At 39.5% G+C, this 66,654-nt stretch overlaps 1 protein-coding gene across 1 annotated transcript; it reads right to left on the bottom strand.

Annotated features, from left to right (window-relative positions):
• Positions 1–6,388: 6,388 nt before the first annotated feature.
• LOC140138311 (uncharacterized) lies at positions 6,389–60,814 on the bottom strand. The gene is made up of 41 exons (XM_072160222.1): positions 60,680–60,814; positions 58,876–59,516; positions 57,183–57,437; positions 56,328–56,576; positions 54,474–54,734; positions 53,417–53,674; positions 52,796–53,056; positions 50,717–50,977; positions 50,086–50,349; positions 47,114–47,362; positions 46,389–46,649; positions 45,626–45,886; positions 44,926–45,177; positions 44,454–44,702; positions 42,532–42,780; positions 41,697–41,945; positions 40,213–40,461; positions 37,729–37,977; positions 36,333–36,584; positions 35,485–35,733; positions 34,032–34,280; positions 28,460–28,708; positions 27,894–28,145; positions 26,776–27,024; positions 26,147–26,395; positions 25,339–25,590; positions 24,642–24,893; positions 22,952–23,200; positions 22,397–22,645; positions 20,681–20,929; positions 19,081–19,329; positions 17,091–17,338; positions 16,050–16,301; positions 14,954–15,202; positions 12,981–13,094; positions 11,145–11,267; positions 10,092–10,214; positions 9,456–9,581; positions 8,347–8,469; positions 7,143–7,268; positions 6,389–6,560 (listed from the first exon to the last, which is right to left on the bottom strand). Exons 2-32 carry the CDS (start codon positions 59,201–59,203, stop codon positions 17,220–17,222), a joined length of 7,773 nt encoding a protein of 2,590 aa, XP_072016323.1. The 5' UTR covers positions 59,204–59,516; positions 60,680–60,814; the 3' UTR covers positions 6,389–6,560; positions 7,143–7,268; positions 8,347–8,469; positions 9,456–9,581; positions 10,092–10,214; positions 11,145–11,267; positions 12,981–13,094; positions 14,954–15,202; positions 16,050–16,301; positions 17,091–17,219.
• Between the last annotated feature and the right edge of the window lie 5,840 nt (positions 60,815–66,654).

Here is a 66,654-nt window from a genome sequence, read left to right as displayed (position 1 = left end):
ATGGCTCTTGTGGCTCCAGATGCTACTTGGAGATTTATGGCAGCAGGGCAATTGCCAATGACTGGTGGGGTGATGTCTTCGACAATAACTGCTTGATACACAGTAACTTCAAATGAACAGACTGCAGCATTTCCAGCAGCATCAGTGAAGGTGTATCTAACCAAAGTTGTGCCAATTGGGAAGGATGCTCCAGAATTGTGGGTGCTGGACCTCGTTGGGGCAGCGCCAGAGTCATCTGTAGCTGTTGGCGAGTTCCATGTAGCAATGGCTCTTGTAGCTGCAGATGCTGCTTGGAGATTTATGGCAGCAGGGCAGTTACTAATTACTGGCGGGGTGGTATCTTGGATAATGCCGGCTTGACGCACAGTAATCTCAAATGAACAGACGGCAGCATTTCCAGCAGCATCACTGAAGGTGTATCTAACCAAAGTTATTCCAATTGGGAAGGATGCTCCAGAATTGTGGGTGCTGGATCTCGTTGGGGCAACACCAGAGTCATCAGTTGCCGTTGGCGAGTTCCATGTAGCAATGGCTCTTGTAGCTCCAGATGCTGCTTGGAGATTTATGGCAGCAGGGCAGTTACTAATGACTGGTGGGGTGATGTCTTGGATAATACCGGCTTGATGCACGATAATCTCAACAGAGCAGACGGCAGCATTTCCAGCAGCATCACTGAAGGTGTATCTAACCAAAGTTGTTCCAATTGGGAAGGATGCTCCAGAATTGTGGGTGCTGGATCTCGTTGGGGCAGCACCAGAGTCATCGGTAGCCGTTGGCGAGTTCCATGTAGCAATGGCTCTTGTAGCTCCAGATGCTACTTGGAGATTTATGGCAGCAGGGCAGTTGCTAATGACTGGTGGGGTAATGTCTTGGATGATACCGGCTTGACGCACAGCAATCTCAAATGAACAGACGGCAGCATTTCCAGCAGCATCACTGAAGGTGTATCTAACCAAAGTTATTCCAATTGGGAAGGATGCTCCAGAATTGTGGGTGCTGGATCTCGTTGGGGCAACACCAGAGTCATCAGTTGCTGTTGGCGAGTTCCATGTAGCAATGACTCTTGTGGCTCCAGATGCTGCTTGGAGATTAATGGCCGCAGGGCAGTTGCTAATGACTGGTGGGGTGATGTCTTGGATAATATCTGCTTGACGGATAATAACATCAAACGAGCAGACCGCAGTATTTCCAGCAGCATCACTGAAGGTGTATCTGACCAAAGTTGTTCCAATTGGGAAGGACGCTCCAGAATTGTGGGTGCTGGATCTCGTTGGGGCAGCGCCAGAGTCATCAGTTGCCGTTGGCGAGTTCCATGTAGCAATGGCTCTTGTGGCTCCGGACGCTGCTTGGAGATTTATGGCAGCAGGGCAGTTGCTAATGACCGGCGGGGTGGTGTCTTGGATAATATCTGCTGGACTGATGATAACTTCAAACGAGCAGACCGCAGCATTTCCAGCTGCATCCCGGAAGGTGTATTCAACCGAAGTTGTTCCAACTGGTAAGGATGATCCAGAATTGTGGGTGCTGGATCTCGTTGGGGCATCACCAGAGTCATCGGTAGCCGTTGGCGAGTTCCATGTTGCAGTGGCTCTTGAGGCTCCAGATGCTGCTTGGAGATTAATGGCAGCAGGACAGTTGCTTATGACTGGTGGGGTGATGTCTGGGATAATATCTGATCGACTGATAATAACGTCAAATGAGCAGACTGCAGCATTTCCAGATGCATCCCGGAAGGTGTATCGGACTAAAGTGCTACCAATAGGGAAGGATTGCCCGGGGTTGTAGTTGCTGGATCTTGTAGTAGCACCAGAGTTGTCAGTGGCTGTTGGAATGTCCCAAGCAGCGTTGCCACTGTTGGCACCATTAGAAGCCTGTGCATTGACAGCATCTGGGCAGTTGGTGATGACTGGTGGTTCACTGTCCACTTCCGGTCGGTCTGCAAAGACATTGAAAACAAAATTACAAAATTATCAATTATTAGCTTTAACTTATGATAGATCAGCAACCAAAGAATGGTCACTATGTGATCAAATCAATAGCACTCGACGCTGTGTAGTGATATTTGAGTTGGCATTTTGTTTTGCTTCATTAGTATACCATTTTGGCATGGAGTCAACTCGTGCACAGAGGTAAATTTTTTTTTTAAATGCAGAGATTCAAACGCAACTCGTCTCAAATTACTCTTCTCGGCAAATAGTGATGTGTCCGTGTATGGGTCTGTTCCACTAATATAGCAATAAATACCGGGGTACCCTAAACACGGCGCCATGTACAACAATAACTCATTCCTTGAGTCGGCAAAATGAATGAATACTTCCTATGTACAAGAATCCCAGTCATTATCTATGCTAACAATAAGTGCATCAACATTTGTCCATTTTTTTCGTTGCATTTACAGAGCGAGTGATCAATTAAAAACCCAAAATATTTCGAATGTATGCTAGCTGTTGATGGTTTATTAGCCCCGATTAGTGGTGCTCCACAAATGATTAAAAGCATACATTATAGTTAACAAAAGTAACATATACCCCATGAGAACTACCTGCCTATTGGTCAAAAAGATGTTTTCATTATCAATTGGACCAATCAGCAACATTGTTCGAATAATTTCACCATACAAAAAAATGGCGCAAATTATTTGCAAGCTCCATTCTGATTGGTGATTAAAATGAAGATATCACGTAATTAACCAATCGGAGGCAATGTCAGATCGGCAGGTAGTGCTCAGGGAGTTAAGACCAAAAATACATCGGGCAGCTTTCAGATGCCAGTTTTGCATCAGAAATCTATACTTACTGGAAACAACGGTAACAAAGAATGTTGCACTGGCGGCATTGTTTGAAGGATCGGCAAAAACGTAGGTGACCGGCGTGGTTCCAAGCGGGAAATACGAGTTTGGCTGCCTGGTGCGGCGGATCAAATTGGCAGTGCCTGAGTTATCTGTGGCTGTTGGTGGATCCCAATTTACAAGAGCACCACCATTGGGGGTGTACACAAAGACCGAGTTGGGTACATTGGACACTATTGGTGGGATTCGGTCAGCATCTGGTGAAACAAATGTTGAAATATTATCAGATTTTTGCATCAAATTCAAGTTAAAATCAAATCTACTTCAGCTCCAGCGATTCGCTTGGACCTTTGTATTCTAATGGAGGTATTGGCATTTTACTTTTGAAAAACGGATAACACTGCTGTAGTGCTAGGTATAATCAACATGTCTTTCTCGTGAATAAATCCTACTCAGGAGTCCTGGGAGGACAATGTGAAAAAGGTGCAACTGGATCAGCAACAGATGATAATTTGATATAACTGCCATCACAATATGACATAAGCCTACAGTTGAAAATGTTGAGTGCTTAAACAAAGATTTGAATGGTGAATTGGCTCATAAAACCAAAACTTGACAACTTGAACTGAAACCATCGCAATATACATTTGAAAGATAACCCACCCATTTATATGGTGCAGGTCGGTGTGCAACCCACATTGAGTCAACTAGGCATGCTACAAGTACATTATACTTCATTTTGGCTTCATCGAGTCTCATGTAGTGGTTCCCAAACTATGTGTCACAGGCCATTGGACTTATCTTCTACATGGAGTGTAGATTTCAAATGGTTACACAAAATAATATGAGTGCCTCCATTTGAAATCTACACCCGTGTGGGAGATTCTTAAAGCTGCATCGTGTACCTGAATTTACAATTTTCACACGCTACGTGCAGGTGGCACCTTCTCCGGCAATTTCAGGTCTAGCTGCATCTTAAGTTTAGCAAGTTGAACGAATCCCAACTTTGGTCCTCCACCCCTGGTATTTACCACTATAGTTTGTTGGGCGCGACAAATAAGTTGAGCAAAATTGTTTGAACCGCTGGGCTTAAACGTTTCAAATCCACTTTTACTACACTTACTAGGGTTGGTTTCACAGTTGGTTCCAACGAAGCCATTCTGGCACAGACATGCGTAGTAGGTGGTGAAGGCAGTACATTGAGCACTATTCTGACATGGACCACTTGCACATGGGTCAAAATCTGCAAAGAAATAAAATGACTAAACTGCAAAGCTCAATGTGTATTTGATTTGGTTAAAATTCACCATGCAGACGACCAATACTGATTATAACGGTTATCTACTTATAGGTTGATCAGGGTATTGCAACTATAATTAAATGTTCAAATTGTTCACACGGGACCTACTGGGATCAGTGATTTCCACATTAATTGTAGATTTGGTAAAGATACACTAAATGTATTAATGTTGAGTGAACAATTGGAAACCTTTGTTTCAATGCGATTGCAAAGAAAAAGTGTCATGACTTCATTATGTTGTCTGCTAGCATACATTGTTATGTCGTCTGCTAGCGTACATTGTCATTTCGTCATCTGCTAGCATACATTGTCATTTCGTTGTCTGCTAGCGTACATTGTCATTATGTCGTCTGCTAGTGTACATTGCCATTATGTCGTCTGCTAGCATACAATGTCATCTGCTAGCGTACATTGTCATTATGTCGTCTGCTAGCGTACATTGTCATTATGTCGTCTGCTAGCATACATTGTCATTATGTCGTCTGCTAGTGTACATTGTCATTTCGTCTGCTAGCGTACATTGGGCTATTCCAGTCCATGCATTCCAGTCCATAGGACATTATGAAGCACTTTTTGAAATCCTATTGGAAGCAATGGGCTATTCCAATGGAAGTCCATACACCCCATTTGGGTAACCATTTGAAGATAAGCTAATGTCTTCCATAGGGGTGTATGGATTTCCACTGGAATAGCCCATTGCTTCCAATAGGATTTCAAAAAGTGCTTCATAATGTCCTATTAAGAAATTGTATAATTCTTCTCCACGTGTTGAGCATAAAGGTTCTATACATAATCATAATGCAACTTGTTTTTGCAGTGTTGTACATGGCCACACTTCCGAGAACTTGTACAGGGACTGCCTTTAAATTTCCCAAATTCAAAATAAGCATTCGGACAAGAGCATCCATTTTATCTCCTTCAACAATTATTAAACAACTCTTCCTATACCTTTGTACAGAATTCATGGGTGATGAATCCACAGTCCAGTAGCGTATCCGGCACGTCTGCATGGCTTACTTCCCTCACAAAGTAAACCACACAGACTACGCAGATGCATTGTCAATCGGTGATGAACAACATTGAAACATGATTGAATCTTAATCAACTTACATGATGTATCGCAGTTGTGTCCAATATATCCAACCGGACAGTCACAGTAATAATCTAGATCTCCATCATATTGGTGATAAGCATTGTGGCACACTCCTCCATTATCGCATTCAGGATGTCCAAGTTTGTTGCATATGTCCAGTTCAGGGTTCTCAGCTGTATAAAAGCAAAGTACAAAATTTACATAATATGGTCATGCTTTCGCTTCATACAATAGCTAGTAGCTACAATGATCATTCCCTAGTTCATAATAATTATCTCCTATGTCGGACATTTGCTGGGATATACTTTGATCAGCTCGTAATTGGTGGGAATAGGGCTTTTACCACTACGCCGAAAAGTAGACCCACCTTAAGAGTGATATAGTTGATCTGCCTGGACTATGTTTTGCGTGTTAAAGTCGATGAAGTATAGGACTTCAATTAATAATTTGTAATACTTGTTATACTAAAATATATTGATATCAATGCGCGATGTTATAAGGCCCGCAGATTGCGAGCTGATCAGACTATAGATATGCAGTCCCTGCGCCACATTCTTAGACATGACCTGCCAATTCCCCCTTATTCCTCATGTCATAACTTCAGGACTTGGGCTACATAAACTTGTAGGATATGACTCCGCCATTTTGCAGATATAAATAACTTGGCACCAATGGAAAATTGTGTTGCTTATTATCCACCATTAACTTAAAATGCTGTAAAAATATTTACAGCTATACAATTTCTTCACAGTACTTTGATTTCTATGCAACTTGGGGACGAAATCAAAACTCGACGGCGGTTGACCGCTGGTTCCGTCGTCCGGTGGCTATTGTTCTAAACAATGGCAATCGGGCGGAACTGGACGGAACCACCTGTCAACCGCCGGTCGAGTTTTGATTTCATCCCTGAATCCCCAAGTACATAACTGGCCAAATGGGGATTGCGCTTAAAATTACCAAGAAACCAAGATTTACTTTAATTGGTAATTTGGATAATGATGTGCTTAACCAATCAAAAGGTCTGTAAGAAAGGTAGTGATGGGGTTTAAGCTTACCAGTAGACAGTTGGCAATTGGCACCAGTGTAACCATCTCCACACACACAAGTATACTGTGGACTGGCAAAGTTGCTGTTGACTAGACTGTTGCTATTGTAGCTGTTAACACATTTGACTCCATTGCTGGTGCCACATTTTGGTTGACCATTTGGCGCTTGGGAGCAAACATCGTAGAATGGTGAATTCAAGGTGCTGGTCTGACAGTCGATGCCGGCAAAATTTTCAGGGCACATACAGATATAGTTGGTTGCATCCATAGTTAGGCACTCGCCTCCGTTTAAGCATGGGTAGGAAGCGCATGGGTTCACGTTGTGAGTCAATGCTGAAAGATGAGAAACGGATTAAAATAAGACGTGTTGCTTCGACAAGCCCTTACAATTATCCGAAATTGAATCTCCATATCCAAAAGTGTGCAGTTCTTGTCCCATCGCTTGTCTGATGCGCTCTCAGGTCCACAAAAAATACTATGGAAAGGTGGGTGACCGAACCCTTAATATAACCGTCTCATGTCGGTTACTTTGACCCAAGTTTTGAAAATCCAAAATATCTGCAGGTTTTTATCCTAGCACAGTTAAAAATACACTATATATATAGTGTAAAGAAATGCCATTGCGTTGTGTTACCTGGAGAGATTTGATCAGGTCTCGCCTCAGTTTTAAACCAAATCGACGGTAATAACTCGGGTAGTGAGGGATCAACATTTACCCACAAATTCATACCCTGGGCACCAAATACCACTAATTTTTATGCAACTCATTGACCCATGTGTGCATAATTATACTGCCTCTATCTATAATGACAGCCTGGTGATGTGGTCAACTCATTGACAGATACCAACCTCATCGGGAGGGAATTCAATATTTGATCAATTCTCTTCAGGTAGTGAAACGTAATGCAAACTTACTTGATTGGCAGTCTACGCCTCCATATCCTTCTGGGCATGTGCAGGAGTAGGCAAAGCATTGTCCGCTGATCACATTACACTGTCCCCCATTCTCACATGGGTTGTCCTCGCATGGATTAGCAACGACTACAAAATAAACATTTGGAAGGTTAGTACATTGTACTTTGGGAATGGTAAAATTAGAAAATGTAGAAAAGCTCAAACTGGATACACAGGGTTTAGCCGAATTCTACAAAAAATTGTTTATGATCAAGTATTTCAAGTCGATTGTGGACTTTCATAATAATGTTGTGTGCTGGGGTGGGCTGACTACAGATGGCACAAAATAAGTGATCAATGAGGGTTGTCGGAGGGCTAAAAAGTACTTGGGACTACTGATCACATGTTGGCCAAACCATATCATTATCCATTCATTTTGTAAAGGGATCTGGAATGAGCATTTTGAATACGAAGAATGTTTTTCTGATATCAAATAATGTTCATTTTTTGAAATTCACGATATAATACAAATTTTATGACAAATTATTAAAATTTGATATTTTTCACATTTTTGATATATAACAGTCCGAAGTAAATTTTATAAATCTAATGATATATTCTTAAGATGTAACTGGGAGGAAAAGCCGATGATCAATTGAAAATTTTGACCTTTCATATTGAAGATATGGATTTTTTCCCAAAAAGACTCATTTTTTTGGTGTTTTTGGGAAAAAATACATATCTTCAATACGAAAGGTCAAAATTTTCAATTGATCGTCTTTTCATCCCACCTACATACACTTTAAGTACACATCAGATTTATAAAGTTTACTTCCAGGACTGTTATATATCAAAAATATCAATTTTTAATCATTTGCCATAAAATGTGTATTACAGTGCGAATTTCAAAAAATCAAAATTATTTTGATATCGGGACATTCTTCGTATTCAGAATGCAATTCGATATGTCCCACAATCAGTACTGTCCAAACGCTTATACCCCATCCCTTAAGAAATTAGTTTTTCATGTTTTTCAGTTCTCTCACCATCTGAGCAGCACCATAAATAACTGCCCCTCATTTTAAATTTGAGGGAGATTTAAATTGGGTGTCAAGCAAGGGTGTCAAAATTTAGTTTGGCATTGGCAATTTTTGGGATCAATATTTTCCAGTGTTTTTCCTGCCCTTTGTGTATCTGATCAACAACTCGGAGAAAACCAACTTACAGAGTTCACAGTTGTGTCCAGTGAAGCATCCTTGACATTCACAGGTGTACGATGAACAGGAGAGAGCTACCTCTGAACATTGACCTCCGTTGGCACAAGGGTTACGATCACAGGGACTGCGTTCTATGATTAAATCGGATACACAAGTGGGTATAATTAATGCAATGTTATATATTGAAATATCTATAGGTTACATCAACGTTTTACAAGCAAATACAATTTAGGGACTGGTTTATCGATGCTTGAGAATACATATGACCACTTCACTTTTCAACTATAGAACTTTTGCCCTGTATTGGGACAGTTTTAAGTACCGTATTCGTCCGAGTATAGTCCCACGTTCGAGTATAATCCCACCCCCCATTTTTGAAAATTTCAGAAATTGTTTTAAAAAATTTCAAGATATTTTGTATTTTAATATGAAAATTGATAATTTGTATTCATGTCATACTCTATTAATGATTTCAAAATGCATTGAATTTGAATGCATTTTGAAATCATTAATAAATATGACATTAAAACAAAGTATCAATTTTCATATTAAAATTGAAAAATATCTTGAAATTTTTTTTTTTTTTATTTTTTTTTAGGTCAACCATGAATGATCCTAGCATCTAGGTCTAGGTCCAGGGACACTCCAAAACCAAAAAAAAAAAACTTGTCATAGGCTTTGTGTTGTGATCATTCCGATCAGTGGTTCGTAACAAAGAAAGCGTGATCCAGTTGACCTAGCAACGGTCATATTCTAACATGCACTACGACAGCGAATTGTAATAGGAGTTGCTATTTGCCATACATTGACCAAATCCTACCCAAGACAATATGTACAAGGTGTCGCTGGAATTGGTACAATGACTCCACTATACACTATCTCTTTGGACATGGGACCAAGCATAAGTGACAAATCTATTTCTGCATGGAATGTTGGGTCCGAAAACTGGTAAATGTGTATACAAGTACACAAGACCCATCTTTCCCATGCTTAATATGCTTCCAAACATGAACGGTCACAAAGATCTGGCTCGGCAACGGATCTATACAAAGCACAGACATATTAAAGATTTCTTTTGCATGCACACCATAAAGGCCAACTCTTCCACGGTCCTTACCAAGTTCACAATGTTGTCCAGTAAAGCATCCAGAACAAGAGCAAATGGACTCCGTGCAGGCTCCATTCAGAGTTGCTACGCATTGACCTCCATTTTGGCAACGGTTGTTTGCGCAGGCATCAACAGCTGCAAATGAAAGTACAAAATAATGACCAGTAACTATTGGTTAAGGGGGTAAAGCAGTGGAGTGTGCAGGATTTGTTGATCGGGGTAGGGGCACACAATCCCATTCCCCAAATGACTGCACCCAAAAAGGTTGACCCAATTTTTTTTAGATGGTTTGCAAAAGTGAAGAGCAAAAAAAAATTGTAAGCACTAGCGACCAAAATCAAATTTTTTTAATGTATAGTTAAACCTCCCAGGGTGTTAGAGCCCCTGAAGCTCAGTGACCACTTCAGCTCTCCGAATGACCCCCGGCTGATGGGTTAAACTGGGGTAGCCTGTGCCCATGGCACCCCTTTTGGGCACGCCACTGGATACATGGACTGGTACGATGTCTATAAATTCCAGTTATAAAAGTTGTCAAAATCCACACACTACCCGTTAACAGTTTACGACAACTGCGCACAGAAAATGACTAAAACAAAAATATAGGGCCACTTGAAGCCCTGTATTTGGATAATGAAAAGCACTTACCAAGTTCACAGAATTGTCCCTCGTAACATGCCGGGCACACACAGAAGTAGCTAATACAATCATCTGGGTCTTGCAGACACTGGGCACCATTAGCACACTGGTTGTTGTCACATGGGTTGGAAGCTATGGTAACAAAGAAAAAAATAATTTTAGAACAAAACTTATGGGCAATAACAGAATTGACGGGTCCCTTTTAGGTTGGGTGTTTTCAACTGGCTTGGCAGACCAAATTTATGGTTAAATTCCTAGGTCAAGTTCCTAGCTTATTGTTTATACCTATTTTCTAGTGGTCAGCCTTGCAGGTACATTGTCCCCTTTACTCAGGTGTGCGCATAGCAACCAGGTCAGCAAGCAAAGGAGACGCACAGGCAAGACCACACATGCTTTTTTATTTGTGACCTTTAGCGATGTTAGCCCGACAAATGAAATTTAAACAATCCGGGTGAAGACCATCGTATCTCAAATACCACGTCAACCCCAAATTTGCACTACAGTAATAATTTCATTTGAAAGAACACCGCTGGCAGCAGCCGAACGCGATCCGTATGTCGCATATTTCAAAATACAACTGAAACCCACCATCTTTGATACAATAATGAATATTGACCAATCACAAGTGAGTTGGCATGGTTGGATTCACTTCCGCATTACGCACACCGACAATTGCGCTGTTGGCAGCATCTTCATTCAAATGAAATTACTATAAATTAATTTAAGATCAGCAAATGTCCATTGGACCATCCCATTTAAAATCCCCACTACCCCTGTGGAATATTTTGGAAATATCTTCCACGGGGGAGTATGAATTTCAAATGGAATGAGCACACATAGTAGTTCCATTTGAAACTCGCCCTCCCCCAGTAGAAGATTCCGGTTGAATCTTTCTCAGAGGGTGCATGAAATTCAAAATAGAGCTGCCTAATGTGCTCATTCCGTTTGAAATTCATACTCCCCTGTGGAAGATATTTCCAAAATCTTCCACAGGGGTAGTGTGGATATTAAATGGAATGGCCCATTGTATGCATAATATAGTATGAAATAACATGTGCTTACTTTGCAGGCAGTATTCACCATAATAACAGTCTGTGCATTCACAGTGATAGGCTTCACATGATCCAGGTACAGTAGTACAGGCAGCACCGTTGCCACAAAGATTGTTGTCGCAGGCATTTTGGGCTATGGAATGCAAAGCAGAGGTGCAGTTAGCAGATTTGAACACAAGGCAATCAACTGATCATTCTTAATTCAGTAGGAATGATTGGTAGACACAATCTGATTGGAAAATCGCATCGGACAACCGTCATTTTTATGACAAAAATATTTGCTCGATATATATAGTTAAAATATCATTTTAATATAACTAAACTTGTATAGAATGAGAATTAATGTTGAATTTTTTTTACCATCTACTACCATGTGACGTACAACATGCAGGTCTATTATTTTAACGTCGTAGATACTGGCTGTGCCGGCATCCACTACTCTGCCCATTGTCCATATAGTAACAACAATTTGTGATATTTTCTAAATTGACCTTTTTATTACAAAAAACTCTTGATTATATGCAATAGGCATTGTCTTGTCTTCTAATCTTGAGTGGGGTCCCCATGTTGATACTATCACAAGTAAGGCCCAACGTTTGCTTGGCTTCATCCAAAGAACGGTTGGATCCAATGACCCGATACCATGAAGCTTTTCTTTGCTCTGGTGAGACCTATCCTGGAGTACTGTGCTCCAGTTTGGGCTCCTAACATGGAGGGTCACAAAAATAAGCTGGAAGGGGTCCAGAGAAGGTTCACCAGATACAGTTTTCCTGGTCCCTGGCAGTCTAGGCCTTCCTACAGTACAAGGCTCCAGACCCTTGAGATTCCCACCATTCTTTCTCGCTTTGATTACCTTCGCATTATGTTTGCTGTTGGATGTTTGTGGAATAAATACAATATTAGCTGGGCTGACTATATCAAGCTGAACACTCTTTCCTCCAGACAAGCAGTCAACATAGATTTCCGGCATTTCCATCGCAGCCGAACTGACTCTTCATAATTCCCTCTTTGTCACATTTCCCAGGTTATGGTCCACCTTCCCAAATGATGTCTCCAGTGAAATAGTTTTTAGTTTGTTTTCTTTTTCGCGCAAATCGCGTAGTTGTATGTACCTTTATCAGTAATGTGTTGTGTGTGCGGTTTTTTATATGTAATATCTTTCGTCAACGGGGTTATCGGAGACCCACTTCAAAGTGATTTAGTTCGCTATTAGGGAATCCGTTGACTATTGTATTTGTGTTGAAGGCTTTTTTTCTGCTATTGTATGTATATTTGCCTGGATTATCAATAAATCAAAATGTTCACCCAATTTATAGAAATTTGATTACATATCCGACCATGCAGTAGACGCACAACATTCAAAACAATGCATCAAGAGCAACATATTGCACAACTGGTGCACGCCAGTGTGCGATTGGTTGCATTTTTATTTAGCGCATGCACTTTCTGAGCTGAAAAGGTCTACAGTTTTGTTGAAAGGCAAACTACTGGCCAAATGTTTTTACCCCAATGTTAACATTAATTGCTTCAAAATCCTAAAATGCTATTAAGAACAGGGTTGGGCATCAAATTGTATATAATTTTGTACAGCTTTTTTCTACATAATTGAATTCAATGGGCACTCTTAGGTTAGGTTAAAATTTAAACAAATCGGAATTTCACTGTTGTTTTAAATCCAAAGCAGAAAACTATTGCCCAATTGTTTATTATGAGAAGCCTCTAGGCCAATCTGGTTAAAGCATCTATGGCTCTGGGAGCTTTTCACTATGGCTGCACAAAGACCTTGCCACCAGTTCCCAGAGCATTGTATAAAATATACACATACACCATGTACTTTAATACATACCATTTTCGCAGTCATGTCCACTGTAGCACTCCGGGCAAATACAAGTGTATTCAGTTAGGCTTTCTACAACACATACACCTCCATTGAGACAAGGCTGAGTGGCGCATGGGTCAGCTGCATGCAAACAGAAATGGATCACATTAGAATTACATCACACGTGCTACCCAGCGTTTACAAGCTGATCATGTCATGTGACCCCGGGTTACCCTGTGGGTCACATGACTAGGTGTTTACCGCTCCACCTCCCTTCCTGATGAAATCCCATGGATGTGGGATGAAATATCAAGTAAGTCAAAATTTTTGTAAAGCCAAATTTTAAAATTAATAAGTTGTAGTGTAAATGATCATCAATGCATGCAGGGTGCATATTTTCACCAAAACAATGCACAACTCCAAAGGGGGAATTGTGATGGCGTAAAATGCGCAAGTGCATTGATTTTGCATTGTCGTTTTGCAAGTCTTAGTAATCCGTTCCAAAAATAAAAAATATTAAAATCCATTGGCAGCCCAGAATTGCTAGCTCATAATTAAATCGACGCTTCGTAGATGTGCATGTCACAGTAATATAAATTTGTGTCCATACATTGAAACGCACATATCATAGATCTGCTACTTGCATCTATGCTATTGGTTCATTGAATATCAATACAGTTTATGAATAGCTAATATAATAGCTGAACGGGCAACTATTGGCTGCTTTCAAGATTGCCTGCGATAGGACAAGTTCTTTCATGCAGTATATGACTGATTGACTGTACATGCCCTGTAAAGTAGTGATGAGTCCATGTATTCTATATGAGAATAGATACCTGTGCACATTGCAGACATTGCAGTAGGTAATGAAGAGAAGTCTTTGTGCCTAGTTGACTTGCAGCAGTTCTACCTGGTTAAGGGGTACTACACCCCTGCCCAATTTTGTGCCTATTTTTGCATTTTTCTCAAAAATTATAAAGCATTGGTGACAAGTAAGATGTGTATAATATAGGGGCAAGGACTACAACTACTGCACTGGAAATTTTATTTCAGCACAGACAACAGTTGTGGAGTTAGTCAAAAATGAGGGGAAACCAATATTTGATCAATAAATCAATAACTACTTGCCTTGAGTTGCTGAATTTTCAGTGCAGTAGTTGTAGTCCTTGCCCCTTTAATAAACATATCTTACTTGTCACCAGTGCGCTATAATTTTTGAGGAAAATGCAAAAATAGGCACAAAATTGGCCAGGGGTGTCGTACCCCCTTAACTCCATGACTCGACTTGATACAACAAGGCTTAAAGGCCCTTTCAGTGATTTCACAGGAACATTAAAAAAATGGAAATTTGTCAGAGTTGCTTAGAAATAAAGAATAAGTCTACAGAATTTCATTAAACCACTTTTCCCTGAATACATCGACAAATTAGTCAAAAACAGAAGTTTTAGAAAGGTTTTCTACTTCAACTCGGATCGACTCAAGAAAATCGAGATTTTCGTACAGTGCGCCACCAATCGACTGGAAAAACTTCCTAGTCCAGTGTTTCTAACACGGGGAAGTAGAGTCTAAATTGATTTAAAACAGGCGCTTAATTTTTGTAGTAGAAAACAAAATAAGCAATTAAAGGTCACCGAGGCAAACTAACGGTCAATTCAAATATGAAAAACAGTTAAAATTGTGTATTTTGTTTAAAATAGTAGCTACTGATGTAATAAGTAGTAGAAACAATACATAGCGTGTTAGTGCGTGGAGAGTGAGCTTTTTCGATCTCGAGTCTGACTTTTGTACTGTCAGTATCAAAAGTCCAGAATCATGCAAATGCTTTATTTTGTCTAAAATACACGGCTTTCGACCGAACCACTAGCAGGCTATGTTAGCACATCTATGCCAATTACAAAGGTACCAAAATCTGAATTTTGATGATTTTTACGATCGTCCGGATGAGCAAATCACTGAATGGGCCTTTAACATGGTTTGATCCTAAAGCTTTCTATACTTACCATCAGAAATGATGATGTCAAAACTACAACTGCCAACATTGCCCGATTCGTCCGAAAATCTGTACGTCACCGTGGTGGTTCCAATTGGGAAAAAAGTACCAGGTTGGCGGGTTCTGGCAATCCTGTTGGCAACACCAGAGTCATCAGTGGCAGTTGGTTCAGTAAAGTCGATTGTAGTTCCACCTTCACCTGACCTGATAGTAAGCTCGAGGTCGGCAGGGCAAGTAACCACTGGACTGGTGTCATCAACTAAAAGAAAACAGTTTTGTAAACAAATTGTTATTTTTTTTGGTATGTTTTGTTCACTAATTTACAAGTCTTAAAAGCCTGGTGGGCCACTGGTCATTGACACGGAGGTAACATGTATGTATATGCGAGGTCTGAAAGTGCACCCTTAACAACTGACAAACTACCCCAAGTATTGACATTATAGAAGCAAGTATCGGTCATTTTCCTGACCCTATAACCGTTCATAATTGGGAAAACACAAACTTAATAAATTTTTTATATATTCCATCCTACATTCATCAAAAAGGATCCAAAACACAATGTATACCATTGAATTTCCTTCTTTTAGATGCCCTATTCACGATACGCACATACATATGCACATTGCTTTATCATGAAAAAAATACCTTTTTTATGTGAATCTGGTCATGTGATACCACCTGGTCAATGAATGACAAGTAGCCCCCTGGCTTTGGTGTAGAACCAAGGTCCCAAAGAAATGTCAAAGGTGCAGTCAAGGGCTCACCTTTGCACAGTATTTTTTGTGGGATTTGAGAGCACATCAGACAACAAATTGCATTGAGGAATGTCCTTCTGATATCGAACACATTTTATGGCAAATTATTAAAAAATGACATTTGACAGTCCTGAAAGTAAACTTTATGCAATGTGGCTGGGAGGAGAATATTGACCTTTTGTATTGAAGATATAACATGACGATTCATAAAAGGTAGCAATTTTCTTGACCTTTCGCTTCAGAAAATGTAATTTATGAATTCTCCAGAACAAGCTTAATACATGTATCTATTAAGTTGTTAGATTGGGAAACAAAATGGAATTGCTCCGGATCAATTTAACAGTAACTTACTTTCAGTGATGGTAACAACAAAGGTGCACTCCGCTGGGTTGCCGGATTCATCCGAGAATACGTAGGTGACCGTCGTTGAATCGACGAGGAAGAACGATCCTGGTGCATGTGATCTACTTAAGATGGTGGATTTTCCAGAGTTATCATTGCTGGCAGGCTCTGCCCAAGTCACTACTTTTCCAGGGATACCAAGGCTTACAAAGTCATTGATGTCACGAGGGCAGCCAATGACGAATGGCGGAACCTCATCAACTGTAAAATAAAATCATAATATGCATGTTTTACAGGTTCTTGTGAAACTAACTGCCAAAATCACATGAATCCCATGGCCTATCATTTAAAATTACACAACTTTGATGACAAAATTTTGGACCCAAAAAAATGATCCCTTGCTTCCAACAATGTGTTCGATTACACCGTTCTAAAATTGTCTTTGTAAAAGAAACCGCTTTTGTTTTTATTTTTTAATTATAATGCAAAATGAGAGCTCCCATACTAGTATTATGATCATTCTGCTAAACGTTTCTATGTTATTTACTTCCACCTCGTCCTCTTTTTCTAAATTGTTATTTTATTGTTCCCCAGTAACTGTAGTTGTACAGATTCAATACCTTCAACAACCTGCTCTTTTCAGAGCCACCAAAACTTACAAATTCAGCAGATAGGCGAGATCTGCTTGTTTCTGTAGACAAGGGGCAGTCTTCAGCAAACGGCTCTTTTCAGAGCCACCAAAACGTTTATATTAGCAGATGGGCGAGATCTGCTAGTTCTCTGTAGACAAGGGGCAGTCTTCATTGAACGGCTCTTTTCAGAGCCACCAAAACTTACAAAATCAGCAGATAGGCGAGATCTGCTAGTTTCTGTTGACAAGGGGCAGTCTTCAGCAAGCGGCTCTTTTCAGAGTCATCAGTAGACAAGGGGTGGTCTACATGTCTCATTCTTAGGTACTTTGTCCTGAATAAGTCAGAGCTACTCCTGACGAAAGCTTGACAGTTCTAAACTTGTCCGACGGCGAACCCGCTAAAAAAAAAACCTACTAACCTTCAACAACGTTGACGATCCAAGAGCATTCGGCAGTGTTATCCGATGGATCCGCTACGTGGTACGAAACTACCGTAGTACCGGGGCTGAAGAAGAAACCAGAGGTGTGAGAGCTGCTTACAACATTGACTACTCCCGAGTTGTCGGTGGCTTGTGGCCGATTCCATGTGATTGAAGCACCACCGGTTCCAATAGGAATGGTTCTGGTAATGTCATCTGAGCAGCGAGTACCGGAGACTGGGTATCAACTAAAAAAAGTACAAAAATACCTCTGTAATGAACAATTCTATAAAAATGTTCAGAAATTGGTTCAAACTTGTCGGCCCATCTTGCATAAATCATCAGGTAAATGCAATGGACAAAGCACATATTGATAGGATGTTTAGAGAATAAAAGATAGGAATTTGTGTTTTTACTATACTCTACCGTGTGACAAACGACGGGCAGTTCCATTATTTTGAGTAGTGGATCCACTACGATAAAAAATATTGGACCTGCCTGTCGTCTATCATAGGTAGAGGATAGCAAAAACCAAAATTCCTTTCATTTATTCTCATTCTTAGTTAAATATTATTTTAATAAGTGTAATAAACTATTTTTTAAGCAAAAACAAAGTTACCATCATAAAAACTCCCCTTATTATAAAATGAACAAAACTTGTTTATAACTTCACATATTCTGTTGAGTGTACTGCTAGCGCGTTCACGTATCCCGCACTAGTTTACGCATACAACGCGACACATACGCGCATCTCTACAAGCGTATTACGCGTTATCAACTTCACATATTCTGTTGCGAGTACTGCTAGCGCGTTCACGTATCCCGCACTAGTTTACGCATACAACGCAACACATACGCGCATGTCTACAAGCGTGTTACACGTTATCAACGCTCATGACGATTGTTCGATCAGATTATGCGTCTACGAACTACACCACTCCCACTAACTAAGAATATGAGGAATAAAATTAAGTGTCCAGGACCCCAAATCTGCTGCAGAAGATTTCAATGCATCCATGTGTTCAATGCATCCTAGATGTACAATCTTCCACACAACACGCTTCCAAATCTTTCTTATATTTGAAATCTTAAGGGGGTACTACACCCCTGCCCATTTTTGTGCTTATTTTTGCATTTTTCTCAAAAATTATAGCTCATTGGTGACAAGTACGATATGTATATTATAGGGGCAAGGACTACAACTACTGCACTGGAAATTTTATTTCAGCACAGACAACAGTTGTGGAGTTACAGTCAAAAATGACGGAAAACCAATATTTGATCAATAAATCAATAACTACTTGCCTTGAGTTGCTGAATTTTCAGTGCAGTATTTGTAGTCCTTGCCCCTATAATATACATATCTTACTTGTCACCAATGCGCTATAATTTTTGAGAAAAATGCAAAAATAGACACAAAATTGGCCAGGGTGTAGTACCCCCTTAAACGTTTAAAAATTGATGTCAATTCATTTATTGGATGCACCACACACCCGCTGAGACATTGCATTTTCCATTTTTAGAAAAAAACCGTCACTAAAAATGGACCAAATTGCCAATGTCATAAAGTTGGGCACTTTAGACCTAAGTTAATTAGCTATGCAGATCCATGTTTCTACTGTGAACAAATATACCAAAATACAAGGTGATCTTAAAATTAAGCTGAGCAAAATGTAGCTGATGAGATTAATAAAAAGTCTTGATCACCCTTAATCGAAACAGGTCCTACGATAACTTTCTATAGTTTCTCAAAAATAGAGAAACTCAAGTGTCTTTTTTCCTATACGGAATTAATGGCCTTTTGGTTGGAATTTCTTCACAACCACCCATATTACAACCTCTATACTCATTTTTTGCAAAGCAAAACATCGCTTCTTTTTACCTAAAAATATATAGCTATACCAATCTTCTCTAAAAAAAGCCTACCGATATCTGAACATTAGATTGCGCAACTCGATCAATCCCTCACCATGTATAATTATGAACCTACCAGCAACGACAGACACAGGCCAGCTACAGGTAGCAGTGTTGCCAGATGGATCCTGGAATGTGTATATTACAGTAGTGGTTCCCACGTTGAAGAAATCGCCAGAGTTATAATTGTTGGTTAGGATGGTGGCTTGACCAGAGTTGTCGGTGGCAGAAGGGACCACCCATGTAACGATAGTACCCGCTGTACCCAATTCAACGGATGCGTCTATGCCATCGGAACAAACTGGAACTGGAGCGAGGGTGTCCACTTGAAAGGAAAAAAGTTGCACAATTTATCAGTAGAATATTAGCTGCAGAGTTTAGTAATCTCATTCTTGAGCTTTCAATGGTTTTACTTATATTTGATCTTTGGTTGGTCCATCAAAAGTTTTGCATTACTTGATATACAAAAACTTTTTTACTCAGTTGGTGCAATCAATGTTGTTTGAAAACAAATGCGAAATGATATTTTTTGTTTGTTTTTAGTTGCCGACTTGGTATTTTTATGGTATTTTGAGGGAAAAAATCTGATTTTCGCCGAATTTTTCTGGAACTAAAAAAAATTTCTGCATTTCTTTTTTTCCAAATCGCGCACGCAAGCTTTGAGACAAACTTTTTTTTTGGCCTTATCAGCTTTTTAAAATGTATCTTGATATTTGATGTTCTATTCATTTTTGTAGTTTTGAGATTAAGTACAAAATATGGTTCAAACATGCATATAAATATTAATTCACTATCTTATTCAAGAACAAAATGATGAGACGCATTAAAAACAATTATCAATTCGGGTGAATACATAACGGATACATGCGACTTTCTAAGCAAACCGCTATTTGCTACCCGTCACTATTGCCTACCCTAAATCTTACTAATAGAGATGCGATTTAGGCAAACACGGCTCAATTAAGCTGCAAAGTGAGTTGGGCAATTATCGTAGCAGGGTGACGATATGATTAATAGTACCCATCAAAACTGAGTACCCAAAGATTTTCCTGGTCATGAGGAAGCAGTTTCAATAACCGGTTTTCATTACTTCCCTATCCTTCAGAGGGGACATTAAGCCATCGGTCATGTGTAAACCGGGCAATACCTGTATATATGTGACCAGCTCCAGCAAACCAGAACAAGTCGGCAGGCATGGTTTTGAGATATAGGCCTTTAAAATGTCAAATTTTGGAATTCTCAATTTCATGGTATTTGACCTTGGGACCGAGTGGACTTTCAAATCCTTGAAAGCACTTATCAAAAAGAGGTTTATTTAATCAATTGAAAGTTAATTGAACTATGATAATCCCTATTCAATTCTGTGTATGGCAGGAAACTAATTACCACATTACCCAGACTAGCAGTTTTGCAAAAATATCAAGCTAACATTTACAAAATTATCCATATCTTGAAAAGTATTGATGTTATGTAATTTTGGTATCATTTTAAAGCTTATTGTCTAGTGCTTACATTTTTATTCAAATCATGAAATGTCAAAAATGCGACTTGTTCCTGTTTTGTCAGTGGGTCACATAATGTACAGTCCGTTTTGAAAAGAATAGGCCGTTTACCCCACCTGTTCCTATCCATCTAGTAGTTTTTGCATTTATCTATTATAATTATTTGCTTCCTACCTGCTTCCACAGTAACATCAAAAGTGCAGGTAGCACTATTTCCAGATGGATCCAAAAATCTGTAGGTGACCGGAGCGGTACCAATGACGAAGAAAGATCCTGGAGCACGGCTTTGGGTCACCTGGTTTGCAGTACCAGAGTTATCGGTGGCAGTTGGCTCAATCCAGGTCACTGTTGCACCAGGTTCTCCAAGTTCTACAGTTTGAACAATGTTCTCGGGACAAGCAATCACTGGATTGGTAGTGTCAACTGTAATATTATTAACAAGCACAATTGGTGATACGTTAATTGCATTGAAGCTAAAATTGTTGGGAAATGTTATTGGATCATATCGTTATGAATTGACAGACGGTCGAATCCGGATTCGCTTTTGGTAAATTTATTTTGGCATGCATTACTTTTGAATTAGAGAACAAGGGATCAATGCCTTACCTATAGAGGGCAGCATATCGATTTTTTAACGGTTATCGTCTTTGACCGTACTGCGAGTCGCTGTTAGCCAACCCTGTATGCCGCCCTCTTTTGAATACTTACTATCCGGTTATCATCTGATCTCCGTTAAAAAATTGATATGCTGCCCTCTATTATGTATAGCATTGATCCCTTATTCTCAAATTCAAAAGTAATGAATGCGTAAAATGAATTTACCAAAAGCCGAATACGGATTTGGCCGTCTGCCGAATTCATAACGATATCATAAAGCTGGATAAAGAGAAGCATCATTCCAATACCCATGTGAGAAAGGAACCGGTCAGTTCCAAAACTATCTGGGAAAATTACCCTACGAGTTTTAATCTACTTTTTGAGTAAGCCCAATATAAGAGACAATAGGGACTGATACCAATTGTATGTTATGTTCAATTTGTTCGAATTCCCAATTGTTGCTAGTGAGCGCTTGGCCTAATGGTTAGGGTACTTGCTTTTAGTGCACAAGGTCCCGGGTTCAATTCCTGGTGGTGGTAGAGATTTGCAAGTTTATTTATAACATTCAGCTATCAAATATGACAGTTACCAAGTCAAATGGCATACACTTTGTTACGAACCACTGATTGAAATGATCACAACGCAAAGCCTATGGCATATCATAATTCGGATTGGGTGTATGTGCCTAGGCTTGAACCAATGGTTACTAACATGAGGCAAATAGGCAACCCCTATAATTTCAGACATCCCCATGGCTCATTTAGAATTTGGTAAATGAATCGTGAAAGTACTCCATCCTTCAGAGACGTTAAGCTGTCGGTCCCGTGTACAGAGAGTCAGTTTCATTAAGAGTAGGGCATTAATCCCCGACTGTTCCCAAACCGTCCTGGTGCTCAAATGGACCCCAATGGAAATAAGCTTCAATAGAAGCTTTCGTGGGTTATCCAGGGTTGTAAAAACCTGGAAACAAAGACATGTTACATCAATGGCAGTGGCAAGAGGGTCTACATAATTAACGGGAGATCCCACGTTCAGTCTCCGGACATAGAATGATTTTTTTCCATCACATCCTACTACCTTGAGTACCAAATAGCTGATGAAGTGGTTTATAATTGGAGTCCGATCTGACAAAATATACTGCAAACGTTGGTATCCGATTCCTTAAGTAAATATAACACTGGTTTTCCATCAGGTACGTTTCTAAATATACTTTAAAAATTAAAATTTTAAACAAGCATGGACCAGCAGTATTTTGGCAAATTTTGCCCTTCAAAAATTGAAAATTGCATTTACCTTCATTTAAAATTACTGTAAAAGTACATTCTGCAGAGTTTCCAGATCCATCAGTAAAGCTGTATGTTACGTCGGTGCTGCCGACCGGAAAGAATGATCCAGGGGAGCGAGATCTTGAGGCCAAGTTGACCACTTCAGAGTTATCAGTGGCTGTTGGCTCGTCCCAGCTAACAGTCGTTCCAGGGAGTCCAATTTCAACGGTTTCAAAGATATTGTTGATGCAATTTATCACCGGTGGAACTTCGTCAACTGAGCAAAAAAATGAAGTCAAATACACCAAATTATTGCATGAATATTGTTTGAAACTAATTGATGGCCTTGACTGCTACATGCATTATCATAATCCTTTTATGAAAACAAGCTGTACAATTACAAGATTTTCATGCCATCAATTTGCATGCAAGTTCCAAGAATCTGCCAATTTGAAGATGCAAAGTTCATTTCACGATGCATCTTGCACCCATAATTAATCTTGGGACAAATTCAACAGTTATGTTTATTAATGTCAAAACGGGCTAGATGCAAATAACATTTACAAAATCATGCAAACCATACCTTCAATCACGTTGACTGCAAAAGTACAGATGGCTTCGTTGCCAGACCCATCAACAAATCTGTAGGTGACATCTGAGCTACCGACCAGAAAAAACGATCCAGGTGAACGGGATCTCGATGCCAGAGAGACCACGCCAGAGTTATCGGTGGCAGTTGGCGATATCCAGGTAACTGTTGTACCTTGTGATCCTAGAGGGGTGGTCTCGCTGATGTCATTGATGCAGGCTACCACAGGTGGTGTGCTATCAACTGCAAGAGAAAGTGTTTATTCAGTGGCTTACCAAAATGTAACTAGTTCCACAGAGCATACTCTTAAGGGCTGGGGTATGAACGTTTGGACACTATTTATTTTGGGACATTAGAGCACATCAGACATATCGAATTGCATTCTGAATACGAAGAATGTCATTCTGATATCAAATAATTTTGATTTTTGAAATTGCAATTTAATTCACATTTTATGGCAAATCATTAAAAATTGATATTTTTGATATTTAACAGTACTTTAAGTAAACTTTATAAATCTGATGATTTATACTTAAAGTGTATGTAGGTGGGATGAAAAGCCGACGATCAATTGAAAATTTTGACCTTTCGTATTGAAGATATGGATTTTTTTTTCCCAAAACACCAAAAAAAATTAGGTCTTTTTGGGAAGACATGCTTCGTATTCAGAATGCAATTCGATAGGTCTGAGGTGCTCTCATGTCCTACAAAAAATGCTGTCGAAACTCAATAAACGCTCATTTTAGATCCCTTAAAGCCTATCTGAGATTAGTCCCTGCTGAACCATGCATTTCCCCACACTTGACCAGAGTTCAATACCAAGACCAGAACTGGTACCTTGCCCTCTTGTACAAGATGCTCCAATGTAAGGAAGGAAACCAAATTTGGAAATTTACAACATACATGAGCAGTACATGCAAGAAAAATTTGTATAAACATTCCTGAATATGGCTTTAATATATTTCTCAAGGAACAGACTTGGAATTCTGGCATTTTTTACACAACCCACTGCCTGCAACTCCCGATGTATTGTACATGAAGACCGATGAAACTATCTTTAGCACACTGAAAACATCTTGAGATTTGTCATCATTTGGTTGGATTGGTCATATTACGTTATACAATTTGAAGTAACCTTTCTTTTTGTACAGGTATCATAAATTGACAGGTTTACTGGCCCCACACTCTGCAGTTAGGAAGAGAGCAAAATTAATTTTGTTGCCCATTTCGGCCAATGGTCAAGGTCCAATTTCTTATATTAACCGCTTTAACAATTACCAGTTGACAATGTGGTAAACATCTTCCAAACGCATATTGCACTATTCGCTGACGTAGTGCACATTAAAATATGGCCGCTGCTTGGTCAACTGGCTCACTTTCTTACGAACCACTGATCGAAATGATCACAACACAAAGCCTATGGCATATCAAAATTCGGAACAGATGTACAAGCCCAGGCTTTAAAGCTCTTTAACCAGTAACCAATGATTATTAACGTATACTACGGCAGCGAATATCAACAGCCGAAATAAGATCAGTTAAACAATGTCCAATTTAACAAAGGCATACCATAGTCTCAATTCACCATCTTCATGAACTGTCAAGATAAGCCTGACGGGGACTATTTGACTGAACAGACAGGCCAAGGTAGCACTATTTTTGCTGTAAGGTACAATGTACATACCTTCATTGACAACGACATTGAAAATGCAATTGGCACTGTTGCCAGATGGATCAACAAATCTGTAGATGACCTGTGTGAAGCCGGTGTTGAAGAATGATCCTGGGGCATGCGACCTTGACTCGACGCTTATTGAGCCAGAGTTATCAGTAGCAGTTGGCTCGAGCCAAGTAACTGTGATACCACCTGTGTTAAGTGGAATGGTCTCGGTGATGTCGTCGACACATTGTGTGATCACTGGTGACTCTCCGTCAACTATTTAGAGACAAAAATGTAAAATGAGCGTCTCGGATGCACTTGGGTACATGAAATTAATGCACGATTAAATTATCTAGGAATTCTGCTCATTGTTAGAAAATTCAAAACCACAGCATATTGAGTGTTCTCCGAATTCACAAAACGATTTGCTCAAGTTTGAAACCAAAATTTAAAAAAAATGGCCCATCCCAGAAGCAACCGCCAGTTGCTCGCTAGACATGCATGGGTTCGAGTCCCCATCCCACCACGCTTTGCCTCATCCACCCAGGTGCAATGGGAAGCTGTTAGGGGTAGTCAGTCGTTGTACTGATGAACCCTGCGCCATTTTAGGCAACAAACGTGGTTCCGACATATTCTAATGATGGCAGAATAAATGTAAAGCGCTTTGAGTTTTTTTATTGCATTACTCCTTGTCAATTTGAAGATATTTGTTAAAACTTGCCTTCCTCAACAACAACGGCAAAGACACAGTTGGCAGTGTTTCCAGCTGGATCACTGAACACGTAAGTGACGCTAGTTGTTCCAGTCACAAAGAAGTCTCCAGATGAATGCGATTGCGAGGCAATCTCAACAGATCCCGAGTTATCAGTGGCAGATGGTTGAGAGAGCCATGTTATGGTGGTGCCACCGGTTCCAAGAGCAATCGTGCTGGTGATGTCGTCAAGACAGAAGACTCTGGGTGGCTCATCATCAACTTAAGTATGGAAAAGAAAGGAAACAAAGTAGTTTACGAGCAACAAGCCACTGAGAATTCTCTTAATTTAACAATATTGGAAGTTTCAATATTATTTTCTTAAAAGCTTCGTAAATTTTGATATTTAAGATGGTACTACAGCCCTTGCAAAATTTTGGCATTTCTCTCAAAAAATAACACTGCTAACAAATGTTATGTATATTATAGGGGCAAGGAATCTAGTTACCAACTGAAATTTCAGTGACAAGCGGTACGTTATTTATAAGAAAAGAGGTACCGCTAGAATGTACCTCATTTCTTAACATATATAATGAACCGCTTGTCGTGAATCACTGAAATTTCAGGTTGGCAATTCGATTCCTTGGCCCTATATTATACATAACTTTTGTTACCAGTGTGTAGTTATTTTTTGAGAAAAGTGCAAAATTAGTTGCAAAATTGATCAGGGTGTGTAGTATCACCTTAAGTGAGAAATCCCATACGATATGTTGATAAACATAGGATTCAACATATGCAATTTCACACCAATTTCCACCAAGGTTTTTTATGTCCTTACCTTCAACAACATGCACGGTGAAAGAGCAAGAGGCAGTGTTGCCAGATAGATCAACAAAAACGTAGGTGACTTCAGTGTTGCCAACCACAAAGAAGGTCCTTGGTCTTCGGGTTCTTGATTGAAGATTTGCGGTGCCCGAGTTATCTGTAGCTGTGGGCTCATTCCAGTTGACTTCAGCAGCACCAATGTTTAAGGCCACGGTTTGGGTAACATCGTCGATACACTGAACATTTGGTGGGTCTCGGTCAACTGTTGAATACAATTCCAGAAAAAAATATTGCGATCATTTCAAGAGGGTGCGGGAATCCATTAGGGTTTCCAATAACTACTGTTTTGTCAACTTTCTTCCAATCTGGATCTTTGCTGTGAACCAATGAATTAGTGCTCATTTCGGACTCTTCTAAGATTTGCCACATCAAAAAGTAAGATGCATCACTATAGCATGTTTAAGGACTGGCTAAAATGCCATTAAATCATTTTTCAAACGATATAATTTTGTTCCAATTGTCTGGATACTACCTCAAGACTTTCCACCAAATGTCATTTTCCCAAAAACTTGCTAGCATCCCATCACTTGTAGCATTATTTGGTACATTTCATTTTAAAATATCAAAAAAGTAATGACATACCTTCTATTACAGTTACTACAAAAGTACATTGGGCTTCGTTGCCAGATGCATCAACAAATCGGTATGTAACGTCCGTTTCGCCAACTATAAAAAACGATCCTGGCGAGTGCGATTGTGAAGACAAGGATACCACACCAGAGTTGTCGATAGCAGTTGGTTCGATCCAGGTAACTGTTGTACCGGGAGAGCCCAAGTTGGTTTCCTCGGTGAGGTCTTCAAGGCAGAAAATTTCAGGCATGGTGCTATCAACTGTTGAGGAAAAATGACTGAACAAGTTGATACTAATTTTAAAAGACCTTGCCCAATACCCAAGATTGAGCCGGCTACTGTCGTTCAGAACTGGGCAGTCTGCATCCCCAATGTTGATGCCGCCATTTGCTCAAAATCCAACCAAGTGACATGGTTGTAGTACATCTAACAAGCATATAGGGTCAGTGAAAACTGTTGGCAAATGGGATGCATTGTTGGTTGCATGTCAATTCATGCTATAGCATCCACCTTTTCGTTAGATTTCACCAAGAGTGAAATCTGCAGCTTGTTGACCAAGCTAACAACCATGTCAGTGCCTGTTCAAAATGCTCAAGAGTCAAAAATTCTACTTTGAGCAATGTTGGCAAAACGTACGCCGCCAAATCAGTTCTGAAGATACAAATTGTCTAAATACAGAAAAACAATACTGAAAAAAGGATCCAAGTTCTTGTATGGGTAAACAAGATGAGTAGTTCCTTGCCTCAAAATCGGCTCAATTATTTGACACGAACAAACTGACTATGCCGAGGCCAAACACCCAAGTCAAATGCCTTGCTGTTTGAGCCGACTTGACTGCAAAGTGACGTGAACTCTAGCAGGGACCGTCTTTAATTTTGGAATTTGCAGGAGAGCATAAAATAGCTCTTCTGGAGCCTTCAAGGAGAGACGTTGAGCATTTACAATAGAATGCAAGGAAAGAATGGTCAACTAAGGAGAGCTAAAAATTACTCTTCTATATCGGATTTAAAAAAATTTAAGGAGAGCAGTAGAGAGCAATTGCTCTCGCTCTCCTCAAAAGGCAGTCTCTGCTCTAGTAATACCCAGATAATTGTTCGACCACAGGGATGCCAGTTATTTGGCCATCTTACCTTCACGAACAAAGACCCTGAAAGAACAAGTTGCGGCATTGCCAGATGGGTCAACAAATCGGTAGGTGACTTGAGTAGTGCCGGTGTTGAAGAACGATCCTGGAGCACGGGATCTAGATGCAACGGTTACGCTGCCAGAGTTGTCGGTGGCAAGTGGTTCAATCCAAGTAACCGGGATGCCACCACTGTTGAGTGGAATATCCTGGGTGATGTCATCAACACATTGAGTGACCACAGGTGGTTGTCCATCAACTACAGGTTTTTTGCAAGGGAAAAAAGGAAATGCAAGTTGAGAATGCAAACTATATTGATTCTACTGTAATTTTTCACTCTATTTAGTCTAAGAGGTCCCAGGTTTGATTCCCAGTCCATTTGTAAATTGTTTGATCGATTCTTTTTGAAGTAGAGAAAGTGCAAGGCATGATATAGAATGAAAGGGCATGTGTTCCTAATACTGAGAGGCAAAGAGGCGCCTTCTAACACCATAAAGCGCTGTCCAATTCACACCAAACGAAAGCTTGGTAGCGTAAAGATAGGCTGGCTAAATATAGGTATGGTCATCTTACCTTCTGTAATATCGATGGCAAAGATACAATTTGCACTGTTGCCAGATGGGTCGGCAAAAACGTAGACGACCTGTGTAGAGCCGGTGCTGAAGAATGCTCCTGGTGCATGAGATCTGGAGCTGATGGTTGCTGTACCAGAGTTGTCGGAAGCAATTGGTTCGTTCCAGGTTATTTCGATGCCACCAGATCCAAGAGGAATCGTTCGCGAGATGTCATCAATACAGAAAACTTGTGGGGCTTCATCATCAACTATTGAGAAACAAGATTTATGATAAATTAAAATCGTGCTATACGTTGGTAAAGGCTTGCTTATTTAGGGGATATAAATTTCTTGTCAAACCGCCAACGGGAAGATGAAGACAAGCTCCAATGTAACGGTCAGGTTGGCGCACCCTTCGAATTCGAACACATAGCTAGCCTCAGTCTAATAATGGTAACAAATATATTGTGGTCATATTTTATCAAATGGGTAGAGGCAATACCGTTTCCAGATCAACAGGCCGAGACCGTTGCGCAAGCGCTTACAATTTATGTCGCTATGGAGTACCATTGACGGTGCATAGTGATAAAGGAGCAAATTTTGAGACCACACTTTTTCAAGTAGTATGTCGCTTGTTGTCAATAGATAAGATGCGAACTACTGCTTATCACCCACAGTCTGATGGCTTGGTTGAGCGCATGAATGCGACTTTAGAAACCATCCATGGTATCAATGTATGTGTAACAGTGCAGAATGTTGATGGGGGATCCATGCTTTTTGTAGGATATTCTTGTTTGCTTTTTGCTATTTGAGAAATAAGAAATAGAAACATCGTAATATTTCAGATAAATTGCCAAGTCATTCCAATCGATTCTGATCGACAAAGGATATTTGTTTATGAATAGGGGAACAGTAATAAAAGCTGTAACGTGCTGGGAGTTCTCACTCTCTCATTCAAACTCATCGGGCCAACACCACAATGGGTCATTCTGTATTCAGTTTATTTATATGTATCTACACCAGTATGAAGAAATAAATATTACTTCACCAAATAGACTTTGTTTCCAAACCAGTTTATACCAGTCGGCCTACCGTACTCAACCACGTCATAAATGGTGGTAATCGGCCACGTTAGCTATGTATCAAACTGATTGGGTCTTATGGCTTAAAGAGCAAGCAAGCAAGCAAGCAAGAATCAACTGATGCGTCCCCCAATTTTGGGAGGGAAATTTCTTTACCATTGGATGTTCCAATAGCTCCACCCCCTGGTGAAACTATTGAGTCCATCTTATGCCCTAAATATTAGATATACGCTGGAAGTTGCCTTTGAGGTTGCCAGAAATAACATGCAAGCAGCCCAAGTGAGACAAAAAAGGGTATACGACACAAAGTCCACAGAAAGCCCTTTGAGACGGATCAAGTCTCCGTTTTCAGTTGTAGCGTCGGGTGAAGAAATTTTGTCATCAGAAACATCAGTTGCAAATTAATTAATGAACATTGAGATAGATCAGTCTCCGTCTTCAGTTGCAGCGTCGTGTATAGAAACATCCCCAGTTGCAAATCCATTAATGAACATTGAGACGGATCAGTCTCCATTTTCAGTTTTAGCGTCGGGTGAAGAAATTTTATCACCAGAAACATCAGTTGCAAACCAATTAATGAACATTGAGACAGGTCAGTCTCCGTCTTCAGTTGTAGCATTGTGTGAAGAAACGTCACCAGTTGCAAATCAATCAATGAACATCGAGACGGATCAGTCGACCACTAGCGTCGGGTGAAGAAATTTGATCAGAAACCTCAGTTGCAAACCAATTAATGAACATTGAGACGGTCAGTCTCGGTCTTCAGTTGTAGCATTGTGTGAAGAAACATCACCAGTTACAAATCAATTAATGAACATTGAGACAGATCCGTTTCAGTCTTCATTGTAGCGTCGGAAGAAGAAATTTGATCAAACATCACCAGTTGCAAACCAATTAATGAACATCGAGACGGATCAGTCATCTCAGTCTTCAGTTGTAGCATTGTGAAGAGTCGAAACATCAGTTGCAAATCAATTGATGAACATTGAGACAGATCAGTCTCCATTTTCAGTTGTAGCATTGAGTGAAGAAATTTGATCACCAGAAACATCTGTTGCAAACCAATTAATGAACATTGAGACGGATCAGTCTCCGTCTTCAGTTGTAGCGTCGGGTGAAGAAATTTTATCACTAGAAATATCGCCAGTTGCAAACCAATTAATGAACATTGAGACGGATTCGTCTACATCTTCAATTTTGGCTTCAGGTGAAAAAACATTATCACCAGAAACATTCTGTACTTGCAGATCGGCAAATGAATATCGCGTCGGTTCAGCTGTGAAGGTTTTACTATACTTTCAGATTCGTCAGCTTGGATGATGAGTGGAGATTATGTCATCGATATATGAACTCCATTGCCATGTAATGGAAAGGAACACTTGGATAAGGTTAGACGTGTTCTCATTTGCGTTTTATTGTCAAATTTCTAAAGTATTATCATGGTAATCTGTTACAAATTTGTTTTATGTTGTGATTTGCAATAAATAGCAAGTTTTTTTCTTAAAGGTATATACATGCATTTAGTACTTTGTGATATTTATCCGTGTTGGCGACACGTTTTGGTGCAGAGGGGACATTTGTCAAGTCGTTTTCCCAATTTTTGTGGCGGGAACCTTTGTTTAGAGCAAATTCCGATTGGTTGCCAAAACTTGGTGCCGATCAGTTGGGGCCATTTCATTTCATTTTGTGTCCAAACTCCCTGGCCATGTTGTTCAAGTTCATTTTTTATATACATGTATATGTGAGCAAGTGCATTGACTAATGTCCCTTTCATGTAAAAAAAAAATAGTCTGTGGAACTTCCCTTTCACAAACAGGGAGGGAGAAACGTGGATGCAAGAGCGGCAAACTCTGACCCAAGCGGTCAAATCCAGAGCTGGTTAATTCTGAAGTGTTTTCTCTGAAGTGGGGATGCACATGTTGTTAAGCTTAAAAATTTGTTTGGATTTTAAAATTTGGTGCAGGAGTGAATTCCCTGCACAAGAAAATGTGTTTTAATAAAAAGCAACGTGAAATAGCATCTAATGCATTCGCAATATCGTGATTATTATGTCGCGGAGGTATAAGTGCGTTAGTGTTATAGACCCGACGGGGGAAGTCCTCTTTTGGTCTATATGCTAGCGCGCTCACCTCTTAATCCCAGGGTCGGGGGTTCGAGTCCCGGCAGGACCAGAAGTGGCTGGAGGAGGTGCAGGATATTTCTGCGAGGGGTTAGTGACGTAAATGGTGGCATCGGTGGGATTGATTAAATCATGCTTTCACCTTTTCTACAGTGAAATAAAATTGCTTCACTGTTTTCAAAAATGTTTGTCAAAATCAAAAATTGCGCATTAGTCAATTTGCACTTGGATAAAAAGTTTATCGCTGCGAGCATAATTGCACTCAAAATTTATTTGCGACTTGAAATGTAAGTGCATTTTTTTTTTTCAATGCAGTAGGATAAATATGGATGGAAACCGGTTCATAACATGAATTGGGTCTTTGTGTTTATTTTGCCAACTCAATTATAAAATGATGCAACTTCTCTTTCAGGGCATGCATGGCTGGTTCTCCTTTGACTCCTGTACCACCTGTGTTCCTTTCATTGTCCCTGGTAATGCTTGTCATTGGGTTTTTTTCCTGGCACACCTTTGTGAATTGATCAGGCTGAAAATAGTGCCATTGATGACTAATAATCAGATGACAGTCACTACTTTTTCTGGGGGGGGGGGACTTTAAATGGATATGAAATGGAACAGGAGGTACTGATTTTTTTTTAAAGATTTATTTTTATAAAAATGTTTGATGTTTAAAAACGGAAATGAAATTAATGATGGTTATTTTTTTTATTAAAATCATTGGTGCCAACTATTTTCAAATAAAATTGATTGTAAAATGTATTAAAATAAACTGTAGCTTATTGAACTTGGAACATCAAGATTTACCAATGGGAAGTGGAGCTGACAGACAGAGTGCTGATGAGAAAGGAGGTACACACAAGATAATGACGAACTCGTCGAGTGTTAACATCTTTGGGTTCAACTGATGTACATGGCACGTAACAGTTTGCTACCACTATCCGAGACGACCAGTTTAAACAGAGGAAGTGAGGCGCTAGGACGCGCCTTACGAGGAGGGGGGAGCAGGTCACCGAGGTATAAGTGCGTTAGCGTTATAGACCCGACAGGAGAGTCCTCTTTTGGTTTATACGCTAGCGCGCTCACCTCGTAATCCCAGGGTCGTGGGTTCGAGTCCCGCAGGACCGGAAGTGGCTCGAGGAGGCGAGGACATTTCCGTGAGGGGTTAGTGACAATTGGGCAAGTGTCTTATACCTAAAAATTATTCCACTGACTAACTGGCCCTCCATTTATTATCCATGTTTAAAAATTTATCAGGGATGTGTGAGGAATTATATTGTGATACGATCATGCAAAATCGGTCTGAACTCGGAAATATATCGGATATATTTGCGATATAGCCAAACAAAGTTAGTATTTCCTTTTGTTTCATTTTGGGTTTTCTGCAAAATGCTTTTTAAATGCTTTTTACTCTCCTATAAGAAACTGAAAATTTAATATTTTCGATTTTGCTCGATTCTATTGTGGTAAAATTGTTGCCGTTTTGCGAGAAATTCAGATGCCTTTGCCTCAAATTTAAAAAAGTCTGCTGCATTTTAAATGCTGTGGCTTCTTTATTCAGGATTCAGAAAATTAATGTATATTTGGATATTCTGAATTTATTGATGCCATATTTTTGGTAAGATTTGCACTTTTTGTATTTGCACAATCCGCAGATGCACATACAAATATTTTTGTGGTAATTTTGGTGTGTAGTTGGAAAATTTAGTTGCGCAATTCAATTTGAATAATCAATAATCATTGTCATGAATAAAGCTTGGGTGCAAATTTGGGTTGACAAGGAAAATGGTTTTGTAAGCTTTTATTTTAAAAAGAAAATCCGATTGATCACTAAATGTTCACTATTTTTGGAAAGGTTTTCCGATCGCTGGCTTTGATTGATTATTGAAAATTGATGATCAAGATTTGAAAAGTGTTGGTCAGTACAATTTATCGATCAGCCCTGGATTATTTTTGGTTTTATTGAGTGGTCAGAGTTTTGTTATTGACAAGTTTTAAAGCAAGGGGTAAACCGATTAATTGGAGATTTATTTTTGTGTTGATTAAAGATGTTGGATCGTTATTTTATGTGCAGTACAAACATCAAATATTGTGTCTGTGGTTCAATTTATGTACCAAGGAAATTGAATTTTTTATATTTATATTTTTCAATTCACAAATAATATTATTAAATTACTGAACTTTACAACCTAGTTTAGGGAGAATTTATTTAGTCTCCAGGTTAAGAGTAGAAATTAAGCACTTTGTCTTCCCTTGTTAATACTTTCATTTTGGGCCACGCTACCCACGGCCAGGGAATCTTGTTGGACTTCGTCACAAGTCAGACTTTTAGCAATTTTTCCCCAAACCCCTGGTCCGTAACAATACATCCCTACTCAACATTATGTTACTTACACTCGGTAACAAGGACATCAAAGGTGCAAGTAGCGACATTGCCAGATGCATCCTGGAATCGGTAGGTGACAGAGGTACTTCCAACAACAAAGAATTGTCCTGGTTGACGAGATCTTGAAACCAAATTCACTGTGCCGGAGTTATCGATGGCAGTTGGCTCTGTGTATGCGACCACAACACCACCAATATTCAGACCAACAGTAGCAGTAACATCCTCACAGTTCTGGATAGTAGGAGGTGTGCTATCAACTGCAAATGCAAGAAAAAAATGGATTGCATCACAAATTGGGGCATACCGTCACAAAGGTATAAGTGCATTAGTGTTATATAGACCTGACGGGGAAGTCCTCTTTTGGTCTATACACAAGCGTGCTCGCCTTTTAAATCAGCAACTTCAAAAATGTATTGCATATAGCTTAAACGTAACTACTTCATACAGATGAAATTTCAGTAGTGTAGGGTGAAATGCCATTCTACAGGTCCTACTATTCGCCTATTGCACGGTTCCGCCATATGCGAGGAGAACCTCGAACTGGCAATAGACATGAAAAGAAGTATTACATAACTTTACGCAATGTTATGACTGGTTCAATTCCCATTCATGCATGCTGCCAGATCGAGGCTCTCCTTGCATATGGCAGAACCGTGCAATGGGCAAATAGGACTACTTAATTCTTTTCTTTTTAATGATAAATGGCCGAGATGGAAGGGATATGTCTGCAGTGAGAATAGACCACATCGCCAGTAGTTCATCACATGTGAAAAGTCGCATTTAATAATGCCACGCTTGCCCGAATTTCTTCGGCGGTCGGGTCGAGCAATAGGTTTGCTGGATGAAAATGTACCGTGAAAGAAATTGCTCGTCAGATGGGAGTTTGCATAATGCCATTCGAAAATTGAGCACAAAATTAAGTTTTTTTCCATTACAAACACATGGACAGGCCTAACATACTGTATTGTTTGACTCCTATGGACTCGGGTGCAACTTTTAAAACTTTTTACATAATGAATCCTTCTGACCAAACGCAATGATGTTACATAATTTTCGATTTATTTCAAAAAGCATTTGGGGGAAGTTGTGCACCCTATATAACCTACATGGGGTGTGCTGTATGACAACACTTGGAATATAATACAGTACCGCATTCTATTTTCAATTCCCATGCATGGGACATTACAAATTTTAAGCAAACATAGCAAGGAACAACAAACATACAGGGGCGACGGGGAAAGATATACAAAATGTATAACAGATTAACACCAAATTGCAAGATTGAATTTCAGTTGTAATTGGATAGAGACGATGAAATCATGTTAAAAATTGTAAACTTTCAATTGAAAGGCACGTTTTGGTCAAATATTTATTGAGCTGTTTCAACAGCAGAAGATCATTTTAACTGCATCTGAATGTTTCCAAACATCTTGCTTATTTTCCATGGTATGACAAGCCTACCTTCAATAACATGAACCGTAAAGGTGCAGGTTGCAGAGTTGCCAGATTCATCAACATATTGGTAGGTTACATCACTGTCGCCAACGTTGAAGAATGATCCTGATTGACGTGATCTTGAAGCCAAGGAAACTACGCCAGAGTTGTCTGTGGCAGTTGGTTCGTCCCAGGTGACCGTTGCACCAGATGAACCCAATCCCGTTGTTTCAGTTATGTCATTGACGCAGACTATGACCGGCGGAATGGCATCAACTGAGGGGAAAGTTCAGTACAAATGTGACATTTTCAAACAAGGTTTTTAAAAACAAAATTGTGAATGCGCCATTTTATTTAGACCACAGCGCAATATGAAATAAACTGCACTGTGCTAAGTGGGAAGAATGCATGAGAACATATGTGATGCGATCAAGCAAAATCAGTCGGAACTCGGAAATATTACATTTTCAGTTTCTTATAGAATAGTATAAAGCATTTACAAAGCTGCTATTTGCTGAAAACCCCATTGAACAACCAGAATCAAAGATATGAGCGATTAAAGAGTTTCCAAAACAAGAGGAAACAAAAGGAAATGTTTCCTTTGTTTGGCTGTATCTCAAAATCAATATTTCCGAGTTCAGACTGATTTTGCTTGATCGCATCACATATTAATGAGGATAAAATGTGATTTGACAGCCCTTCTTGATGAAAGTGAGTTGGCATTGTGAATGGCAATGTGCAGGTTATTCAATAATGACCAAGCTGTGTAAAGAAATGTTTGCCAGCTGCAGATTTCGGTGTTCTATTTAACTGGGCATGGTGAGCTTATTCCAGGTGGCTTGCAACTTGCAAGTATATAAACTGGTAATATATACCTTCAATAACGGCAACATCAAAATTGCAGACTGCTTCATTGCCAGATCCATCAACAAATCTATAGGTCACGGTGGTAGTGCCAACTATAAAGTATGACCCTGGGGCATTTGACCTCCTAGCCAATGTGACTGCGCCAGAGTTATCAGTTGCAGTTGGTGCAACCCAGTTGATGGTTCGTCCACCAGATCCGAGAGGCGTGGTCTCGCTGAGGTCAAGAGGGCAGTTTTGGATAACGGGTGGTAAATCATCAACTGAAACGTAATGAGATCATTGTCAATGTTTACAGTGCTGAATATATAATTACATGGTGTACATTCAACTCAATTTTGATGAACATCCAGCAAGCATCTCTTCAATTGCACAGTACAGAGTGCACACCAGTAAATACAAGTCTCCTACACCCTGGGAGAAAAAAATCAGTGTTTCAAACGAGGAAACGTGCAATACGACTGAATTAAATCCATTCGAAAAGGCTTAAAACCCAACTATTAGGCCCTGATTCATATTTAATCCTTATTTAGGCCTGGGAAATAGATTGTCTGTGAAAAATGAGCAGGATCTGACTTTTTATTACAATTTGGCTAAACTTTCAAAATGTGTTACATTTCAGAAACCCCGAGCTCTCTGTTAGGTGGCGCACGCTGTATGGGCTATAGGGTGATCTAGACGGCATTTTTCTGGAAAAAAATGCTGGACTCCGTATATAATTTCTACAATAGATGACTTCATCTGACCTTTGACTTTCAGAAAGGGTAAGTTTTGAATAACTGAGTCGCTCTGGAGTCAAGAAAATGATGTTTTCCTGGACCCTGTTTGTACAGAAAGTTAATGGGAGCTATTTACTGGTGTGCACACTACAATGCCACAGGAAGGCAAGTGTAGTGTGATTTGGTGCACTAAATGCCATGGCAATTGGTAAAAATATGCAATGCATTTAATGCTCACAATTTTTTTCTTCTGCTTTCAAAAGCACACAACCTTATTTAGAAATGGTTATATAAACTTCAGGAAATGTGCTATGTGCCACATATCGTCAGCCTGCTACGCCAATTGCCCAAGTCAATTTTTGTAATTTTGAGAACAAAGTACTAAATATGGTTCAAGCATGCATTTAAACATTTATTCACCAATCTCTGCAAGAAATGATACCGACACAAATGAAATAAATTAGGGTAATCACGTAACTGATGCATGCTTGGAACCACATTTTGTTCTTTGTTCTGAATATTACAAAAAAGACTTGGGCAATTAGTGTAGCAGGCTGACGATATGACAAATCTCTAGGAAAATGCCATTGGTTGGAAATCTGCAAAACTTGTCCATTTTTAACCTTAACATTTTTAAAATTTCAAAAATGCTATATTATGCCCCTACCGTGTTCAAATTCTGGCTTACCTTCTTGAATAGTGATACGGAAGATACAATCTGCACTGTTGCCAGACGGATCAGCAAAAACGTAAGTAACTTGTGTAGAGCCGGTGTTGAAGAATGCTCCTGGTGCATGAGATCTGGAGCTGATGGTTGCTGTGCCAGAATTGTCAGTAGCAGAAGGCTCATTCCATGTGATGGTGGTGCCACCGGATCCAAGAGAAATTGTTCGCGAGATATCATCAATGCAGACCACTGTTGGGGATTCATCATCCACTGTAGGGAAAACATAATTCAATTATCCAAAGGTTTACCCATTACATTTCACTACCATGAGAAAATTGATCAAAAATTGAATTCCCTCACGAGGTTCGTATCCGTCAATGAGTTGACCAGATCACAAGAATGTCATCATAGCTAGAGGCAGCATACAACACAAATGGGTCAATGAGTTACATAAAAATGACCTTGTGTGATATTTGGTTCCAAGGAAGTGAGTTTTGCATTAGGCAATTTGTGGTTAAATGTTGATCCCCCACAAGAGTTATTACCGTCGATTTGGTTGAAAAAGAAGGTGAGACATGATCAAATCTCTCCAGGTAACAAAGCGTAATGCGTCACTTTCTTTTCATATTCTAGGAAGCAAAAAAACCTTGGAAGGATGTCTCAAGACCATCTCTATTTAACCCTTCACTAAGCACTAACCCAATCTTATTTGCTATAAATTGGCAGTATTATTTTATACCCAGAGATCACAGGCCAAAGATCCCAAGTTAAATTGCTTTATAGCAAACTGAAGATTGTGGCAATTAATTTGGTGTAAAATGCCTAGCCAAAAATTCTTTGTTATACAATTCCTATTTGTGCCAAAGACCCATTCTCCCACCCAAATGACCTGGACGTTGTATTGTACTAAACTGAGCTCAAAAAGAAACTTATAATTTTTCACAAGGTCATATCTTGAAATCCTGTCCACCAAATTGAACTAAAATTACACAGATTTACTTCAATATTTCACTCTTAACACATGTCAGTAATCAAGCAGTTATCAACTGTCACAACAAAATGCACTGACATGGGACAGCTTCCTGGACCACATTCACAGCCAAGCCCGGTTTCATGAAAAAAGTATGAAAAGCAGAAAGCAGCACCGTTTTATCATCTGTGCAAGGATCTTGTGTGCATTCTCACAGATTTTTTGTCCTGGGTGCCAAATGTTGGGCTGTGAAAGTGAAGGAAGTTCAGGAAGCTGTCCCATGACAGTGCATTTTGCTGTTGTGTCAGTTGGACAACTGCTTGGTTACTGACATGTGTTTTGAGTAGAGTATTAAGGTAATCCTGTGTGTAATTTTGGTTCATTTTGATTGACAGTATTTTATGATATGACCTTGTGATTCACAAGTGGTAAAAAATTATAAGTTTCTTTTTGAGCTCAGTTTATATTTGAGAGATGTATACCTTGTTGCACACAACCCTACTTAAGGTTGGTCTGAACCTGGAATTATGTAAACTTTCAGGCCTCATAACCAGGCGCGTAGCAAGCGGCGGGACAGGGTGGGCCCGAGGGTTTAGGGGCCCGAGCACAAAAGCGAAAATTAAATAAGGGCTGATAATGGAGAGCAGAGCCGGATTTTTATACCATTGGGCCAGATGTGCTCGGATCCAGGGCAATTTTGGGCCCTCAAATTTTTGGGGCCCCAAAATTGCCATATGCATCTTTCTTTTCACCCCAATAACAGCATGTTTTTTGGTCAAAATAGGGCAAAATTGTAAACTTTTCCGCGCTTTGCGCGCATTAAAATAGCAAAAAATATGTTAGTCCCCCTATATTTAAACACAAACTTGGCCACTGACTTGAGTGCACATGCCTTCCTCGGCACGTGAGTTTGGGGCCTCCAAATTTTGGCCTGGCCCAGGGCCCCATAAGGTAGGCTAAATCCGACTGGTTAAAAGGGCCCGCAAGACTGCTCCTTGTCCATGGGCCCCTGATGCTCTTGCTACGCCCCTGCTCATAACTGCTAAATTGTTGGTCTAAAGTATATAAAAGTATACATATTTAGAATGGCATCTGTGAGGTCAAATTAGGGCCAAAATGCCATTTTTGGCCCAAAATCCCAAAATTAATTGTTTTTGGCCCACTTCTTTTTCGTAAAACGTAAAAAAAAAATTTGGGCCTAAATTTTTATTAATTTTTAAAAACTAGATAAAAATATCTAGGAGCAGTTTTCTTGAATTTTGACCAACTTCCCCAAAAATATTTGAAATTTGGGCGAAAATATGGCTTTTTTGAAAATTCGGCATTTTTTGACCATTTTTGGTGCAAATTTCTCGAAGTTGGGCCAAAATGAGCATTTTGACCCAAATTTGACCTCACAGATTAACTTATCAAGTCTCTGCCATTCTAAATATGTATACTTTTATATATTTTAGAGCAACAATTTTGCAGTTATGAGGCCAGAAAATTTTTCATAATTCCAGGGTTCAGACCAACCTTAACATGATGGTACTTACACTCTGTAACAATGACATTGAAGTTGCAAGTAGCGACATTCCCAGATGAATCGACAAACCGATAGGTAACGGGCGTGGAGCCAACAACAAAGAATTGTCCTGGTTGACGAGTTCTCGATTGCAAATTCACTGTGCCAGAGGTATCAGTTGCAATCGGCTCCACCCATGTGACCACGACACCGCCAATATTAAGACCAACAGTAGCTGCAACATCCTCGCAGTTTTGAATGACTGGAGGCTGATCATCAACTGTAATGGAATAAGACAATTAGTGTCACACAATGAAAGGTTCAAACAAGCGATTCTGGAAATGATTGGCTTAGTGTTGACAATGTTTGGACCGTTCGGCCACCCAGGTTCAAATTGTATACCCAAGACCTGGAAGGGCCCAACAAAAATGAGTTTATTGCCACAGACTGTTCTTCCTTGTGTGTGAAAGATGAGCCAAAATTCACTCCCTAAATCGTCTTCCACAGAGTTGAGCCCTTCTTCCACAAATATTGTATTAAGACCTGTACCGTTGCCATGGAAACGTCATTTACAACTTGGAATACATGTAATACTCTATGTTCATGTATTAAAGGTCCCCTGATGATCATTATGGTGGAACTCAATGTGAAAAGGGAAGAAAACGGATGGACCAAACCACTTGCAGAATGGCAACCAAGAACAGGGAAAAGATCAAGAGGAAGACAGAAGAGGTGGTGTGATGACATTACTGCCTACATGGGACCTACATGGACAGAACAGTGGAGTTATGAAGATGAAGAGGGCTACGTCCAACAAAGCCTGGCGAGGCAAGGTGAGGTGAGGAAGATAAAAACATTCCGTCTTTAAAACTATTGATGAGTTGGGCCCTTCTTCCACTCAGGTATTCAGTTGACCTGTAGCCACATTTCCTCAATGTTGGAGCATCTCAAAATGTTTGGTGTATAAAGATTTTTACAAAAATTGTAATTTTACAAAATTAACATTTCAAAAATGTCTGCATTTTAAAGCAATATCTAATTTAAAAATCAATGTTGATACCATAAAGTAAAACTTATTTTGATAACATAAAAATTTCTGAATTGTTTCAGTGCTGAGTGTAACAATGCTCTTCAATCATAAATTTGGAAAGCAAAATTCTACTCGGTTCAAGAAACATGACCCCAATTCAGTGCTTATTTATAGCTACAATCCCGGACATAAGTCGTTCGAACACTTGTGTCAAAGTAGGACTGTTTGAGACCGTATTTCTGATATACTTGACATATTAAAATTTCGCTTTCTTTGACGTGAAGTCTGAACCATTTCCTACTACTACAACCTTCCACCTGCCCCACCAATCAATGTTCGATTTAGGGGCGCATGACCAAAAAAAACAACCAACAACATTGATCAGGGAGAATGGGGGGCATATTTGAGGTACCCATGTTAAAGTGTTCGAACAATTATGACCGGGATTGTAGAATCTGCATATTGAACTAATAATTCATCCTTACCTTCAGTCACAATCACATCAAAGGTGCAAGTAGCAACATTGCCAGATCCATCCTGGAATCGGTAGGTAACAGAGGTACTTCCAACAACAAAGAATTGTCCTGGTTGTCGAGTCCTTGAAATCAAATTCACTGTGCCAGAAGCATCTGTGGCAGTTGGCTCTACCCATGTTACAACACCACCACCAACATTTAGACCAACAGTAGCTTCAACATCCTCACAGTTTTGAATTGCTGGAAGTTCATTATCAACTGTAATATGAATGGAATGGTCATTAGCAAGTAGAAATTCGGGAAAAAAAAGTGAGGGCGTTGGTGTGGAACAAATGGCTTTAAAGCATGATCCAAGTATTTATTCCTGTTCCTTGATAATGTGCAATGCAAGAGAAACAGCGCAACTTGTAGTTGGTGCTGCGCTGGCACTATAAATTGGGTTCACCTTAAGTTTGGTACCGACATCAATGCTTTTTCACGGATGCGCCGTAAGTGTGCCGACAAACCGTCCCTGTACGCATGCACCCCCACTCAGGTTTGCGTGCTATTTGAGACTGCGGCGAGCGAAATATGCATGCATGTGACTACTTTGAGGTGAACCAAATTATATACCGAGTCTCGAGTTGGGTTCTCTATTATCAAGGCAATGCTTTTTTATCCAGTATATCTTGTGGTTGTAAAATTTAGCTGTAGTAGTAATATCACATCTAGGTTTTACTTCGAGCGCCTCAAGGTATTTGCAAGGTGCTATGTTAATGCAGTTGTTATTGAGCACTTAGTCCAACAAAAATGACCTTAATCCAATGCTTATAGCTAGATACTGTACAAGTAAAAATTCACTCACCATCAGTCACAGTCACAGCAAAGGTGCAAGTAGCGACATTGCCAGATCCATCCTGGAATCGGTAGGTGACAGAGGTAGTTCCAACAACAAAGAATTGTCCTGGTTGACGAGATCTTGAAATCAAATTCACTGTGCCGGAGTTATCGGTGGCAGTTGGCTCTACCCAGGTGACCACAATACCACCAATATTAAGACCAACAGTAGCTGCAACATCCTCGCAATTTTGAATGACTGGGGGCTGGTCATCAACTAATGGAATAAGAAAACGGTATCACACATGAAATATGGCGACTGATTGTATCAACATGTGATTATGGACACTGAATGATCAGCTTCAAGTACACAGTCCTGCCGAGCACCAGTGATGCCAACGCCGCGTCTTAGGCGCACAATTGGGCTACTTGGCGATCACTTGCCGCTACTCAAAAAAGCATGCCGCTACTTGTCTAAAATTGGGCTACTTTTGCCAGTCTCAGGTCAGCGGCACTAATTTGATGTATTTTCCTTTCAATTTAGCCGATTTATAAAGGTTTTGAGTCTTTGAAGCTCCAAATTGAAATTACAATGGGTTTTGTGACCATTTATTGATCGGTCAGTAACTTCCCAGTAAGTACCGGAAGTTTCTAAGTCAAGTGGTTTTCCGCCCAATTGGGTGTTTTGCGTTCTAAATAAGAGTAAATACGGCCAAATATCTGGTATTGGGCGCTTTTTTGGAAGCTTAAAAATTGGGCTACTTGAGAAACCTTATCATGACCTGGCGAAGTCAATGCGCCGCGCTTTGACGCTGAAAAGTTTTGGCAACACTGCCGAGCACCCTGACTCACCTTTTTACAAAGCTGGAGCCATGTCATAAAATATGGTGCATAAAGATGGGCAATTTTACCAAATTTACATTTCCAAATTGTCTGCATTAAAGCAACATTGATATGATCAAGTAAAACCACATCCATTTGGAGAAATTAATTTTGCTACAAGAGTGATGGAAATGAGGGATCGTGTTCAGGTACAGGCGACTGGCAGTATTGGAGCCAGACTCGACACTTGATTTGTAGTGGGCGCTGCACTGGCACCATGGAGTCTCGAGTTAAAACCACATTATCAGGGCATATTGCTTTTTACCTACATGTAGTATCTTAATATATCTTGTTGTAAAATAAAATTGTCATGCATGATTATGGCTTTTGAAAATTGCCTGAAAAAGTGTGAAATTAGCCTTAAAAAAAAAGGCACAAAACGGGCTGAAAAATGCAATGTGTAAATTTGGACAACAAAATTGCCTGAATTCTCCTGCCCGAATTGTAATTTGAGCTATAGTATTATTATATATGTTCCAGCTACGGTGACATCTTATTCAAATTATATCCACTGTCAGGTTTGTGTGTATGAATGCAATGGAACAAATGAATCTGCAATTAATACAGCCTTGTTTGCTGAGAAATGAACAGGGCACCAGTCTCATTGAAGTTGGAATATGCTGTAGAAGTGACATGGCAATATATAGATATACAATTTTGACTATACCGCCCTGCACTACAATGTTCATGTGGTATACCGATGCATTGAACCATAGATGTCAAAGAAATGCTGATCACTCACACCTGTAAGGTAATTATCTTTGAAAAGAGCGGTATTGTATTCAATCTATGTTTGCTGACATACACAGGTGATTAGTGCAATCTGCTTGTAGTGCAGAGCAGTCTATTCAAAACTTGAATTCATCTATTGCTATGGTAGTTAATCCGATTATGACGTCACTTCTAAGGCGTATAGATAATAATCTGTCAATTTTTTTTTTTGGTAACAGGTGCTCGCAAGGTGCTATATAAATGTAGTTTTGTTGTTAAGCCCTCGAGTCATTCAGATTGGCCTAGATTCAATGCATATAGCTAGAATTGCATATTGGAAGTAAAAAAATAACTCACCTTCAGTTACAATCACATCAAAGGTGCAAGTAGCAACATTGCCAGATCCATCCTGGAATCGGTAGGTAACAGGGGTTGTTCCAACAACAAAGAATTGTCCTGGTTGACGAGATCTTGAAACCAAATTCACTGTGCCGGAGTTATCGGTGGCAGTTGGCTCTATCCATGTGACGACAACACCGCCAATATTAAGACCAACAGTAGCTGCAACATTCTCACAGTTTTGAATGACTGGAGGCTGATCATCAACTGTAATATATATGGAATGAGGAAAGTAATATCAAGCATGAAATATGGCGACTGATGGTTTCAACAAGCGATTCTGGAAATGGATTGAATGATCGGCTTCCAATACCATAGTCCTGCCGACATTGTTTTGACTGTTCGACCATCCAGATTCAAAGTGACCTCGGCAGCCACATTTCCCAAAATGTATAAAGACCCAGTAAAAAAAGTAAAAATTCCCCCTTACCTTCTTCAGTCACAACCACATCAAAGGTGCAAGTAGCGACATTGCCAGGTCCATCCTGGAATTGGTAGGTAACAGAGGTAGTTCCAACAACAAAGAATTGTCCTGGTTGACGAGATCTTGAAACCAAATTTACTGTGCCAGAGTTATCTGTGGCAGTTGGCTCTATCCATGTGACTACGACCCCACCAAGATTTGGACCAACAGTGGCAGCAACATCCTCGCAGTTCTGAATGACTGGAAGCTGGTCATCAACTGTAATATAATGGAGTAGGAAAAGTTGTTTCACATGAAATGGTGACCGCTGGTTTCGAGTGATTCCGGAAATGGATTGGAATGGTCACCATACAGTACCTCATACCTGCTAACAAAATCGCTCTTAACACCTCTTTTGAAAGTGACGGAGGCATCATCGAAGTTGGAATACCGTAAAACCTCGTCTACAAGCATATAGAGCGCTTCTGATGAAAGTTCCATTAATCCAGGCCCCATTATGGATTTTGAGCAAATAAATTACAGATCCAAGCATATACAATTAAGTGTTATTGTAAGACCAATCTATTGTATTGGCATAATCACGCTTGTTTCATATTAATTGAGCTTTCATCAAAAACGCTATATATGCTTGTAGACGAGGTTTTACGGTAGATCACAAGGTGCTATATAACTAGAAATTGCATATTGGAAGTAAAAATTAACTTGCCTTCAGTTACAATCACATTAAAGGTGCAAGTAGCAACATTGCCAGAGCCATCTTGGAATCGGTAGGTAACAGAGGTAGTTCCAACAACATAGAATTGTCCTGGTTGCCGAGATCTTGAAATCAAATTCACTATGCCGGAGTTATCTGTGGCAGTTGGCTCTATCCATGTGACGACGACACCACCAATATTAAGACCAACAGTAGCTGCAACATCCTCACAGTTTTGAATGACTGGAGGCTCGTCATCAATTGGAGTACCAACTGTAATATACATTGTAATGGAGTAAGAGAATTAGCATCACATGAAAATTTATCTCCAAACCATTTCGGTGTTTTTGCAATGCTCTTCAATCTAGCTGCAAGAGTGAGAAATGAGTGATCATGGAGGCGCTGGTGACTGGCTGTATTGGAGCCAGATTTGACCCTTGATTTGTAGTGGGCACTGCACTGGCACTATGGAGTCTCGAGTCTGCACCACATGGTTTTCTATTATCAGGGCAATGCTCATTGCTTTTTATCTAGTATTATAATTTAAGCCATAGTACTAATCTCATGTATAATTTAGTGTTGCTTATAATTTCTAATTTTCTGCAAAGCTCCATATTTGCAAAGTGCTACTTGTTGTCAAGCTTTTTTGGGGTAACTGGCGTTCACAAGGTGCTGTATAAATTCACTTTTGTTGTCAAGCCTTCATTCAATAAGATTGGCCTTGATTCAACGCTTATAGCTAGAAATTGCATATTAGAAATAAAAATTAACTTGCCTTCAGTTACAGTCACATCAAAGGTGCAAGTAGCAACATTGCCAGAGCCATCCTGGAATCGGTAGGTAACAGGGGTAGTTCCAACAACAAAGAATTGTCCTGGTTGACGAGATCTTGAAACCAAATTCACTATGCCGGAGTTATCGGTGGCAGTTGGCTCTACCCATGTGACCACAACACCACCAATATTAAGACCAACAGTAGCTGCAACATCCTCACAGTTTTGAATGATTGGAGGCTCGTCATCAACTGGAGTACCAACTGTAATGTTATAATGGAGTAAGAGAATTGGCATAACATTAAAATTTATCTCCCAAAACATTTTTTGCAATGCTCTTCAATCTAGCTGCAAGAGTGAGAAATGAATGAAAATGGAGTCGCTGGTGACTGGCCATATTGGAGCCAGATTTAACCCCCAATTTGTAGTTGGCGCTGCATTAGCACTATGGAGTCTCGAGTCGGCACCACATGGTTGTAACTTGACATGGTTTTCTATTATCACGGCAATACACATTGCTTTTATCTAGTATCTTAAAATATATCTTAGTTGTAAAATAAAATTAGAATTGAAGCCATAGTACTATATAATTTCTAATTTTCTGCGAAGCTCCATATTTGCAACGTGCTATATAAATGAAGTTGTTGTCAAACTTTCTGTCAATAAGATTGGCCTTGATTCAACGTTTATAACTAGAAATGGCATATTAGAAGTAAAATTTACTCGCCTTCGGTTACAGTCACATCAAAGGTGCAAGTAGCAACATTGCCAGATCCATCCTGGAATCGGTAGGTAACGGAGGTAGTTCCAACAACAAAGAATTGTCCTGGTTGACGAGATCTTGAAATCAAATTCACTGTGCCGGAGTTATCTGTGGCAGTTGGCTCTATCCATGTGACGACGACACCGCCAATATTAAGACCAACAGTAGCTGCAACATCCTCGCAGTTTTGAATGACTGGAGGCTGATCATCAACTGTAATATATATGGAATGAGTAAAGTAATATCAAGCATGAAATATGGCGACTGATGGTTTCAACAAGCGATTCTGGAAATGGATTGAATGATCGGGTTCCAATACCATAGTTCTGCCGACATTGTTTTCACTGTTCGACCATCCAGATTCAAAGTGACCTCGGCAGCCACATTTCCAAAAATGTATAAAGAACCAGTAAAAAAGTAAAAATTTGCCCTTACCTTCTTCAGTAACAATCACATCAAAGGTGCAAGTAGCAACATTGCCAGATCCATCCTGGAATCGGTAGGTAACAGAGGTAGTTCCAACAACAAAGAATTGTCCTGGTTGACGAGATCTTGAAACCAAATTCACTGTGCCGGAGTTATCGGTGGCAGTTGGCTCTATCCATGTGACGACGACACCGCCAACATTTGAACCAACAGTAGCTGCAACATCCTCGCAGTTCTGAATGACTGGAAGCTGATCATCAACTGTAATATAATGGAGTAGGTAAAGTTGTATCGCATGAAATGGTGACCGATGGTTTAGAGTGATTCTAGAAATAGATTGCAATGGTCACCATACAGCAACACACCTGCTGACATTGTTTGGCTGTTCACCCAGATTCAAAGTGACCTCAGCAGCCACATTTCCTCAATGATGGAGCCATGTCATCAAATGTATGATGTATTACCAGTGCTTTTTATCTAGTATCTTCAAATATATCTTGTAGTTGTAAAAATATAATAACTTTGTATTTTAAACAGTACAAAAACCTTGGCTTTCAGCTAGTGCTAAGTCTTCAACAAAGGTGCCAGGTGATAAAAACTGGAAACGCTGGTTTTTGCAGGCGGCGGATGACATGATTGAGCCGGCAACTCGTGAAACCGCCCGGCCGTATGGCCTTTTCCATATACTTGGTTAGTTTTGTGGGGTTCATTATCGAACCCCAACGGTTTTAGCTTGTATTTATATTATTTATCAACATAGGCCTATTTGTTTGTGATATTTCAAGCGTTTTAAAATTTCAAAATAATCCCATTCAATTACACGGTTGACGATGAAAATTTACTGAATTTAGGGAATGCACGTCATACACCACCTGGTTTTTGTTTGCTTTTACAATTGATATCACTGGTGACCTAACATGTGGTCCTGCACTTTTTTGCTGGTTTCACCAACCTATTAGATGTTACAAAGGTAGCACTTGATTAGGTAAATGACATTGCTGGTCTAACAAGTGATAGTCTTGGTATTATACGTTCCAGCTACGGCGACACCTTGCGATGTTATGCTGGACAAATTCCATTCACTGTCAGGAGGTTTGTGTGTACGAATGCAATGGAGCAAATAAATCTGCAATCAATACAGCCTTGTTTTCCTAATTGAACAGGGTACCTATCTCGTCAAAATCGCTCTTAACACCTCTTTTAAAAGTGCCAGAGGCGTCATCGAAGTTGGAATACGTCACAAGGTGCTATATAACTAGAACTTGCACATAGGAAGTAAAAATTTACTTGCCTTCAGTAACAATCACATCAAAGGTGCAAGTAGCAACATTGCCAGATCCATCCTGGAATCGGTAGGTAACAGAGGTAGTTCCAACAACAAAGAATTGTCCTGGTTGACGAGATCTTGAAACCAAATTCACTATGCCGGAGTTATCGGTGGCAGTTGGCTCTATCCAAGTGACCACAACACCACCAATATTAAGACCAACAGTAGCTGCAACATCCTCACAGTTTTGAATGACTGGAGGCTCGTCATCAACTGGAGCACCAACTGTAATATAAGATTAGTAGAATCACATGAAAATTTATCTCCAAACCATTTTGGTGTTGCTGCAATGCTTTTCAATCTAGCTGCAAGAGTGAGAAATGAGTGATCATGGAGGGGCTGGTGACTGGCAGTATTGGAGCCAGATTTGACCCTCAATTTGTAGTGGGCGCTGCATTAGCACTATGGAGTCTCAAGTTGGAACCACATGGTTGTAACTCGACATGGTTTTCTATTATCAAGGCAATACATATTGCTTTTATCTAGTATCTTAAAATATATCTTGTAGTTGTAAAATATAATTATAATTTAAGCCATAGTACTAATCTCATGTATAATTTAGTGTTGCTTATAATTTCTAATTTTATGCAAAGCTCCATATTTGCAAGGTACTATTTAAATGAAGTTGTTGTCAAGCTTTCTGTCAATAAGATTGACCTTGATTCAACGCTCATAGCTATACAAATTGCATACTGGAAGTAAAAATAAACTTGCCTTCAGTTACAGTCACATCAAAGGTGCAAGTAGCGACATTGCCAGATCCATCCTGGAATCGGTAGGTAACAGGGGTTGTTCCAACAACAAAGAATTGTCCTGGTTGACGAGATCTTGAAACCAAATTCACTGTGCCGGAGTTATCTGTGGCAGTTGGCTCTATCCATGTGACGACGACACCGCCAATATTAAGACCAACAGTAGCTGCAACATCCTCACAGTTTTGAATGACTGGAGGCTGATCATCAACTGTAATATAAATGGAATGAGTAAAGTAGTATCAAGCATGAAATATGGCGACTGATGGTATCAACAAGCGATTCTGGAAATGGATTGAATGATCGGCTTCCAATACCATAGTCCTGCCAACATTGTTTTGACTGTTCGACCATCCAGATTCAAAGTGACCTCGGCAGCCACATTTCCACAAATGTATAAAGACCCAGTAAAAGTAAAAATTCGCCCTTACCTTCTTCAATCACAATCACATCAAAGGTGCAAGTAGCAACGTTGCCAGATCCATCCTGGAATCTGTAGGTGACAGAGGTAGTTCCAACAACAAAGAATTGTCCTGGTTGACGAGATCTTGAAACCAAATTCACTATGCCGGAGTTATCGGTGGCAGTTGGCTCTATCCATGTGACCACGACACCACCAACATTTGAACCAACAGTAGCTGCAACATCCTCGCAGTTCTGAATGACTGGAAGCTGATCATCAACTGCAATATAATGGAGTAGGTAAAGTTGTATCGCATGAAATGGGGACGGATGGTTTCAAGTGATTCTAGAAATAGATTGCAATGGTCACCATACAGTAACACACCTGCTGACATTGTTTGGCTGTTCACCCAGATTCAAAGTGACCTCATCAGCAGCCACATTTCCTCAATGATGGAGCCATTTAATCAAATGTATGATGTATTAGGAGGTTTGTGTGTACAAATGCAATGGAGCAAATAAATCTGCAATCAATAAAGCCTTGATTTGCTACTTGAACAGGGTACCTATCTCGTCAAAATCGCTCGTAACACAAGTTGGAATACGTCACAAGGTGCTATATAACTAGAACTTGCACATAGGAAGTAAAAATTTACTCGCCTTCAGTAACAATCACATCAAAGGTGCAAGTAGCAACGTTGCCAGATCCATCCTGGAATCGGTAGGTAACAGAAGTAGTTCCAACAACAAAGAACTGTCCTGGTTGACGAGATCTTGAAACCAAATTTACTATGCCCGAGTTATCGGTGGCAGTTGGCTCTATCCATGTGAGCACAACACCACCAATATTAAGACCAACAGTAGCTGCAACATCCTCGCAGTTTTGAATGACTGGAGGCTCGTCATCAACTGGAGCACCAACTGTAATGTAATTGAGTAAGAGAAGTATCATCACATGACATTTTATCTCCAAATCATTTCAGTATTGTTACAGTCTAGTTATAAGAGTGGGAGAAATTAGTAATGTGTTCAGGTCAAGTTGAAGTCCTGGGCGATAGTCTTTTTAACTCGTTTGGGTCCAGCGATTGTGGTTTGATGATGGGAGCAACAGCATGCTTCAATAAGGATGGGAACACTCCAGAGCTGAGAGATGTATTGACAACCTCGGTGATCATTGGAACAAACATCGAAGGGGTTTTGTTTTATGAACCATGTAGGTAACGGGTCCAGAAGACCAAGTTTTTGATGGTGCTTTGTTGATATGGGCCAAGATTTCTTCCTCACTGGGTCAAATTCATGGAGACTACACTCAACAGGCAAGGACGGAGCTTTATCACTAGAATCATTGGGATTCTCAAGTTCTTTTTTAATGCCTTGGTCGATTATGTCGACTTTATCAGTAAAGGTGAAGTCATTACTGAGATCTTGTGCAGATTCATGGGCAGGCAGTATTTTTATGCCGTTACCGAGGATGGCATTTACTTTCTTGAACATCGTCTTAGAGTCGGATTGTTCAAATCCAGATCTGTAATGCTCCTGTTTGGCTTTATCCATCATTTCATTACCCAGCTTTCTTCGGTCTGACTGAATTTCAAGGCCAGTTGTACTCCTATTTGCGGCGGAGGCGACGGGCAACATGGATGTTAGTATTGTACCAAGGCTGATTGGGTCTATTGGTACAAGATCGGACAGTGGTAGGAGCATGCTTATCAAGAGTTCTTTGTGGATCATTGACAGTTTTATATCAAATTGATTTCTAGACTTTCGGCACAAAAATTCAACCAACCTTTAATTTTGATGACCATTGGCGACTTTTGGTCAAATGAGGGCATTGTATTTAAGGTTGGCAATTCCAGTCCTTGATCGCAATTTAGTTCTGGAAATTTCCTCTTGATCTGGATGGCCTCCTGCACTAAACGGGTTACTCTATCATCCTTGGCTAACACCTCTGAAGAGCACAAGTCAACTTCCCCCAGCCGCAAACCCACCGCTGTCACGGAGCATAAAACTGATTCTCGCCACAACATTAACTGGGAATCCACGAAGGTGTTGGCCAAGGATGATATTGTTTATCACCAGCACGTATGAAATTGCATTCGAAATTGTCGAGCCTTGATTCAACGCTCGTAGCTAGAAATTGCATATTGGAAGTAAAAATTAACTTGCCTTCAGTTACAGTCACATCAAAGGTGCAAGTAGCAACATTGCCAGATCCATCCTGGAATCGGTAGGTAACAGAAGTAGTTCCAACAACAAAGAATTGTCCTGGTTGACGAGATCTTGAAATCAAATTCACTATGCCGGAGTTATCTGTGGCAGTTGGCTCTATCCAAGTGACCACAACACCGCCAATATTAAGACCAACAGTGGCTGCAACATCCTCACAGTTTTGAATGACTGGAGGCTGATCATCAACTGGAGTACCAACTGTGGAGTAAGAACAGTAGTATCACATGAAATGGTTCCACATGATTCTGGAAAATGGATTGGTCACCTTACGAATCAAAGGTAGCTCGGCAGCCACATTTCCTCAATGCTGGAGCCAGGTCATAAAACGTATGGTGTATAAAGATGGGTAATTTACTAAATTTACATTTCAAATTTTGTACATTAAAGCAATATTGATACAATCAAGTAAATCCATTGTTGTCAAGTTCTCAAGCCCTCAGTCAATAAGATTGGCGTTAATTCAACGCCTATAGCTAGAAATTGCATATTGGAAGTAAAATTAACTCTCACCTTCAGTTACAGTCACATCAAATGTGCAAGTAGCGACGTTGCCAGATCCATCCTGGAATCGGTAGGTGACAGAGGTAGTTCCAACAACAAAGAATTGTCCTGGTTGACGAGATCTTGAAACCAAATTCACTATGCCGGAGTTATCGGTGGCAGTTGGCTCTATCCACGTGACCACAACACCACCAATATTAAGACCAACAGTGGCTGCAACATCCTCACAGTTTTGAATGACTGGAGGCTGATCATCAACTGGAGTACCAACTGTAATATAATGGGAGTAAGGAAAGTAGCATCACATGAAATGGTTCCATGCGATTATATTCAAAGTGACCTCGGCAGCCACATTTCCTCAATGCTGGAGCCAGGTCATAAAGATGGGTAATTTTGCAAAATCTACATTTCAAATTTTGTGCATTAAAGCAATATTGATATGATCAAGTAAATCCATCGTTGTCAAGGCCTCTGTCAATATATTGGCATTGATTCAACGCTTATATCTAGAAATTGCATATTGGAAGTAAAAATTAACTCACCTTCAGTTACTTCGCTTATAGCTAGAATGTGCATATTAGAAACTCGCCTTTTAGAAATTGCATATTGCAAGTAAAAATGAACTCTTACCTTCAGTCACAATCACATCAAAGGTGCAAGTAGCGACGTTGCCAGATCCATCCTGGAATCGGTAGGTAACAGGGGTAGTTCCAACAACAAAGAATTGTCCTGGTTGACGAGATCTTGAAACCAAATTCACTATGCCGGAGTTATCGGTGGCAGTTGGCTCTATCCACGTGACCACAACACCACCAATATTAAGACCAACAGTAGCTGCAACATCCTCGCAGTTTTGAATGACTGGAGGCTGATTATCAACTGCATTTCCTGTAAAATAATGGAATAAGAAAAGTATCACTTGAATATTGTTTGGACTGTTCAACCACCCGATTCAAAGTGACCTCGGCAACCATTGCCACAATGCCGAAAGCAATCTTTAAAAGTATGGTATATAAAGTGGTAAATTCTCGGTAATATCCATTTGAGAATAAACTGATCCAGAAAAATGATCAAGTCTATTTTGAGAAATTTGTAGGAAACTAAAATTTCCATCCTCTTCAGTTTTGAGAAGCCACCTGTCCAAGTATGGCCCGATTCAATGCTTATTTAAAGCTGCAACTTCAATCTTGGTCGCATCAAAGGTGCAAGTAGCGACGCTGCTAGATCCATCCTGGAATCTGTACTTGGGCCTGGTTGAAGGGAAAAAAGAACATACAGACATGGTCCACCAGACTCCATCTTAATTACGGTAACCAAAATAGATGCAAAGATACAATCAGATTATGACAATGAGATTTAAATAATACTGCCCCACAACGACAACAGGACCCAACCTGTTAAAAATGTTTTTTAAAAGAGCAAATGCTGCGCACTACCAAGAGTGATGAAAAAGGCAAGCAGAAAAAGTGGTAGCCCAGCAAAAGCATGAAAACACAATGTTGGGTCCCTCTGCCATGGGTGGGCAGAATCAGCACCATACATGTATCATGTGTAAGAACAAACAAATAATGTTGGTTACGAGTACATCAACGAATACAGCATGCAAATACAATGCATGCAAGGTTGATGTAAACCAAAACTAAACTAAACTGGTGCACATTGAAGATATACCAAAGTTGAAACCTACCCTGCTCTATTACGTTAACATTGAAAGTGATGCTAGCTTGGTTTCCAGATGGATCTTGATAGGTATATGTCACTGGTGTGGTACCAACATTGAAGAAAGAATTGGGTGATCTTGTCCTAGACACCAAGGAAGGATTTCCAGAATCGTCCGTTACCGTTGGTTCTAGCCAGTTGACAGTGGTTCCAGGAGAACCAGCGGAAACAAATACAGTGACGTCATCGTGTGGACTGATAACTGGTGGATTGTTGTCTGTAATTGCTCCTGAGATGAAAGCAAATTAATACAAGTTGTGTTAAAGTGAGAATTGCTTGGTTTAATCAAAGACTTGATATTGCTTTGCATTTGCAGCAACAGATGTTGCTACACAAATAGAAACTTACTTTTGTGGCTGGATTTAATTTGTCACATTTATGCGCTTTGTAATCATTTTTCTGTCATTTGTTTTGTATTCTAATGATCTTGTGATGAAAAATGATAAAAATGATAATGATAAAAAACAAATTTAAATATGAAAAATATTATACCATAATTCCTATCAGATCACTCTGGTGTTTCTAAATCCAACAAGCTAAGTGATGGCAATTCATTCAGCCATTAATGGGTCCCCGGCGCACCAAACTGGTGTTGCGTCTGCCCAATTTGGTGGATTAAGGTGGTACTACATGTACACCCCTTGATAAATTTGACTATTTTGCATTTTGCTCAAATAATATTAACACTGGTAACAAAGGTTATGTATATTATAGGTGCAAGCAATCCAGTTACTACTGTTATTTCAGTGACTCTAGACAAGCGGTACATTATTTATGATAAGACAAGAGGTACCGCTAGAATGTACCACTTGCCTTGAATCACTGAAATTTCAATGAAGTTATTTTTTGTGAAAATTGCAAATTGGTTCCAAAATTGATCGGGGTGTAGTACCACCTTAAAGTCGCTTAAAAATTGATGTATATTGTGTTGTAAACTTTCATCATCCTTTTGTCTACGTGTAACACAGGCGATGGAATGCAGTTTAATATTCCAGGCTGCATCAGATATAGATGGATATTTGTAGAACTAAACTAGATTTATGACCAACTTGTAAACGGCAACCAGGAAGTTCAGCTACATCACAACCAGATATAGTGTTGCCGATTCTTCAAATATCTAGAATACTAGAATGATCCAGATTCCCGATAGGAATATTACAGAGTATCAGTTTATTTTAATTTTATACCTTTAGTATACATATTAAAAAAATTTGGAAATGTTTCAGATATTTCAAATTTCAGTAAATATTTTCCTTGGATTGGAACATAATTTAACCACTGGCAATTAGAGAATAAATGATAGGAATTTTTATTTTGCCCATCCTCTCCGTGTGATAGGCGACAGGCAGGTCCAATATTTTGAGTAGTGGATGCCGGCGCAGCCGTATCCACTACGATAAAAATATTGGACCTGCCTGTCGCTCATCATAGGTAGAGGATAGGCAAAATAAAAATTCCTATCGCTTATTCTCATTCTTAGTCAGTTAAATATTATTTTAATAACTGTAAAAAAATTTTTTAAAGCAAAAACTAAGTTACCGTCATAACTCCCCTCATTATAAAATGAACGATACTTGTTTACAACTTCACGTATTCCGTTGCGCGTACTGCTAGCGCGTCGCGTTTTCCGCACTAGTCTACGCATTACATCGCAATACATACGCGCACCTCTACAAGCGTGTAAGGCATTATCAAGACGCATGATGGCGTGGGGTCGCTCTACGGCCTGATAAACGGCACCGAAATCTTGCGATTGTCCAATCAAAAATGTGTCTACGAACTAGACCACTCCCACTGACTAAGAATACCAGATCTTGCATACCTTGAAACACATTAACATTGAAAGTTTCACTGGCCGTGTTTCCAGATGGATCCGTATAGGTGTACGTCACTTGTGTGGTGCCAACAGGGAAGAAGGAATTAGGTGCTCTGTTTCTTGACACTAGCGTTGGATTGTCAGAGTTGTCGGTTACTGTAGGCTCGACCCAGCTAACTTGGGCTTGATTTTGAGTGCTTGGAATCGTCACCAAAATATCGTCCAATGGGGTGATCACAGGGGGTGTGGTATCAACTACAGGAATAAAATTAATAGCACATGTAAGCATATTTTAATGTACAATTGTGAAGATTATCATGAACTAGAGATAATCAGATCTACTTGTAACAGTGTAGAATGCTGATGGGTAATCTGCCTTTTTCATAATATTATTTATAAAAATAAGGAATAGAAACACCATTCGGATTATGATCGATCCGATCCTTTTCATAAACATCCTATTCATTATATTCAGATCGAGTTCGAACCAGTTTGGAACAATTAATGGGGAGACGGGTGGGGGCCAACACACAATATGGGTATAATACCCCATATGGAAGACGTGACCTGAATTTCCCACACAGAGGGGATGTAGATATCAAATTGAGTCCCATATTAAGGCAACGGCTAACCCCATTTGAAATCTATACTCCCTGTGTGGAAAATAAAGGTAATATCAAGAAAGTATTTGGATTACAAACTGGAATAGCCCATTGATGCTGGATGCACAGTGCCAGCTAAAAATTGGCAATTGTTTCATGTGTATTGCATTGTTTCGGACAACTGTACCCGTTTCACCAGCTAGAAGTCCTAGGTATAAAAAGACCATCTTTCTGTTTATTAATTGTGATCCACCCTTACCAGTTTCAACAATGACATTAAAAGATACGCTGGCTTGGTTTCCCGATGGGTCCTGATAAGTGTAGGTCACCAGTGTGGTTCCTAGCGGGAAGAAAGATCCAGGAGAGTGGCTCTGTGAAACCAATGTGGCGGAGCCAGAATCATCAGTAGCAGTGGGTTCCAGCCAGGTGGCCTGAGCTGCTGTTGCAGTGCCAAGTTCTACGGTTACTCTTACGTCCGGTAGTTGTCCAATGACTGGTGGGCTATTATCACTAGCTATACAAGTAATAAATTAACATGAACCATTATATATTACGCAAACTCCGCAATCGCTATTCAATACATTGTGGAACGAGTCCACGGTTCCCATAAAAAAAAGCGGGAACCATGTAAAACATGGATCATAAGTGCATTCCACAAGATTGTTGTCCCACTGAATCACATTACAATACGACCCTTTTTGATAGATGAAAAAAAAAACCTGATTGGGAGATCTTGGAACTTGCTTCTTTCACAAAAAAGTTCTTTTATTCAAATAAGCCCTACACTGGTACAAAAATTAACCCAGTTTGGAAGCACTATGGGCAAAACAACAATTGCTCAAGAAATGGAAAATTAACATCAATTCAAATTGATTGGTTTTTAATGTCAAAGCTGTATCTTTAAACTGCTATTTATACTATAGCAATATATATGCAATATGAAAATAGAAAATGCTGCAAATTATCAGCATGCTACATGTAGAGGCTACATTGTAATTGGCCAGACTGGTAATTTTGCATTTTTGGAGCATCCAAGCTCTGAAGTCAACTTGTAGATGCTGCATTGGGCTAGTATTCCAGTTGAAATCCATGCACCCCCATGCAAGACGAATCTCCCACATGGGTGTAGATTTCAAATGAGTGCCATTCAGGTAACCCCATTTGAAATACACTTCCTGTGTGAAAGAATACAAATGTTATACTTCTGTGATGTTGCAAATTCGGCGCTAACAACACGTACGGCGCACAGTTCATTCATAAATTTCCACTCGGCAACAACATATCGCCTTAGCAGCCAATCGGAGACAAGTGCATGCAACGCAGTAAATACGCGATGTATCCTTACAATACGCGCTCGTCAAAGGTTTAACTGCATTTTAGTATAAGGTCATGTCTTTCTTGTGGTGTATGGATTTCAGTTTGAATAGTGCATACAAAAATGCCCACCTACCAGGTAAATGACTGCATACGTTTTGCAATTCATTTGGATTTTGTGCAATAGCCACATTGAATCTTAGAGGTTCAGAATATCAAAAATCAAAAAGCATCTGACAGTATAATCTCAAAACTAAAACAAATTCCAGTAACGCACAGTTTCGATCCAATCTTATAGTACGTAGCAAGGCTATCATGGTGAGAGGCCCCATGTGTCGAGAAGAAAGTAAACATGTCCCAAACATGCCATGTATAAATTGAGTGTTGGTTATTCCATTGTTTAAAAATTACCCAGACTATTTCTGAAGAACCGTTATAAAAATATGCTTCTTGTAACGCTAATATTACATCTGAGCTTGAGGGACACATGCATGACGAAAACATTTGCTTAATTTTGGTGGAAAGTAAACAAAACAAATGATACAAAATTTGCTCTACACCTGTGTAAATAATCTGTAAAATTTGCTTTGCTTCAAAACTGTAAATATTTCAAAATGCTTTCGTAATGTTTTTCTTACCAACTTCCACAACTATATCAAAGGAACAAGTTGCAGTGTTGCCAGATCCATCAGAGAACACGTATGAAACCGTTGTGGTTCCCACATTGAAAAAGGTTCCAGATTGGTGGCTCCTTGAGGTCAAAGTTACCACACTCAAGTTATCGATTGCCGTTGGGGATATCCATGTCACGCTGGCGCCACTTGCTCCAGTGTTGATTGAGCGTACGATACCATCTGGGCAGCCAGAAATAACGGGTGGGGTGCTATCAATCACGTTTGCCGACCATCTAATGCGGAATCCTTGGTAGTTCATTTCATTGTTGTTCTTGTCGGTATCAAAGTACATCCATACAGCGTCGGTGTTGATGGTGAAAGAATCTGGCCTGGTTCTTCCTTCAAAAAAGTACTTGTCATTTGCCGGATCGTTAACACTGTTAAGTTGACCAAAATCAAATGCCAGACCTCTACCAATGTACAGCTCATCCTTATTCAGCTCGAGTCCAAATGGGTCGTCAAAAGTGAATGTGATCGATGAAGCACCGGGATGAACAAGAGGTAAAGAGATCGTGTACGGTCATTGTAGTCGGCGGGGTAATTCTGCGATTCGAAGTATTCAACTCCGCTATTTGATCCATAACTTGTAATAATCAGCTGGTTATCTGAAAGTAATAAGGCAGATAAAATAATCAATTTATAGTAATTTTTCCAAGTTCTGTTAGCTAAATGCATTTTATGGATGGTAATTTATAACAATGTAGATGGGGGAAGATGATATCGTACACTTTCAACAATGCATTTCTTACTGATAATTTGCTATTCCGTGCAACATGGGTCGATAGTGACAAAAATACCTCAATAGAGCTCGTCCAGATTTTGCAATTAAGGTATTTCTTGTCACCTTTCACCCATGCTGCACTAAAAAGCAAATCGATGCAGGGATGAAAGAAAGTTAAAGGTTATCTTCTCTGGGTGGGGAACTTCCCAATGTTTGAAATTGCTAATATAAATAAATATTCAGAGGGGGTCATCTGGGTTAAAGGTCATCCAGGGTCAAATCTTTTAAATGACTTCATTGTTACATACATACACTCAGTTCAGCTGTACGCAGGCGAGCCAGAAGATTCAAACCCAGCCTCATCAAACTAAGCCTCTCTGCACCAGCCACTGTTTTTTATGCGCACCCTTATTAATATGCACCCTCAGTTGAGTTGTTTTTAGACATTTTTGATGCCACCTGAATTTGGGCGTCGATACCAATTGGTCCTGCCCAGTATTTCTTTAGATGTAGAATTTGTACATGGTAAAGCCCAAATAAATAAGCAAACAGAAAAGCATTTAAGTGCTAAAGGTGCTCTACTATTGATTGAATCCGGGCCAAGGATTGCGATTTTCTATACACACCCCTATGGAATACACAATCTTAATCTCCAACACAGGAGGTGTATATTTAAAATGGAGTCGCCCACTTGGGCAATCGCATTTAAATTATAACTGTGGGAGATTAAGGTCATGTCATTCATAGGGGATGTATGGATTTCCAACTGGAATAGCCCCTTTGCAAGGCTAATCGGCAAAGAGCGTTACCGACTACGGTTTAACCCCGTTTCAAGAACTACCTGCCAATTGGCCAAAAAGAAGTTTTCATTATCGATTGGACCAATCAGCAACATTGTTAGAATAATTTCAACACACAAAAAATTGGGGCGAATTATTTGCAAAGCTCCATTTTGATTGGCGATTAAAGTGAAGATATCGCGTAAATTGACCAATCAGAGGCAATGTTAGATCGGGAGATAGAGTGTGCAGGGGGTTAAAAACTTACCAGCTGGTGTTGAACAGTCGAAACCCATTTGAAATGCGCTTGCACACTCGCAGACATGATCAGCTTCACCCGCAGGTGGATTGGGTCGTTTGTAACAGGTCTGCCCATTGGGACAAGTGTTGTCATCACAAAGCTCCGGATCAGATAAAAAAAAAAACAACCAATATTTGATTAAGACGATGATAAACTTGCCACCTGAGCCCCCTAGGCTATAGTATTATGATTGCACTAAATGGATTAATTTGTTCTACAGCTTCTTGGAAAAATATCATTGGAAACTACTAAATTTGTAGAGAATTGAGTTTTTTTATAATCAGGTTTGACAAGTGGAAGTTGGAAAACTTGTTGTGTCGGACAATATTTAGCAACATTAACATTTTTTCGCTACTTTGTCAAATATTGAATAAAAAACACCTTGTCAAAGTTAGTCATAATGTACGATCTTTTTTCAGAATTTACCTTTTCAAAACCGATTTTTTGGCATATTTGTAATACTTACACATGTTCTAACTTAAATCTATGAGCAAACTGTCAAATTCGTCCTATTTGTAGTAAAACGGGACGATTTTCTGTTGGTCCGACATAGTCATAAAGATTATGACTTTATGTCGGCCACGATCATAAACCGTAGTCTCGCATAAAACTAGCTTGTTACGCTCCCTCCACATGTGGAGGGAGCGAGGAGACTAACTCTGAGGCCGCTTTTCGCTGTCCTAATCCAAATAGTGCGAGATATTTAGAGTGATAGGTGAAGTTTATGATGTTTCTTTGCAAATTCCCAATGTTTTTTCAGCGTCCAAATGTATTGGGAACTTTCATAATGATTGCATATTATCATTTTAGAAGAAAAAAAGAAAAATTTAAAAAAAATCGTACATTAAGGCTTTAATTGAATGTACAGTAGTCGTACACAAATTCTTAAGCACAGGCTTTAAAGTAGACTTCTCCATAGTCCACTTGCCCATTTTGCATAACTCTGGCTATTACATATAAGCATACAACTCCGATTTGTATTAATTTGTGTGCAATTGATAGATTTTCACATCTGATATTTTCAGTCGCCGTACTCCCTCTGTTTGTTAGCTTCCCAAGTGGACTAATTACTTTGACTTGCGGTTAACATTTTTAACACAGGTCTCTATCATCCCCTCTATGTAAAGCTAGGCCAATTTCTGGCCTAATTAAAGTTGGCCGTGATGTATAATGCATCTTTAAATGAATCTGGCTTGTGATTGGTCGCCAAGATCTCATTATGGTTTAAATCCTCTGGGCACATGCCATTACCATTAACTATATACATGGTACACAACTATCTATGGCATATGCGGCGCTTTTGTGTTGGCACGAAAGTTGGATGGACGTACATCTAGCACGTATTGTAATACCATGCTTAGTGCTTGTGGTTAAATTGGATTGATAAACAAGTATGATTGACAGTGTTTTAGAGAGCAAAGTCCTGGGGTAAAGTTCTGCTTTAAAAGCCATAGTACATAGTCGGATTTTTTACTCTGGCTTTTGCAAATAAACTGGTAGATTCCAAAGTCAGAATTTTTCAGTATTAAAGTGAGCCAAGATATGTTGCATTCAATAACATAAGTATACTTTACTTTTACTGTCACTAATTACATAAACTCTTTAAGACCATTACTATTAATTATAATACACATCCGTGTAATTTTGTGTTCCAACAGGATGTGTTCATCGTGATTAATAATAACATTTTTATTTATCAAAATTCGACTATGGCAAAGTCTAGCTTTAAAGCAATGCGATTGGAATGGGGGCATCAACATGGATTTTGGAAACCAGGTTGTTGAAGTTTAGATTCTACCAGAATTAGGCAATGAATGAACTGGATGCAAGTCATAAATAGGTTTTGTCTATGCAATTTAGCAATAGTCACTGACATGACTTGATCAATACAAGATATTGGCCCGGGCATTTATTAGAGGGGAGCAATAATACGGTGTGTCAAATTTCCAGAGATTCTTCCCATTTTGGTCGTCGCTCCCATTTACTTGGCAAGTGGGGCCCCGCTTGGAGCATGGGCATTCTGGTAGTTTATTTGTGAGTGGACGCGGCGAATCAGCCGTAAACTCGGCAAATTGTATTCTGAGTTAAAGTGTAAAATGTATGTGAAGGTCGTATTTATAGGTGTATCAATACGTTGTGATAAGTATCTTATCAAACGCTGTTTAAATCAATCAATAATACTACTGCTGAAGAGGATAATAAGCTTCTACCTATTTCTATAGAATAGTTCTTGTCTTTGTTTGCTTTGGCTAAATCCTGTTCAAGTGGTAGATAACAAAGCATTGTATTTTGTCCAGGTAAGGATATTTCTGAACCTCGTTGACTTGGGGATGATTTGAAATGACCGCCAATTATGACTTTTGGATATTTATTACCAGAAATGTAGAAAAGGAGACGCATGTAGAAGTGATAAAAAATACAATTTTGTCGAAGGAACAGAGTTCAGCAATCCACAACCCCACTTTTGGATATCGTTTGAAGTCAAAAGATATATACCATTTTAAAGCTTATGGTATATATTTTCTAAACACGAAATAAAACAAAATTGACCGGGCCGACTTTACGGCTGATTCGCCGCGTCCATCACATTTTTAAGATAAATCGCTGCGGCTGCTTGCCAAGGACAATAACATTTTATTTTAAATGGCCTTGTAATATAGTGAATGCCCATGTTTGTGCAGCTGAAAAATCAAACTCCAATTCTATGTACATGACTTGCTGTATGTACATGTACTATTGCCCAGAGGAGGTTCTCCCTGGTTAAAGGTGTACGGGAATGGGCCACAGTTTTGGCAATTTTGGTTTCTTAGAGTTTGACAATTTCAGCAAATTCTTCTTCCTATATACGTGCATACCTCAAATTGGGTATTGTCGCACAGGCTTAACGTGCACAAAAAAGATAAATTTATGTATAGAGAAAGTCTGCATTGGACATCCTTGTACAAGAAAATTCAAAGCCCCCTACCTGTATTAATTATTAACTAGACTCGTACAATGACATACGTACCAAAAAAAATGTTTTTAACCAACGATATTGCGATGACTAAGTACTAGTAATTCAAGACTGAATTAGAGACAACTAGAAGTCGTACAGCATTGGGGCAAAGGTGCTGTGATTGCACGATTGGTTGCTAGTTGCTGAAACGCACAGTATGGCATGTTCGATCTGGTTGGCAGGCAGGACGTCAGACATAGGAAACTAGTCTCCAATTTGGTCTCGAATAAAAGGCCAATGAAAGTCGATTGAGTTTTCCGACCCGTCCTCACTTTATTTTCTGACCCTCACTTTAAATTCATTGCAACTTTCCAAAACAACTGGTAATATTTGCAAAAAAAACCGAACATTTTTAATGGAAAAATCAAAATCATACATATAATGAAATTCATAAAAATTATGAATACTGAAAAAGTTAGTTCACTTGTTTTTTAGAAATGTGACGCGAAACGCAAGATTGATTGCCAGTGCTGAGTGCAGTGGCCTCGACCTCATAGTCATACTCATAGGCCTACTTACTGGAGTGGGAGCCATATATGGAGACGCGACATATACATGATGTAGTATACATAGTCAGCAGTTGACGGCATCGGATATCGGCAGTACACACATGACACATGTACGTACATCGTTGACACGCATTGCAAATTACATGAATAGCATGATTACGTACTAGTACTAGTTGGCCATATTAGGTAAGCTTATCGTGCAAACAATTGTTGCGTTCTACTAGCACAAACCCAGGACGGGTACACAAATAACACTACCAAATTGCAAGTTTACTACATGTACTGGACAATGGACATATGGATAACCCAGCCCGGCTTGGCCATTCTTGCTCGAGTTGTTTTTTGCCAGGCAATTTATGTCTAGCTTTCCAGCGCTGAGCTTCAGCCTTCAACTTCCTAATGGCCTACGGGCTGAGTATACATATTGCCTAGTACGCTGGCTGTCTTTACGCCCAAGTAGAAATACTGGACGCCCATTGGTCTAAAGTTCATAAACTGTACAGCCGATTGCACCAACATTTTGTAGAATCAGAATAAATGCAATTTCTGACATGGCGGTCAAACATTGGGTATAAAGTTCTCTTTAAATGCAAATGCCTGAAATGCCAATTGAGCAGACCCTTGAATGTTGGCGGTATAGAAATTTGTTCTTATTTACCTTTTTTCTGCAAGGTTATTTGGAATGGGGGAAATGATAAGAGTTAAGCGTAACAACCGGGGAGGGGGGCACTTCCATATGAAATGGATATAGGTGTGGAGCCGACACTTTCACAGTAAGGGGCATTCGACGAGAGAATGATTTTTGGCATTCGGTGAAAGCGAAATATAAAAAATACCGGTCATTGGGTGAGATCATGGAAGTTTATTTGGAAGAACATTTGGAAAACTCTTTGAGATTTGTTTTATCAAACTTTCATCCTAATCATACAGCCGTATTTAAATATGATGCCCAGATTGTTTTGAATACCCTTTCCAACTGTCGGTTGAGAGTATTAAAATGTGCGGTATTTAAACAAGTGAGGATAGTTGGCCCGACTTGCATCTTCAAGACCTTACCGTATTTGGTGGCATAAGAAACTTTGTTTAAAATCTAAAAAAACGTTTTTATTTTACCCAGTGGGAAAGGGCATTCTCACAATATCTGATCTCAGAGGCTATAATTTTGTCAAGACTTGAAGATTTAGTTATTGAATATGATATTCCAATTGGCGATAGGAGAAAGTACAATTCTTCAGTGATGGTATTTATCTTGACTGGTTTCAAAACCCTGAGAATATTCAAGAGAATGTTTGATAATATTTGTGGTACTCTTCTTGAAGCTGTTAAAGTTCCAAGATATATTTACTCCACTCTTATGGAAACTTCTTCAACAGAAAATACCGAGTCTAAATGGACTGAATTTCTTGTATGTTGTTGACAAAGTTGGTTCATATTAGCAACTATAAATGCACTGTTGAAACTCAGCCGAGATCCTATTTCAAAATATTGTTCACAGAGCTATTTGTACAAATTACTTAATTTCTTCATAAAATCTGCAGAGCAGAGTCCAAATTGTTATTTCTGTGGTGAATTCCCTGAAACTATTTTCCACATGTGATTGTAGGAAAATGTCCTCATTTTCGGATGAATGACTGATGGCACAGATTTCACATTTTCCAAATTTGACAAAATTTTCGACATTTCGCCAGTGATACTTGTATTTAAATTTCTGTATTCAGATGTAAATTTCGGCATTTAGTTCCCAGTTTCAATGCTTTTTGTCCTTGGTCAAATTAAAACGAAACGTTGAATAAAATCGCTGAAGAAAAACGTCCATTTAAAAAAATAAGACCTTGATACTTGATCCTTCTGAAATATGCTATTTTTTCTATTTCAATAAACATGACATGACCAACATGTAGATTGTTTGTGATTTCTTTTGTGTATATAGACGAGTGTACGAGTATGAGATTGTTGTATTTGTTTTTGTATGTTTTGTTGCACCATATTGTCCTTTTGTTTAGTTGTTTACATTAAAAATTTAATAAAACGCAAGACAAAAAAATATATGCAATTTGCGGTGTATTGGATTACAGTATAAACTAGAATTACGCGGTTCGTTAAGGTGGCCATTTACACACGTAGGTGCGTAAATAATAAAGGTTTGTAAATACAAATATGCAAATTAGTTATTAATACAAAACTACAGCACATCAGGCCACCATATCCTATCACCAATCATCCGATGATTCCTATCCATACCAAGTTTGAAGTTGATCGGGTTATTGCGTTTAAGTTGCAAAGTGGATTAATGGTTTTGCTTCCGCGGGCGGGCAAACAAAGAAACCGGACAGCCAACAGAAGCGCATCAGAACTCTTGAAAATAAATCAAATTTGTTGAATAAAAAAAATATAGTTTCTTTACAACATCGTCCACAATTTGTACCGGACCCGCGATT

Source organism: Amphiura filiformis, chromosome 17, assembly GCF_039555335.1.
Source record: "Amphiura filiformis chromosome 17, Afil_fr2py, whole genome shotgun sequence".
In the NCBI taxonomy this organism is placed as follows: Eukaryota; Metazoa; Echinodermata; class Ophiuroidea; order Amphilepidida; family Amphiuridae; genus Amphiura; species Amphiura filiformis.
The sequence above is the reverse complement of the archived record's forward strand: the minus strand, read 5'-3'. Positions and strand labels throughout refer to the sequence as shown.

Coding starts and splice junctions, on each gene's coding strand:
- LOC140138311 (XM_072160222.1), bottom strand. CDS start 59,203: ATGTACTTTGATACCGACAAGAACAACAATGAAATGAACTACCAAGGA. Junction 45,178..45,625: donor TAATGTGATTGTAACTGAAG/GCAAGTTAATTT, acceptor ATTATATTACAG/TTGATGACCAGCTTCCAGTC. Junction 22,646..22,951: donor TGCAGTCAACGTGATTGAAG/GTATGGTTTGCA, acceptor TTTTTTGCTCAG/TTGACGAAGTTCCACCGGTG.